At 40.6% G+C, this 61757-nt stretch overlaps 5 protein-coding genes and 1 pseudogene across 5 annotated transcripts; 4 read left to right on the top strand and 2 right to left on the bottom strand.

Moving 5' to 3' along the window:
* Positions 1-18591: 18591 nt before the first annotated feature.
* LOC113123212 (olfactory receptor 11A1-like) lies at positions 18592-19518 on the top strand. Its single transcript, XM_026295033.1, has one exon. The coding sequence runs from the start codon at positions 18592-18594 to the stop codon at positions 19516-19518; it is 927 nt and encodes a 308-aa protein (XP_026150818.1).
* Positions 19519-28347: 8829 nt separating this feature from the next.
* Positions 28348-29274, top strand: LOC113123814 (olfactory receptor 6N2-like). The gene has a single exon (XM_026296119.1). The coding sequence runs from the start codon at positions 28348-28350 to the stop codon at positions 29272-29274; it is 927 nt and encodes a 308-aa protein (XP_026151904.1).
* An 8660-nt stretch (positions 29275-37934) lies between these two features.
* Positions 37935-38861, bottom strand: LOC113123844 (olfactory receptor 11A1-like). The gene has a single exon (XM_026296167.1). The coding sequence runs from the start codon at positions 38859-38861 to the stop codon at positions 37935-37937; it is 927 nt and encodes a 308-aa protein (XP_026151952.1).
* Positions 38862-45323: 6462 nt separating this feature from the next.
* LOC113122930 (olfactory receptor 11A1-like) lies at positions 45324-46218 on the top strand (annotated as a pseudogene).
* A 4938-nt stretch (positions 46219-51156) lies between these two features.
* Positions 51157-52083, bottom strand: LOC113123211 (olfactory receptor 11A1-like). Its single transcript, XM_026295032.1, has one exon. It carries the CDS (start codon positions 52081-52083, stop codon positions 51157-51159), a length of 927 nt encoding a protein of 308 aa, XP_026150817.1.
* Positions 52084-59243: 7160 nt separating this feature from the next.
* Positions 59244-60170, top strand: LOC113123770 (olfactory receptor 11A1-like). The gene has a single exon (XM_026296038.1). The coding sequence runs from the start codon at positions 59244-59246 to the stop codon at positions 60168-60170; it is 927 nt and encodes a 308-aa protein (XP_026151823.1).
* Positions 60171-61757: the final 1587 nt, after the last annotated feature.

Genomic DNA, 61757 nt, shown 5'->3' with positions numbered 1-61757 from the left:
ATTGTGTTTTACATTTTTTCTCATCACAAATGTCAGAAATGCTTAGTTACAAACAAACCTGTCCTTTCAACATGGTCAAAGGCCACATCTGACATGAAAACCATCAGACATGCTCCAGCACCGACCACCACACACACTCAAACTTTCTTCTCCTGTTTGTCCAGGCACACAGGGTCATTCAGGTCCCAGCTGGACGTGAAAAATAATGAATTTCTCTGGTGTCAGCATGTGCAGCAGTGACAGACACAGCTGGGAACAGTAAATATGATTTTTACTGGTTATTATTTACACATTGTGCTGTTCAGTCTCAAATAAAGAGTGTCTGTAGTAAACAGTAAAGACACTTATGGAGAACAGACAAGTTAATCATTATTTCACTGTTAATGCATCAGATGATTCTGGCTGGACAGAACAACCTGTTGAGATGTTTAGAAATTTCTTTCATTTTCAGCCCATATATCAGTGGATTAAACAAAGAGTGATACACAATTGTTTGTAATGTCATTATTAAACGTGCAGTTTTTGGAAAACTGGATTCAACTCGAGCTATAACAATATCATACACACTCAAACAGGAGAAACTGATTAAAACCATCAGGTGAGGTAAACAGGTCTCTGCAGCTTTTCTCCTGACTTCTCTACCACTTCGATAGGCGATTATAAGAATCTTTGTGTATGTGAAAATTATGAAGAGAAAAGGGAGAATTATCAGATCTACTAAAGCAACTACACCATATACAGATATTATATTTGATCTTACACAGTGAAGCTCATAAATTGCATTGTTACACACGATTCCTTTGCAAGTAAAGTTACACAGTTTAGTTTCAGCACTCAGTATTGTTGGGATCGCAATATGACAGGCAGCTACAAACCAAGCAAGAACCAGTAAAATACAGATGTTTGTTTTCCTCATGATAGTTGGATACTGCAGAGGTTTACATATAGACACATACCTGTCATAGGACATGGCTGCCAACAGTAAAAACTCTGAACAACCTAAAGAGTAAAATATAAAAAACTGAAAGAGACAGGCTGAATAAGATATGATCTGTTTTTCAGATAAAACATCGATCAGTAGCTTTGGGTAGATATTAGTGCTGTTGAATACTCACGTTTTACACAGGTCCGTTGATGAGGAAGTACACAGAGGTGGCTGGGTGGTTCAGCTGATTACAGGTTTTATTCAAACTATACAGAGCGCTCTGGAGATCAACCCTCATGTGGCACACGGGGAGATCTGAGCTCTAGGCGAAATCTATAGAATGTATATACCTTGTAACTTGGCCACCGCCCTACATGGCAGTACTTTTCCACAAAAGGAATTCGGATTATTACCATATATGAAGTTGTTATTCCCTTTGCCTTCTCTCATAGTAAAGACATAGTGAAGAGCGGTGACCCTGTCACGTGTCTAAACATATAGGATTACACTATACTGCAATACTAGTCACAGAGTGTGTCTGCATTCCCACAGTGCTGAAAACAACAGAGTTCAGTAACAAAGCTGCAATGAAAATGTACATAGGCTCATGGAGGTTTTTGTGAATCACTATCAGACACACAATAGTAGAATTACAGCAGATTATTTGAATATAAACTGTAAACATTAGCAAAAAATAAACATATTTTTATTTGTGAACTTCCACATAACCATCAAGATTTATATGTGTAATATTTAATTCATTCTCCATTAATGTTGCCTGTAACTAATGTTCAATAATCACAGCAGATAAAGAAAAAATCTTATTCCAATAATCATTCATGATAACAATGTTATCAACATCCAACCTGTACTGGAGCATCTTATCCATTCACTGACCAATGACTTTCACTGCACTTGTGTGTTGATCTGCTCCCTTCAGAGAGTGAAGTGTTTAAAGCTGTGGAAAGTTTTTATTAGTTTGCTTTACCCTCCATGGATCTCATTAAAGTCTCCACCATAAAAGATATCCAAAGTACTTAATCAAACCCTGGAGGCCTGAGATTAATGCTCCATTTGATCTTTTACTTCAGCACGCACCCTGTAATAAAGTATCAGCTACTACCATGGTTTCCAGACTATTAGTCGTTTTTAACAAAAACAGCCTTTTTGAAGGAAAAAAAAAAAAGTGTATAAGTCACTTCAGTGTATAAGTCACGTTTCCATATCCCATTTATTTCAAAAATCTTTGAAGAAGCTGTTGCTAAGCAGCTATCAAACCACTTACACAGAAATAAACAATTTGAAGATCTTCAATCAGGATTTAGAGCAACAACCATCTTTTATCCTAAGATAATGGACTCAACTCTGTACTTGTGCTGCTTTCGACACCACCGACCACAGCATCTTATTACAGAGACTGGAGCATGTGATTGGAATCAAAGAAACAGCATTAAATTGATTCCAATCTTATTTATCAGGCAGATTCCAATTTGTTCATGATGAGCCTTCCATGCACTCAAAAGTTGGTCATGGAGTTCCACAAGGTTCTGTGCTAGGACCGATTCTGTTCACCAGAAACAATTTCCAGCTCTTCCTTTGGGATCCATCATCATAAGCAGACCCTTCTGGGTCTGCCTGCTGCCATTTGGAAGTGCCCAGTGCCCTGTGCAATCCCTTTGAATGGAAAGAGTCATCAGACTGATGACTGCCAATACAATATAAGCCAGATGACTGCCTGATGACATTAAGTCATCAGTCATCAAAACAGGAAAAGGGTCCACCTGTGTACACTGCATAGGGGCACTGTGCTGGAAAGTGGAAAGTGCAACACTCCAATCCACTCCAGTAAAAGTCATCCAGGAGGTATCCTAAACAGATGCCTGAATCGAGTCAGCTGGCTTCTTTAGGCGCAAACAAGGCGTTGGGAATGTGTTTCATTTTTTCCCAATAATGCAGATATAACTCTCATTCCGGTTATACAAGGTTGAAAGACTCATAGCAAGACTGCCAGTACCCTTTGGCCCTGCAGTGACCTCTACAAGACACCCAAGGGAACCCAGTCATAAGCCTTCTCTAAGTCCATTAAATCATGTAGTCTGAATGGAAAAACTCCTAACACCCCTCCGAAAGCCTTACAAAGGTAAAGACTTGGTCCATTGCTTCACGGCCATTTAGTGATGTGCAAATGAAATAAAATGTCACCTGCACCTGCTGTTTCAAATAAATTATCCACCCACCACCTGCCTGCACCTATAATTTTCTCTGATATAGTGTTATGAATGTAGAGAGGCGAGGACCCAAATGCAGGACACAAATTTTATTAAACCTGGATCGACCAGGCTCAGGCAAGCAAACTAAATATCTCTGCCACTCGCCGATCAGGCAATCAGGCAGGCAACAATCAAATGCGCCACTCGGCATTCCAGACAAAAAACTAAAAACAGGTGAAACACACTCCTCGACAAGGGTAATACACACATTAATGCTCCAACACTGAACAAAGGAAAACAGGAAATATAAAAAGACTCGGGACAGAACTAATTAACACAGGTGAAGCTAATCTTTACTGATGAACATAAAGCTACCCAAGATAAACACAGGAGAAACAGGAAACTAACCAACATAAAAGTCCAAGACCGGAACTCAAAAATCCATCCCCATAACATATACATCTCTGCACCCGACCCACAGCCGATCATCACTTTAATTACTCTAATACTTTGTTTTAAACATGATGTTATAATGATTGATCTCATCCACCCATAACCCACCCGCAATTAACCAGAATGTCTGTGAAGATTCTGAGTTGTCCAGGGGAAGTTATCTAAAGGTTGAGTCATGTTAACTGGACTTTCAGTTTTTTAAGTCGAAATATCCAAGTGGCTTCATCAAGCTGAGAAAAAGCTGGTCTGGAAACTCTAATTTATCTCCCAGGTTGGTTTCAGTACACCCCTAGTGCCATAGGCTTATTAGGTTAGCTATGTAAAGATTGTTAGACTCATACTCCTGAGTTGGTTTCACTTCACACCGGCCTGAATAGGCTCATTACGTGAATAAAAGGAGTGAGCTCAGGTTGGGGTTGTTACGATCTAATGGAAGACTCATGTGACCTCTCTGATTCACCAAGAATGTGTTCTCCCTGGAAAACATTTGATTTGTTCCTCAATTTCCTGGGAATAGATGAAAGGGCAACCTGGTAGATCTGTAACGGTCTGATTTCTGATCAGCCACGAATGATTTGACAAGCCCCACCAGTGACTCCTGAATCACAACAGCCACGTTAGCAGAATTCAGAGTTACCCCTTTACATTTTACCTGTGTCTTCCCTCTCTGTGTATGGTAAGCATAGCATTTGGGTCCACCTGACAAACTCTCTGATGAAATCATCCTCACCGTCCTCACCACACAACTCATCTGTCAATTCCCCCAGGTATGGGCCTAGGGGAGGGGTCCATCCACGGGTCTAGATGTGAAGATAAGAGAATCAGTATAACAGTACGGAACTCTCTGTTGCAACTTGTCCAGTAGGTCGTACAACATGAGCCTGGCGTGAGCTGTTGTCACTGCGTCAATGAACACATTCACATCATCTACCGCACCACTGAACCATTGCTATTTCATCGGAGATGAAACAGAACTGTCTAACATCAAAATGGTCACTAAACATTAGCTCTGAATTAGCGTGAATCTCTCAGGCTCTGTAATCAACTCACACAAACCAAATTGGTTCTCATGCTAAACCTACCCCACAGGGAGTTTAGAAGTAGCTTGTTGCAGCTCCTGATTGTCTTATTGACAGCTATCTTGTCAGGGTTTAGTCTGATGCCTTCATGAGCAAAATAGTCTGCGACATATTTTTGCTGTTCCTCCTCTGTTTTGGTGTGTTTGGGGTAGCCCGATGCCTCTTGTTTCCATTTCAGAAATGTCTTGACATAGTCTTTGAACAAAGTGTCAGTCTTTTTTGGAAAATGCCACACTTCATCAATGCATAGGATCCTATACCCCTTTTCAACTGCTTTTCAAACCCACGTCCCGGTCAGCTGCCTCTCACGGTCACTGTGCTTACACTCACTGACCTGATTCAACTCCTCACTGCATGTCCGGCAGAGAGGGAACATGAGCTTGTGATGGCAGATGTGGGGCAGAACAGGATGGTACAGCCCTCTAGGTGGTAAAACATTGGTGCCAGCTGCATTTGACTAGCCCAAAAAAATTTTCAGTACTGGCAAAATTGCCTACTATTATCTCTGGGTGGCAATTGGATAAAGACTTGTGAAGTCATAATAGTGTACTTTTTCCCCTACTGCACAGTCTGTCACATGTAGGAGTTTCATAGATTTCGTCCTGCTGCCGAAAAGCGCATCCCTAGGGTTCAGGCGCTCAGGTTTCTTGTAATCTGCAAGAAATGTCTTGACAGCTGAATCTGTCTGTTTTAACTGATTCCACTCACACTCCGACATCACAATCACAGTGAGCCCAGGAGCCAGTGAGCCTCGACCTTGTTGTTAAACTGTGCATAAAGCCCCACATTATTAGCAGAGGATTCTGGGTAACACTTGATGCAGAGATGAAAGTAACAGCCAGAAAATTCAAAACGTGTTTGAGGCAACGTCGAACCCATCCACCCAGTACAAACCCACCTTGTGTTTCACCCCCTCTGTGCGTGTCCAATCACTCGCTTTTCAGAATAAGCCACATATTCCAGCTACTGCACAGACACATCTGAAAATACTTTATTACACTTAATGTACATCCCCCCGTATGTAAGAGCAAGAGTATCATGATTGCTCGTGAGTCGTGGTGTTGGGTCAGAGCTTTCCTCCACATAGAACACCCAGAGTCAAAACAAAACAGTTTTATTTATGCCAATAAAGATTATGTCTCTGGTTGATCGAAGTGTAGAAGACAGGGTGAAGTCCACAAGGTCGTGCTGAAGTTGGTCTCTATGAGGGTCGGGTTCGGTATCTCTATGGCGACCTTCATGGGAAACAGGACAGTCCTGTTAACGCCCGCAGAGCAACGCCAGACGGAAAACCTCCTCCGATGTCCCCGATAACGGCGCTCTCCGTACTGGGAGTAGGAATAGAAGAAACAAAAAGGAAGTAATTAGTCAATCTTTAGCAGGCTGCGGGTGATGCACCTGATCCTCCTTAGCTAGCGGCGGAGTGGCGTCCTCGCGGTTCTTCCTGGTGCAGAGATTCGATTCGGTAGTTCTCCTAGTCTCTCCTTTGCTCTTTTTCTCCCTTCTGGCGAAATCCTCTTCTTCTGCTGAGGTGAAAAGATAGTGCGGGGTGATGGCCGTGGTCTCCTGTTGAAAGCGACAGACAACCTGGCAGCTTGTTGCTGCCCAGGGTCCGCTATTTGACCTGTGAAAACTCTGAGGTGTAAAGCATTACCGTAATGAGTCAATTTTCATGAATGCAGTTCATCAACATCCTGTTTATCCCTCCAGAATAAAATTCCTCTACCGGAAGTTCTATTCTGGAACTTCACACACCTGTGCACACTGCATAAATGCTGCGCGATAGATCATGCAGGACTTCCACAGTACTTCCACATCATTGTGGCAGTAATGGGTCAGCTCACCCTGCATTTTAAATGGTGTGTCTTTAACCTCATTATACCACTCAACGTCTAAGGCGGCCGGTGTTTTAGCCAGGCTCATAGGCAGAAAGCTGTACGAGTCGATCCATCAACGACTATAATCGTCATCGTACATCAGAATTACTCTGCTGCCCTTCATAATCACGAGGGGGGTGATGCGCTGTCTCACAAAGTATTCAAGTATTATATAGCTATCAATACCTGAAGCATTATGAACAATGAATGTGTACCCCTTATACCTATTACATCCAAACGCAGCCACGCAATTAACACTAGTGTAACAAAATGGGTAGGGGTCACTCATCTCATTCATTTCCATGGCACAGACATAGTTGGCCTCATGCTTCCCATCACTGTACCTGGTTTCAAAGTCATACAGAATATAATTGTCACGGGGTTCTTCTTCTGCCTCTTTAAGGGGTGGGGGCTGTATTTAACACTGATGCATGATGCCTGATCTGAGTGCCCCCACAGTAATAACCCTTAGGGTTTATTATCAGATAATAGTGGGCATCATGTAGCTAGAGCCAGATGGTTCGTGGATGGGGGGAGTCGTGTGTTTGGAAACGCACCCCCTCCTGGCAGTTCACTCGCTTTGGTATTAGAAAACAGGGCTTGATTGTTCCTGTCTACACCGCAAGACATAGAAAGATTATTAGCGATGCTGGCACTAAAACACTGATTTTCTTTAAATTAATATTAACACCGTTACCTGTTGAAACAACCATTTTCAATAGACTGTGGGAATTATTACTTCTATTACATTACAGCTTTAGGTATAAGGCAGTATTAGATTACTTTTATCATATTATGGATTAAACCTTTAAGGCATTATTACAGTATAATCATGAAGCATTCTAGTATGTGTGAAACAATAGTAGTTTAGACATGAACTTGTTTTTCAGTAATTGCAAGGTTTCCCACAGGATGAGAAATAAATTAGACATAACATCAGATAGGATGTGCCTGGTGCTTTTGTTGTTGAACTCTGTCTTACAGGGCAGGTTGACCTCTGCCAGGAGGCATAGCAACAGGGCATATCTAGGGACATCCCAGCGTTCTCAACCTATGGGAGAAGAACACGCCAGCTTCCTAAAGATTGCACATTTCACTCTGTAATATTATCACTGGGTTAAGGGAAAAATAGGGAGTCAGACTTCATGAACTGACAGAGAACACTGTTGGTGTTAGGGACAGTCTGACCCAGAGCTCTGCAACTGCTTTATTCAGTGTGTTAATAAACGGCTAATTTGAGACCATATTTATCTCCTCCGTTTTATCAATCAAACGAACACGCGGAACTGAGGGAGGACATTCCAGTTCCAACAATTTGGTGACCCCGACGTGATTGCTGACGGAGGACTGGTCGGTAAAACAGACGGACGATTGCTTTTGACACCGGACCCGGGTCGTTCTTAAAGGTAAGCAGACGCCTGTTTTCTTTCAAAAGTCTGCTATTGAACAATCTAAATTGAACGGTGTCGAAGGCAAATCACACGTCTGTCTAAATTTTAAAACACTGAATAAATTAGTAAAAACCTGCGTGAATAAATAAGTAAAGAGATGAATAAAAGAGATTAAAAGTAAAAGTAGAAGTATACAAGAGAAAAGGTGAATTGTAAGAAAAAGAGTGATGTTGTGAAAAATAATTTAATAATAATTTTAATAATTCGAGTATAGTGTAGTATCCTCGGCGTGGTGGCCGCCTAATCCGACGGGAGAAGGAAACCACTGGGTTAAAGTCCCTGGCGGGGATGGGATCCGCCTAAATTTTATTACCCTCCGGCGTGGCTGCCATCGAATCCGACGGGAGGAGAAAACCGCTGGGTGAGAGTCCCTGGTGGGATAGGGTCCACCTGAATTTTTAACTAGGACCGTAAGGTTGGAGTCCATTCCTGTAGACGTACAGGATAAAGTTCCGAGGAAGGGTGCCTCTGGGGAGTGTTGGTTCGCCCCTAAAGACCCTCATTGAACACGCTAAAAGCATAGTACCCACGGCTCCATAAGAGTTGGTAAGTGGTGAGGTAAAGTAAAGATATAAGAGAATATAAAAGTAAAAGCAGGTTTAGTTACCGGTAAGTGTAAACAGTTTTTATTGTTTCAATTTTTTGGTCTATATATATATTTTTGGACAGTTGGTTAAAGTGTGCGGTGTCAGTGTCCTGCAATCGGTGTGGAACCTGACGGTGATAACACAAGCCCTCTGTCTTTTGAAGCAGCATGGAGAAGTGGGTGAAGCAAATTAAAGAATGTGTGTGTGTGTTCTGACAGAATGAAGGGACAGAAGGAAAAGTGAGGAGAGCAGCAGAGAAGAAAGGGGGGGGAGTAGATGTTGGCTTTGGCCCAACGTCAACTGAGAGAAAGCAGATAAGAAAGTGTAACATGAGGGGACAGAGCTAAAGGAGTAGGGACAGAGTGTGACTGAGTGATTGATTGTGCTCACAAGAGGAGGTGCCTCTGACAGGAGGGAGAGAGGCAACGCCACCCACTGTAAGTGCTTTGTTTTAGACTGTAAACAGCAGAACACTGAAGAAGCATGGCACTAAACTGAACTGGGTAGAAGCCTTGCCTGCCGCCCTCATGGCTATGTCCACCTTACCAGGGTCAAAGACCCACCTGAGTCCACATGAGTTGCTGACTGGTTGTCCAATGCTTGCTCCTCCCAGGGAACGTCCGGGGCTTCCTGGGTTGGATGTGTGGCAAATTGGTAGTGATGAATATATGAAAGCACTCACTAGTGTCTTAAAAAGTCTGCCTGTGCAGGTCAAGTGAACTGAAGGGGACCAGCCGGCAACTCCTGAGTTGACTCCAGCTGTAAAGGTAGGGGACTGGGTACGAGTGAAGGTCCACAAGAGAAAGTGGGCTGAACCCAGGTGGACTGGACCTTTTGAAGTGGTGGAGGCTACTTCCCACTGGGTTCAGGTCAAAAGGTAAAGCTGGAGCTAATTGGCACCACCTGACACATTGTGTACCTGCCCCTCCGCCCTCACGGACTTTAAGTGAGGTTAGAATTGATCTGGGTAATATGGGGAAGGGCTTCAAAGAAGATAGGCCAAATTGACTCTTGTATTGAACACAGTAAATCCAGTCCGTCCCAGAACCATGGTCACTAGACCTAGAGCATGACTTTCAGGCACCCAGGACTTTGCGGGGCCAAAAAGGGGGGTCGATAAGGAGCCTGTTAAAATAATAAGTGTAGGCCTATAATAATAATAATAATAATAATAGTAATAATAAATCAAATAAATAGTAGTGAGTAAAAACAAATAGTAATTTAATATAAGGAAATAAAATGCATACTAAATTAAAAGAACTAATCACCAGTAATGCAAAATTGATGCATCAAAAGGATGAAAAAATAAATAAATAAATAAAAATAGGAAAATTAGAAAAATGGAAAAATAAATATGGCTTTTCGGGGAAGTTAAACTGTGAAGGTTGTAGGAAGTGAGTGAAGGACATAGAAAGTAAGACTAAGGGAAATCAGAAGGATCAGAGAAAAGAAGGGCTGTTTGCAGCAGAAGATATGGTTAAAGTTTAACGTGGTTAAAGAAAGTTAGAGTGGACAGAGAGGGAGAGAGAGAAAGGAAGGAGAAAAGAGACAGAAGCAAATAGAAAAACAGGTAAAGCCTCTTCACCAACATTGTATTTAAGGCAAACTGCTGAATTTGCAGATGAACAAACAATGTCATGCTGTAGACCACCTCCTCATCCTAATAATCCACCACCGGCTCAGCTTCCTCCGTACGCCCAGGGAGAAGAGGGTGCTGTTGGTGGAGCAATATTACCTCCCACAGCTCCTTCTGATCCTGTGAGCCTCAATCTCCTTATGCAGAAGATAGTGAGGGAGTGCTGGCTCATTTTAACAGACTGAAAGATGTTTAACACTCATAGTGGAATATCAGTACCTGAAGGTGCTGCACAGAATGGGGATGGGTCGTATGCACAGCAGCTAAAAAACGCCTTCTTAAATGGCCTCAAACCTGAAATTTCAGGATTTATTCAAAAGCACCAGATTGGATGGCCATCTTGTGTCCTGACAGATATAAAAAATTATGCTGTGCATGTGAGCACTGTTCTCCAACAAAGAGCAAAAGAACAAAAGAAAGTTAGAAAAACAGCTGAAGTGTTTTTCACTTACTGTGATAATGAAATGTTTTCTGAGTGTTATTTTCAGGGGGACAAGCTATGGCTTGATGGCCGGGGCAGGGGGCGGGGACGAGGTGGTGGCCGGAGACCTGGCAGACAGCAGATAGTTGATCGTGACTACTGCTATGTCTGTGGAAAAGCAGGACACTGGGCCAAGAGCTGCCCACAGAGAAAGACACGCCCTGAGCACCAGGAGGGAGGAGCAGGATACTCTGCATGACTAGACAGCAAAAAAGGTCAGATGCAAAATACACACACTGAACAGAATAAAGAGATATGAGACACACATCTGACTGAAGCTAACATTTTGAGCCTAGAAGGAGTAACTGAACTCATGCTGTATGAAGAAAAACCTAAAGTGACATTGTTGGTGCAATGAGTTAAAATAAAATTCCTGTGTGACACAGGAGCTTGTAGGTCAGTTCTTAATAATCCACCAGACAAACTCAGACTGACCACAAAAGAACACATTTTAGTAAAACATGTAGCAGCAGCATGCAGACTACAACCTGAGGAAGAGAAACTGTTCAAATTGTGGGTGAGCCCACACATTTCACTTGCTAAACCTTCAACTTCTGAGTGGAAAGATTTAGGAGCATTTGTAACCAGGGCTGAGGAGGTGGGGACCACCTGGGAGCCAGTCCCAGGTGACCCTCATGTTTTCTACAACCGCACTGTAGACACATATAGCAAAAAGTTGAACTGGTGTACAATCACAATAAAAGCTAAACATCTAAGTGTAAAGAATGAGTAGAAGTGTTCACTCTAACAACAGAGGAAGAAGATCAATTAAGGAAATTCCCTCATATTTATGGTCTACAGGAGCAGCAGATGTAGGGAAAAATCAAAGGAGTAGAACCAGTTAAAATAACACCAAAAGGAACCTTCAGGCCCTTTTAAAGACAATATCCACTAAAACCTGAGGCTGCTGAAGGAATTAAACCAGTATTTGACTCATTACTAAAAGCAGGCATTATCAGAGATACCTAGAGCCCCACTGGTACCAGACCCACAGACCCTGCTGAATGACGCCAAGCCCAGCTCAAAGTGGTTCACTGTCATTGATGTGGCAAATGCATTTTTCTCTACTGAAGTTGACAAACAATGATAATTCTGGTTTGCATTTGAGTTTTTGGGCAAAAGATGGACTTGGACGTGGATTCCACAGGGTTATTGTGAGTCTCCTACCATCTTTTCCCAAGTAATGTCTGCTAACTTAGCTAAGTTTTCACCCCCTGCAAGAAGTCAAATACGTATTTGTATGTAAATGAAATTTTGATATGCTCTGAAACACAAGAACAATGCAAAACAAACACCATAGCTCTGCTTAAGTTTCTAGCAGAACAGTGACACAGAGTGAGTAAGAGCAAACTAGTTGTAAAAAAAAAAAAAAAAAAAGATCAAAGTCACCTAGGTCACGACCTTTCACAGCAAGGGAGAGCTCTAGACTCAGACAGAAAAGAAGCTATACTTAAAGTACCAAAACTACAAACTAAAAGACAGATGATGTTTTTCTTAAGTATGACAAACTTCTGTAGAGCATGGATACCAAACTATTGAGTTGTCTAGTCCATTGTTGAAATTGATTTATGACATACCTATGGCAACTTATGATAAAATAAAATGACTGAAATTGCAGAAAAAGCCTTTGATGGTCTTAAAAAGACCCTGAGCAGCACCTCTGTTTTAGGACTGTCTAACCCTGAAAAATGTTTTATGCAAACTGTTGATTGTAAAAATGGTCACATGACTTCAGTGCTGACAAAACAGGCCTATTGCTTATTTTTCTGCCCAATTGGATCCAATAGCAAGACCAATGCCTGTGTGTATTCAAGCTGTTATTGCAGCCTCCATGACAGTCCAAGCTTCAGCAAACATTAAGTTGTTCCATCCTCTGACACTAGAGGTTCCACATGCAGTCTCTGTCCTGTTGTTGCAAAACAAGATAGCATACATGTCACCAGCTAAACATCTGTCCTGCATGACTACATTGCTTTCACAGCCACATCTCACTATTGAACGATGTACAACCTTTAATCCTGCTACATTAATGCCTATAGCTGAGGATGGTGGGCCACGATTGTATTGCTGAAACTGAGAATAGAGTGTTGCCCAGGGTTGACCAAGCTGACACACCTTATAAAGATGCTGAAATGACAATGTTTGTAAATGGATCTTGTAAGAAGAAAAAAAAAAAAAAAATTTAGACTGATCTAATTCGACAGGATATACTGTTGTAACCCTTAAATATGTTTTAAAGCTGAATCACTTCCATCTCATTTATCATTGCAGGCAGTAAGACGTATTACCATGACAGAAGCTTGTAAAGTATGAGAAGTAAAAGTAGCTAATATCTACACTGACAGCAATTATGGATTTTCAACTGTGCATGTGTTTGCTCAGCAGTGGAAGAACAGAGGAATGACCACATCCTCTGGCAAGCCCATCACACACAAAGACTTTATTTTACAACTTCTTGATGCTGTACAGCTGCCTAAGACGGTAGCAATTTTTAAGTGTGCTGCCCACATACCAGGGGCAGACTCTATTTCCATTGCAAACCACAGAGCTGATAACAGGCAGCCCATAAATCACTGCCTCTGCAAGACACTGTTACAGTTGAACATCTTGATGAGCAGATACTTAAAGACATGCAGAATAGTGCACCAACAAATGAAATAGACTTATGGATAAGAAAATAGTGTAAATTAAATGACAATAATGTTTGAAGATGTAAAGATGCAAAGTAGTATTACCAAAAACTTTATTTAGATATGCAGCTGTACTGACGCATGCTAATGTGCATACGTCAGCAGGAGGGAGAGATAGATTAGTAAACAAAGTGTTTACAACATGCGGTTTTACAAACTACTGTAAAATTTTTTGTTAACAGTGCAGCATTGTGAAATATGTGCAAAAATAATCCACAGGGACAGATTGGGACAAGAAATAGTGGAAAGTTTCCACTACCTGAATATCCTTTCAACACATTTGCATGGATGGAATTAAATAACTGTGAGGGAAAGTAATACTGTTTATTGATCATTGATGCATTAACCAAATGGACTGAAGTGTTTCTATTAAAGCATCCTGATGCACTAACAATAGCTAAAACACTGTCAACTACTATTATTCCCAGATTTGGAATTCCAGAGAAAATCTATTGTGATAATGGTACACATTTTGTAAACCAGGTAATTAAACATCTTACTGCAGTGTTATCATCTTCCTCAGTTAAAACCATTCATTTAGGAGGATGCTCACATGACTGAGACCATTGCTGATTCCATGGCAAAAATGTTGACTAATAAAAATGTTGTATCTGTGAGTAATGCACAACAGGAGGATCCTGAGCCTGAACCAGACTCCAGAGTGAATCCAGGAGACTGGGTCTTTGAAAAATCATCATGAGGAAGTATTGGTTTTCTCTGTGCTGGGAAGGACCTTACCAAGTACTGCTGTCCACACCCGTGGTTGTGAGAATTGCTGAAAGACCTTCCTGGATTCATTTAACACACTGTAAAAAGGTAAAAGTACTGTCTGAGTAATTCTGTCAAACCAGCAGGGACTCACTCTAAACTCCAACTAACCTGTGGTGAAGTCTGGCTACAAAGGGGGGTGGGACCAATAGGGACCACTCGTCTCAAACCAGTGAAGAAACCAACCACACCTAGGGGAATTAGGTGAGTGAGGAGTAGAGTGACCTGGGGAGAAGACTGCTCAGAGGTACATTTTGCCATGGAGGGTCCAATATATCGACCCGGACACCCCTTCAGATTATTTTGTGGGGTGAAACAGACAATAAGCATATTGACTGTCATATCACTGACCACAGTTATGTTGATTTTGTTCTTCTTTAAGAAAGGTTTGCAACAGCCAGAGAACGCTACTCACTCCACTGAGATAAGACCTGGTATGTTCTCCTCCCTTGAGAAAGAATTGCTACAGCCAGGCTTGAACTGCACACTGCAGCTGTCTACTTCCACCTGCCCTTCAGCCAGTAAACGATGTCTTTGCATTATTTGATGACACCCTATGTGGTCGGAACCGCGCTGGACGGGACCGTTCAGGGTGCTGGAGAGGACATCTCACGCAGTGAGACTGTAAGGGAAAGGTGATGTAGGGTGTCACTGGAGTATGTGCGCACCAGCAGAGAAAAACTGTTTGCTAAGCCTTCTAGTATGCCACCAGTATTTTATACTGTACTTTTATATTTTTATACTTTTATATTTTCTGCTACGCTTGTATTGCTTCCTTCCTCTATTATTGTATTAGTGCCTTTGCTAGTCTCAGAGTAGGGCAGTATGGGTCTGCCACACAGGAAATTTACCATAGTTGTAGTAGTAGGGCTTAGTCTAATGATATTGGTGGGAATGCTGCTTTGGGAGGAATATGAGCATGACCAGACCACTGAGACAAGAGGTAAGAGAGCAGTAAAAACCAGCGACTATTGTCTGTTCTATTATGGAGGTATTGAGTGAACGTAGGTCAAGGGGTCCGCAACTTCTTTTCAATTTGATCTGTGTTCTGTCATCTTCTGTGGCAGGTATCCCGTGGCAGAGGAGGGTTACACTTACACCTACATTTGCCCTCATCCTGGCAGGGCACCTGTGCTATGGTTCGCTTAGGTGTTCTAATAGCACCGATTGGGCCTCCTAATAAGGTTCCCATGTTTCCCCTTGGTCCAACACAATCAATTCCAGCGAAACTTACCCAGAAACGGCACCGCCACGTTCCCGGCCTGATCTTACACAGGGCAGCCCCACATACATTGATGCAATTGGAGTTCGAAGAGGGCCCCTGATGAATACAAATCGGCAGACCAGGTGGAAACAGGGTACATATAATTTCGGCATTCTTCCTAGTCACCCCCAACAAAAATGTGGATCGCATTAATTACGTACATTTCAACCTGCTGAGATTGACCCAACTCACTAGTGACGCCATTGAGGGCCTCTCAGAGCAATGGGGTCCCACTTCCCTAATGACGACACGGAACAGAATGGTGCTAGACATGTTATTGGCTGGAAAAGGGGGTGTGGGTTCTATGTTTGGGAATCTGTGTTGTACTTTCATCCCTAACAACACAGCTCCAGATGGGTCCGTCACCAAAGCTTTGGAGGGCCTATGGACCCTCTCCAGGTAGATGCATGAACATTCAGGTATTAATGACCCTTTGGATAATTGGTTCACTCACAGATTTGGCAAATGAAAGATGGCAATTATTGCTGCTCTCATTTCTCTCGCTGGTATGGTCACTGCTCTAGTATTGTGTGGTTGTTGTTGTATTCCCTGTATTAGATCTCTTTGTCACAGACTTATGTGTCTGTATGTGACCACCATTGAGGGCCAGCAGGTGGCTCTCCGAATGCCTCTGATTACTCCAAAGGGGGAGGCGATGGTGTTTGAGGAGGAAGACGTCACGATGGCTGTGCAATAAAATTTCCATATTTGTGGGTTGGTCTCTCGGAGGAGAGACCAAAAGGGGGAATTGTGGGAATTATTACTTCTATTACATTACAGCTTTAGGTATAAGGCAGTATTAGATTACTTTTATCATATTATGGATTAAACCTTTAAGGCATTATTACAGTATAATCATGAAGCATTCTAGTATGTGTGAAACAATAGTAGTTTAGACATGAACTTGTTTTTCAGTAATTGCAAGGTTTCCCACAGGATGAGAAATAAATTAGACATAACATCAGATAGGATGTGCCTGGTGCTTTTGTTGTTGAACTCTGTCTTACAGGGCAGGTTGACCTCTGCCAGGAGGCATAGCAACAGGGCATATCTAGGGACATCCCAGCGTTCTCAACCTATGGGAGAAGAACACGCCAGCTTCCTAAAGATTGCACATTTCACTCTGTAATATTATCACTGGGTTAAGGGAAAAATAGGGAGTCAGACTTCATGAACTGACAGAGAACACTGTTGGTGTTAGGGACAGTCTGACCCAGAGCTCTGCAACTGCTTTATTCAGTGTGTTAATAAACGGCTAATTTGAGACCATATTTATCTCCTCCGTTTTATCAATCAAACGAACACGCGGAACTGAGGGAGGACATTCCAGTTCCAACAAGACCCATAGTATCAGACTGTGAAAAACCTATACAACTTTATAAAAACATTGTAGAATAAAAAGCTAAAGCATACATACCTCCAACAACCATCTGGTCTGTCGATTCACGGTCCACCAATGCTTTCGAAGCAGCACCTGATGGATTTAAGCTTTTTTCAAATATAATAATATAATTTCAATACACTCAACCCCCGCGCTCACTCACAATAAAGCAGTCAAACAAAGGGCCCACATACCTGAAGGGAAGATCAGTATATTTCCTCTAATTTTACTATCGGCCACGTCCGAAAAAAGTTCTGCTCTGCTCCTCCCGCAGGTATTAAATACCACGGACCTGATGCTACGTAACACGCTCATACGTACTGCCTACATGTCGTCACGCTACCAATAGCAGTTAGTGTCACCTGGTAGGCGGAGAGAGTATCATCATTTTATTATTTTATTAATTTATGATACCATATGCTCAATTTTTAACCCCCCTTCGTGTGCCCACCACTAGATAAACCATTATATAACTACTCTGGTCATCTGTCTTCAGGCTGCCGCCAGACGTGCTTTGTACCAAGACCCCATGGAATTACAGACTGTGACTCGAGTCCTGGGACTTGAAGGGAGTGTTCAGTCACTCATCGATGGTATGACTACACCATTGATCTTCTGCGAGGAACTATGCCCCCTCAGAAGGAAGCTTTATTTCCTGTCCCAACCAGAGACTGTGACGCATTTGAGAAGGCCTAGAGGCTGGTATAATTCATCCCTCCTCCTCCCCTGGCAGTAGTAAGGCTTTCCCTCATGCAGAGGGACAGTGGCTTGAGACCCTGCACTGACTACTGGGGACTAAACCCCATTGCAGTATATAAACACTACCCACTTCCACTGCTTTTGTCACTGGAGCCTCTCAAGGGGGCCTGGATAGTCATCAGGTTAAACCTAGAAAACACTAACCATCCAGTCTGCATCATGTCATGGCAGGGCCCCAAGAGTGATTCAGAAACACTTCAGGGAAGTAGACTATTTAGAGTTGTGTCACCTCGTTCAGATTAGGGAAAGTCTGGCCCATTTCTAGAGCTGGATTTGGGAAGGAAGATCAGCAGTGACCATCTAGTTGCCAGGTCTTTACCTTTAGAGCCCATTCAGAAAAATAACTCACATGTGGGGCCACCACCTACTGCGATAGGAGTTAGGGTTGGGAACGGTGGGAAACTCAGCATTGCTTGTCAGTTCTTTTGCTGATGATGTGGTTCAGTTGGCTTCATGAGACCATAACATTCATGCACCAGGATGAGAGTCAGCACCTTCCAGTCCTCCAATAAAAATGCATCATGTGACCACCTCAGTGGCATGATGTAGAAATTTGGGGGAACACGACCTTGCATTAAACAGCTTTCAGTAATGACAAGCTCTTATAGTGCTCAGCAGAAACATGATTTCAATCAGATGAGTTTTTATTCTTCTCTCTGAAAAAGAGAAAGCAAATGCAAGATACAGTCCTCTGTATCCGTGGTCAGCTGGCAGTTTGTCACCAAATTAAGCAAGACGTAAACACACAAGATCTAATGAGTCCAGGCCTCCAGAGCTTGAAGAAGTTGTTGACATGAAAATATTTTTGTAGAGATTTTAATGAGACCCACAGAGGGTGAGGACGACTCATAGAGTCTTTCTGCAGACTCCTAAAGTTCACTTTCTCCGATCTGGACATAAACTACAGGTCAGGTATCTGAAAGAGACAATCACATTCAATGTGTATAAAATTCTCATTGTGAGACTAGTTTCTAAATGCCTGTCATACAGTTTGTTCATATTATTCATTGTTTAATTTCTGACTATATTAATGGATGCTGAATTAAATGTATCTTATATAACACTTGATGGGTATGTGGAAGTTCACAAATATAGATTTGTTTATTTTGTGACCATGTTTGCAGCATATCTCCTAATAATCTGCTTTAATTCTTCTATTGTGTGTCTTATCTTCAATCATCAAAACCTCCATGAGCCTATGTACATTTTCATTGCAGCTTTGTTACTCAACTCTGTTCTTTACAGCACTAATATCTACCCAAAGCTACTGATCGACTTTTTATCTGAAAAACAGATCATATCATATTCAGCCTGTATCTTTCAGTATTTTATATTATACTCTTTAGGCAGTGCAGAGTTTTTACTGTTGACAGCCATGTCCTATGACAGGTATGTGTCTATATGTAAACCTCTGCAGTATCCAACTATCATGACAAAAAGAAACATCTGTATTTTACTGGTTCTTGCTTGGGTTTTAGCTGCCTGTCATGTTGTTGTCCCAACAATACTGAGTGCTGAAACTAAACTGTGTAACTTTACTTTCAAAGGAATCGTGTGTAACAATGCAATTTATGGACTTCTTTGTGTACAAACAAGTGCTCTATCTGTATATGGTGTAGTTGCTGTAGTAGATCTGATAATTCTCCCTTTTCTCTTCATAATTTTCACATACACAAAGATATTTATTATCGCCTATCGAAGTGGTAGAGAAGTCAGGAGAAAAGCTGCAGAGACCTGTTTACCTCACCTGATGGTTTTAATCAGTTTCTCCTCTTTGAGTGTGTATGATATTGTTATAGCTCGAGTTGAATCCAGTTTTCCAAAAACTGCACGTTTAATAATGACATTACAAGCAATTGTGTATCACTCTTTGTTTAATCCACTGATATATGGGCTGAAAATGAAAGAAATTTCTAAACATCTCAACAGGTTGTTCTGTCCAGCCAGAATCATCTGATGCATTAACAGTGAAATAATGATTAACTTGTCTGTTCTCCATAAGTGTCTTTACTGTTTACTACAGACACTCTTTATTTGAGACTGAACAGCACAATGTGTAAATAATAACCAGTAAAAATCATATTTACTGTTCCCAGCTGTGTCTGTCACTGCTGCACATGCTGACACCAGAGAAATTCATTATTTTTCACGTCCAGCTGGGACCTGAATGACCCTGTGTGCCTGGACAAACAGGAGAAGAAAGTTTGAGTGTGTGTGGTGGTCGGTGCTGGAGCATGTCTGATGGTTTTCATGTCAGATGTGGCCTTTGACCATGTTGAAAGGACAGGTTTGTTTGTAACTAAGCATTTCTGACATTTGTGATGAGAAAAAATGTAAAACACAATAAACCTAAAATAAACTGTGTTGTTGCTGTCAGGTAGTTATTTCCTCATCATGGGCTCGTCTGCATCTGCAGAACACACAGTGGGACACACACACACACACCAAACCAACACTGAGGGAACCAGAGTCCAACAGCCTGAGTCTGGTTAATGTTGGATGGACCTTTGTCAGTCATGTTCACTGTAACTGTCCAGAGAGGGGGGTCTGTCTTTGAAATGTGTTTCCTGAGGTTTTTCCCTTTTGTCTGATGTTTTTAAAATGAGCTCAACATATTTAGATTTAGTTCAATGCTGCATTTGTCTGATGTAATAATTTAATATTGGGCCAGTTACCGTCAGACGATGGAACACCTGTAAAGTTAAGATTTGGTGGTTTCTGCTGGTAGACAATCATTGTCTGACCTGTTGATGTACCTGTGATTAACAAGTGTTTGTTAATGGACAAATTAACCAAAGAAGGATCAGGAATTTGTAGAAACTGACCATGAAACTATCACTGATTTAGCAGGAAAGTGCCATTACATAAATAATAAGATAAGGTAAAGTTTATTCATCCCTCAAGGAAATTCAGGTGGTCGTGTAGTTAAGTATGTCAGTAGTGAGAGTCGTCAGCTGTCATCTGCCTTTGGCTAAGGTGAATGAATGAATAAACAGAAATGAAATAAATTAAATGAAATTATATAAATAAATAACTAAATAGGTAGCGGTTGCTTTAAGGGCTCCTCTAATTATCCCTCAGGCCGTCGTCATTTGTGTAGTGTACCTTAGTATCATTATTGCCAGGAATTTAGCTATTTATACATGTATGTATTTTTATTGAATAAGTCCAATAAACATCTGTTCTTATAATTGTTTATTTTAATATTCAGATGTACTAAATATCATAATCTTGAGGAAATTCATGTTTTTCAAGAATTGGTGTGAGTTTAACTGGTTTTATGGTGAACTTTCAACTAGTTCAAAGCCGAGGTTTGGGCCTTGTCCACTGCCCGGCCACATAACACGGGTCTGCCATTAGATCCTAACGACCCTCAGCTTTGCTCACATCTATTGTTCATCTAATGAGCCTATTCGGGTGTTGGGGTTATAAGGACAAAAGTTTAAAGGTTGCCATTGTGGAATTAGATCTGAAGACAGGATGTTTATGTGAGAGGTCTGTTTCTCCAGCTGACCTCCATAACCTTATGACCCATGATGAACTGAAGTTTTATTGCACCCATGTATCCTGTGTCTGGTTTTGTTCCCTCCTATACAAATAAAGGACTGCTAACTGAAGAGGAGAGGAGAAGGGTGTAAGTCGCATGGGGAGAGAAGAAAGTCTCTTCTCTCCGTTTGCAACTGAGGCGGTTCTCACTTGCGGAGTATATACTCGGTACAAAGTTGTCGTGTGTTTCATTGCTTTCAGGGAAAGAACCATGTCAGTGTAGCGTAAACCTGACATCGGGTCAGGTGCGAAGTGAAACAAACTCAGGACTGTCGGCCTTACGACTCACCCAATTTACATAGCTCACCTAATGAGCCTGTTTGGACTGGTGGTGGAGTGAAACCAACCTGAAGGAGAAATTTGAGATCCCATACCAGCTTTTTCTTAGACTGATGAAGGTACTTGGATGAATAGTGAAAAGTATTGAGCTAAAAACTAAAAGTCCAGTTGCCTTGACGGGTCTTGGGAATTTTTCCATCTGGCCTACATTATTTTGTGGACTTGGAGAAGGCTTATGACTGGATTCCCTTGGGAGTCTTGTAGAGGGCACTGCAGGAGTATACAACTCTCACTACACAAGTTCATCCTTGTATAGTGAGAGTTGTGTTTGCATTCTTGGGAAGAAATCAAACACATTCTCAGCCCCTTGTCTGCGATACAGTTTATGATTTTCAATGTGCAGTCAATTGGTCCTGTGGGCTTCAGCAGACCATAACTTTCAGCAGGTACTGGGGCAGTTTTAAGATGAGGTCAAAGCAATTTATCCATCAATTGATGTTCTAAATCTCACCTATGGCCATAAGCTTTGAGTAGTGACTGAAAGAATCAGACTGCAGCTTAATGTGGAAGTAATGAGTTTTGTTTGTGGGGTTATGACATGCAAAGAGTGTTCAGAGTAAAAACAAGAAGCCAGCTGAGGTTGTTCAGGCATCTGATTAGGATATCTCCAATATGACTTTAACTGGAAATTGCTTGGGCACATCCAACTGGTAGCAAGCAGACCCAGAAGGCACCGGAGAGATTACATAAGTCATCTGGTCTGCTAATGACTTGGGATCCCAAGAAAGAGCTGGAAATTGTTTCTGGGGAGAGGGACATTTGTACCGCCTTACTGAGCCTGCTGCAGTCCAGGAGAAACAACAAATTGTTCGATAGATGATTTCATAGATAGATATAGCCCAGAGTCATCTGCATAGCAGTGGTGATTAATACAGTGCTTCCTAATAACACTAGCTAAGGGAAGCATGTTTAAGGTGAAAAGAATCGGTCCTACTACAGAATCTTGTGGAACTCCATGACTTATTTTTGTACGTGTGGAAGGTTCTTCATGAACATGAACAAATTGGAATCTGTCCAATAAATTGGAACCACTTTAATGCTGTTCATTTGATTCCAGTCACATGCTCCAGTCTCTGTAATAAGATCCTTGGTGACTTTTAACTGCTGTTTCTGTGCTATGATGTGCTCTAAGTCCTGATTAAAAATCTTCAAATAGTTCAGTCCTGTGTAAGTGGTCTGATAGCTGCTTAGCAACAGCTTCTTCAAGGATTTTAAACATACAGTGGAGTGAAAAAGTGTTTGTCCCCTTCCTGATTTCTTTTTTTTTTTTGCATGTTTGTCACACTTTGTTTCAGATCATCAAACAAATGTAAATAAAAGATAATACAAGTAAACACATCATGCAGTTTTTAAATGAAGCTTTTTATTGTTAAAGGAAAACAAAATCCAAAACTACATCATAGCCCTGTGTGGGGCTATGTAGCCCCCCCGTTAAAACATAACTTAATTGTGGTTTATCACACCTGACTTCAATTCCTCTAGCCCCACCCAGGCCTGATTACTGCCACACTTGTTTGCAATCAAGAAATCACTTAAATGGGACCTGCCTGACAAAGTGAAGTAGACCAAAAGATCCTAAAAAGCTAGACATCATGCCGAGATCCAAAGAAATTCAAAAACAAATGAGAGAGTAATTAATATCTATCAGTCTGGAAAAGGTTCTAAAGCCATTTTTAAAGCTTTGGGACTGCAGCGAACTACAGTGAGAGCCATTATCTACAAATGGCGAAAACATGGAACAGTGGGGAACCTTCCCAGGAGTGGCCGGCCAACCAAAATTACCCCAAGAGCGCAGCGACAACTCATCCAAGAGGTCACAAAAGGCCCCACAACATCATCCAAAGAACTGCAGGCCTCACTTGCCTCTGTTAAGGTCACTGTTTATGACTCCACCATAAGAAAAAGACTGGGCAAAAATGGTCTGCATGGCAGAGTTCCACGACATAAACCGCTGCTCAGCAAAAAGAACATAAAGGCTCGTCTCAGTTTTGCCAGAAAACATCTTGATGATCCCCAAGACTTTTGAGAAAATACTCTGTGGACTAACAAGACAAAAGTTGAACTTAAATTAAATTAAAAGGCGGTGTCAGTTTTGCTACATTGAGGTTGAATGTTGGGCTGGTTAGCGTTTCTCTCATGCCTTTGTATTTAAATAGACAAAAAATAAATATTCAACACTTAAACCTATAAATCCAATAATTATTTTAAGAAGCATCATTTAAGATGTTATTGATATTAGAAACGAAGGATTTTTTGTCCTAGACTGTACACACTCGGTTGTCAGTTTATTAACACCAAACTTTGTCACTTTGATCCAACAGTCCTGTAATAAATCCTCCTTCATGAAGGTGATAATGTTCAGTTTGTGTTTCAAAGAGGTGCAGACTGAACTGTATGATTATTTTAGAAGATGTAGTCTGCTCTCCTGTTGAACTCTGCTGCATTATACAGAGAGGTGGTGTTGTTTTTTAGGCTGAACTCAATGATATGAAAGAGGGTAGAGGAAAGAAAAGAGACTCATGTCAGTACAATGCAATCCAATTCAGCAGCATGACAAACTCCAACCTCCAAAATGATCAACCAGTTGAATCAACACGTCTCTGAAACAGTTTGACCACAAACTGAACATTATCACCTTCATGAAGGAGGATTTATTACAGGACTGTTGGATTAGACTGACAAAGTTATAGTTAGGTGGACCTAATAAACTGACAATGGAGTGTTTATACTTTACCAATACACCCAGATATGATGCCAATATGAAAATATTCAGTCAATTAACAGTTAAGCCACAACAAACTGGAAACACAAGAATCAAACTGACAATTAGAATCAAACTGTATTTCTGGGTTCTGCAGCAAATTGCTTAGTTAGTAGTGATTACATAGTGTAGATGAAGCTGATAATGCTCTTTACTGTGATTTAGGGTTTTAGAAACATCTTTACACTCAATACTTTTCAAGGCTCAGAGAAATCACATCTCTGTTTTATTCTGACACTAAACAATGACTGTACAACAGTTATCAGTGTTAGTACATTAGACTGTTTTACCTGGACAGAACAATTTCCTGAGGTGTTTATAAATTTCTTTCATTTTTAGTCCATATATGATTGGATTAAAAAGAGGATGATACAAAATTGTTTGTAAGGACATTATTAAACGCACAATTTTTGGAAAATCAGTTTCCATTTGAACTAGAAGTACATCAAATGAACCCAAACAAGAAAAGTTGACTAGAACAATCAGGTGAGGTAAACAGGTCTGTGCAGCTTTTCTCCTGACTTCTCTACCACTTCGATAGGTGATTATAAATATCCTTATGTAGGTAAAAAGGATGAAAAGCACAGGGAGAATTAAAAAATTAACAAAACAAACCAAACCATATATATTTAGTTCTCTTGAAACACACTGAAGTTTAGAAACTGTGCTGTTACAAATGATTCCTTTAAAATGAATTGACACTGCTAACTGACCAGCAGGCAGAATCCAGGCTACAACCAGTAAAATACAGATGTTTCTTTTTGTCATGATAGTTGGATACTGCAGAGGTTTACATATAGACACATACCTGTCATAGGACATGGCTGCCAACAGTAAAAACTCTGAACCACCTAAAGAATAACCAACTTGAAACTGAAAGAGACATGCAGGATATGATATGATTTTTGTTTTTCAGATAAAACATCAAACAGAATCTTTGGGTAAAGAGCAGTGGTAAAAAGAACAGAGTTGAGTAACAAAGCTGCAATGAAAATGTACATAGGCTCATGGAGGTTTTTGTGAATCACTATCAGACACACAATAGTAGAATTACTGCAGATTATTAGAATATATGCTGTAAAGATGATCACAAAATAAACAAATCTGTATTTGTCCAGTTCCACATATGTATCAATAGTTATATATGTTATATTTAGGTTATTATCCATTAAGGTTTAAAAACAATGACAAGTGTTAATGACAAAGACTTGAAGTATCAAAGCAAAGATCACATGAACATATTATACAGTATACAGTGGGTACGGAAAGTATTCAGACCCCTTTAAATTTTTCACTCTTTGTGTCATTGCAGCCATTTGCCAAAATCAAAAAAGTTCATTTTATTTCTCATTAATGTACACTCAGCACCCCATGTTGACAGAAAAAAACAGAAATGTAGAAATTTTTGCAAATTTATTAAAAAAGAAAAACTGAAATATCACATGGTCATAAGTATTCAGACCCTTTGCAGTGACACTCATATTTAACTCACATGCTGTCCATTTCTTCTGATCCACCTTGAGATGGTTCTGCTCCTTCATTGGAGTCCAGCTGTGTTTAATTAAACTGATTGGACTTGATTAGGAAAGGCACATACCTGTCTATATAAGACCTTACAGCTCACAGTGCATGTCAGAGCAAATGAGAATCATGAGGTCGAAGGAACTGCCCAAGGAGCTCAGAGACAGAATTGTGGCAAGGCACAGATCTGGCCAAGGTTACAAAAGAATTTCTGCAGCACTCAAGGTTCCTAAGAGCACAGTGGCCTCCATAATCCTCAAATGGAAAAAGTTTGAGACGACCAGAACTCTTCCTAGACCTGGCCGTCCAGCCAAACTGAGCAATCGTGGGAGAAGAGCCTTGGTGAGAGAGGTAAAGAAGAACCCAAAGATCACTGTGGCTGAGCCCCAGAGATGCAGTAAGGAGATGGGAGAAAGTTCCACAAAGTCAACTATCACTGCAGCCCTCCACCAGTCGGGGCTTTATGGCAGAGTGGCCCGACAGAAGCCTCTCCTCAGTGCAAGACACATGAAAGCCTGCATAGAGTTTGCCAAAAAACACATGAAGGACTCCCAGACCATGAGAAATAAGATTCTCTGGTCTGATGAGACCAAGATTGAACTTTTTGGCGTTAATTCTAAGTGGTATGTGTGGAGAAAACCAGGCAGTGCTCATCACCTGCCCAATACAATCCCTACAGTGAAACATGGTGCTGGGAGCATCATGTTGTGGGGGTGTTTTTCAGCTGCAGGGACAGGACGACTGGTTGCAACTGAAGGAAAGATGAATGTGGCCAAGTACAGAGATATCCTGGAAGAAAACCTCTTCCAGAGTGCTCAGGACCTCAGACTGGGCCGAAGGTTCACCTTTCAACAGGACAATGACCGTAAGCACACAGCTAAAATAACAAAGGAGTGGCTTCGGAACAACTCTGTGACCGTACTTGACTGGCCCAGCCAGAGCCCTGACCTAAACCCAATTGAGCATCTCTGGAGAGACCTGAAAATGGCTGTCCACCAACGTTCACCATCCAACCTGACAGAACTGGAGAGGATCTGCAAGGAAGAATGGCAGAGGATCCCCAAATCCAGGTGTGAAAAACTTGTTGCATCATCCCCAAGAAGACTCATGGCTGTACTAGCTCAAAAGGGTGCTTCTACTCAATACTGAGCACAGGGTCTGAATACTTATGACCATGTGATATTTCAGTTTTTCTTTTTTAATAAATTTGCAATAATTTCTACATTTCTGTTTTTTTTCTGTCAAGATGGGGTGCTGAGTGTACATTAATGAGAAATAAAATGAACTTTTTTGATTTTGGCAAATGGCTGCAATGACACAAAGAATGAAAAATTTAAAGGGGTCTGAATACTTTCCGTACCCACTGTATCTGTCATTGGATTGTCTAATGTATTCACTGATACCCGACCTTGACATGAACTTGTGTGTGTGTTGAAATATTGCAACAAATACAAACCTCCAGAATACAAAGTGAACTGTTTGACTCTGTGGGTTGATTTTTATCAGCTTGTTTCTCCCTCCATGGATCTCATTAAACTCTCCACCAAGAGCTGTCGTCATGTGAACAACATCAGACTCTACAGGCCTGAACCAGTGGAGGCCCATTGTATAGCTGACACAGGCAGTTTCCTATGGTGCTAATGTGTTGGGGGCACAGAGAAGGATAAACCTTCAGCATGGTCTGTGGACTGTGACCTCCACTACAGGCATATGGACACTGCAACAGTGCTAACCACTCAGCAATATACATCACAATATACAGTATAATATATATACATATACTTATGAGCAGCACTTGGTGACAGTGGAGAGGAAAAACTCCCTTTAACGGAAGAAAAAACTTCCAGCAGAACTGGGCTCAGTTTGGGCGGCCATCTGTCTCGACCGGTTGGGGTTAGTGGATAGAGGAGAGAGAAAAGAACAACAACAATAAACAACAGATAGACACTGCAGGTTGGTGGGACCAGTAACTGTACATCAGTAATATACAGCTCCAGGACCAGGGACACGTGCAGAAGGTACAGAGAGAACAGAGAGAGAGGGAGAGCACAAGGTTAGTGACATTCAATGGTGGAATCTACTTGTGAGGTGGCAGGAGAAGACAAGGGGGGAGGGGAAGGGGGACCTGAGACTCGAACTCATGACTTATAAGTCCGACTCCCTATCCATTAGGCCACGACTGCCCCAACTGACATGTCTAAAATGTCTCCTCTCACGCAGCAAACAGACCATGACAGGAGTTGTGGACTAATACAGATAATAAACTGAGTTCAACAGTGATTACATAATCAGGTGAATGTTTGCATACAAGAGATCAGATGATGTTGTAATATGTGGAGTCCAGCGTGTAACAAAGTTCTTTACCTTTGATAATCTATTATGGTGGAAAGTTTAATGAGACCCACTGAGACTGAAGCAAACTAATAAAAAGTTTTCACAGCATCAAACCTCTCACTTCTGAATATTACAGATGAACATACATGTGAATTTCAAGGTCTGTCTGTGAATGAATACGATGCTCCAGAACAGGTTGGTTGTTGATGGAATTTTTAAGAGGAAATAATTGTCACTGCTTAGGCTATTTGCACATTTCATTAATGAACACTTCAGATAACATTAATGGATTGTGAGTTAAATGTTACATGTCTAAATATTGAAGGGTATGTGGAAGTTGACAAATACAGATATGTTTATTTTGTGATCATGTTTATAATTTATCTCCTAATAATCTGCTTTAACTCTACTATTGTGTGTCTTATCTGGATTCACAAAAACCTCCATGAGCCTATGTACATTTTCATTGCAGCTTTGTTACTGAACTCTGTTCTTTTCAGCACTAATATCTACCCAAAGCTACTGATCGATGTTTTATCTGAAAAACAGATCATATCATATTCAGCCTGTCTCTTTCAGTATTTTATATTTTATTTTTTAGGTACTGCAGAGTTTTTACTGTTAGCAGCCATGTCCTATGACAGGTATGTGTCTATATGTAAACCTCTGCAGTATCCAACTATCATGACAAAAACAAACATCTGTATTTTCCTGGTTCTTGCTTGGTTTGTAGCTGCCTGTCATATTGCAATCCCAACAATACTGAGTGCTGAAACTAAACTGTGCAACTTTACTTTAAAAGGAATATTTTGTAACAATGCACTTTATGGACTTTATTGTGTAAGAACAAGTGTAATTACTGTATATGGCGTATTTGCTTTATTTGATCTCTTAATTCTCCCTTTTCTCTTCATAATTTTCACATACACAAAGATATTTATTATCGCCTATCAAAGTGGTAGAGAAGTCAGGAGAAAAGCTGCAGAGACCTGTTTACCTCACCTGATGGTTTTAATCAGTTTCTCCTGTTTGAGTATATATGATATTGCTATAGTTCGAGTGGAATCCAGTTTTCCAAAAACTGCACGTTTAATAATGACTTTACAAATAGTTTTGTACCATCCTTTGTTTAATCCACTGATATATGGGCTGAAAATGAAAGAAATTTCTAAACATCTCAACAGGTTGTTCTGTCCAGCCAGAATCACCTGATTCATTCATTCACAGTTCCTAATGTATAGTCATTTCTTTCTTATAAAATCATGTCTTGATTATGATATGTTTCATATCTAAATTAAGAAACAGTTTATTTCTTGAGAGTAAAAATCATATTTACTGTTCCCAGCTGTGTCTGTCACTGCTGCACATGCTGACACCAGAGAAATTCATTATTTTTCACGTCCAGCTGGGACCTGAATGACCCTGTGTGCCTGGACAAACAGGAGAAGAAAGTTTGAGTGTGTGTGGTGGTCGGTGCTGGAGCATGTCTGATGGTTTTCATGTCAGATGTGGCCTTTGACCATGTTGAAAGGACAGGTTTGTTTGTAACTAAGCATTTCTGACATTTGTGATGAGAAAAAATGTAAAACACAATAAACCTAAAATAAACTGTGTTGTTGCTGTCAGGTAGTTATTTCCTCATCATGGGCTCATCTGCAACAAAGCCACCAACGATCTTCTCTTAGCCTCAGATAATGGACACGTCTATACTTGTCCTGCTAGACCTTAGTGCTGCATTTGACACCATTGACCACAGCATCTTATTACAGAAACTGGAGCATGTGACTGGAATCAAATGAACAGCATTAAAGTGGTTCCAATTTATCGGACAGATTCCAATTTGTTCATGTTCATGAAAAACCGTGCACACACACAAAAATTAGTCATGGAGTTCCACAAGATTCTTTTCACCTTAAACAATGTTTCCCTAGCGTTATTAGGTAGTATTGTATTAATCACCACTGCTATGCAGATGACTCTGGGCTATATCTATCTATGAAATCATCTATCAAACAATTTGCTGTTTCTCCTGGACTGCAGCAGGTTCAGTAAGGTGGTACAAATGTCCCTCTCCCCAGAAACAATTTCCAGCTCTTTCTTGGGATCCCAAGTCGTTAGCCTGCCAGATGACTTATGTAATCTCTCCAGTGCCTTCTGGGTCTGCCTGCTACCAGTTGGACGTAATCAGATGCCTGAACAACCTCAGCTGGCTTCTTCTTTTTTACTCTGAACACTCTTTGCATGTCATAACCCCACAAACAAAACTCATTACTTCCACTTTAAGCTGCAGTCTGATTCTTTCAGTCACTACTCAAAGCTTATGGCCATAGGTGAGATTTAGAACATCAATTGATGGATAAATTGCTTTGACCTCACCTTAAAATGAAGTCGTGGGGCAGTCGTGGCCTAATGGCTACACTGTAAAAAAAAAAAAAACTGTTGTTTTTACAGGAAAATACTGGCAGTTGTGGTTACCAGAGAATTCCTGTAAAAAATACAGCAGAACAGTAGATAACTTTACTGGCAAAATATGTAAATTGATTTACAGTGAATGAAATCACAGCTGAATCACGTTAAAAAACTGTTATGTCTACCAAAAAAAGTGTTCATTTCACATAACAGTGTTGTATATAAATAGACCATTTACTGTATTTTTTACAAATAACAATTGCTAATAGTGCATCAATAAATGGTCAAATTAACAGGAAAATACCAAACAAAAAACTAATTTAATCTGGTGGAACAACAGTAAAACGTTGCATTTTAAATGGAGCTGTTCTGTGAAATCTATTGATAATATGCTGTGTTTTTCTGTTTTAATAATCAAGTTATAATGTAAAAATTACTTTTAAACCTGCAAAATGATTACTGCTATGCCTTTATCAACACATGCAAAAATACATCATGAGAAAAGACGAGAGGAAAATAATTTTTGGGAAATTTATTTTAAAGTGTAGTAACGTTTTTGTTCATAAGTTTCAAGTCCTACTGTGAAACATTTCCAGAGACAGCAACTAGAAAACCATTATCAACATTTCCTGAACTAACTGGTTTGGGTCATATTTCAAAGGAAATTATCACAAATGGAATTCAAAATTGTTTATTTCAGTTTCCTACATTCTAATATCAGCATCTAAGCATGTAAACAAAATTTTGATTGAACTGGGTTATGCGCCTGGACCTTAAAAGACAACACCAGTGTTATTAAACTCATAGCCCTATTGTGCAAGTTTGTTGCTATAAGGACCGAAACGTTGTGAGGATTTTACAACAGAACAAATGGTCACTAACTTAAACCAATGTGGGGGTTGAATGTTTGCTTGACCCTTTCATGGTATGTGGTTCTGTCTGTTTTATTGGTTTAGTGTTTTAGGGTAGGAAGTTGTAAATAACTGCCAACAATTTGTTTCTTTGATGGTAAGAAGACTGAAGATAGTACCTGAACAAACGTGGAGTCTGTTCAAGATTAGTCCACCCCTTTCTTGTCAAAATGTATATAAACTGGTCTTTTAACACAGACGGGAGAGGACTTTCTGCAAGGACGTCCTCTCCGGGCCCGTGATTAAACTGAGATGATTCATCACACTTGTGGTTGTTTTCTGAGAATTAGCAACTCTCAAACTTAACAAAATTTCTACCACAATTTGGCGACGAGGATGGGATGGACAGGCCACTGACCGGCGCCTGTTCTGGACCGATGGAACCACCGGTGGTAAAATTTAAAAATGAAGGGAAAGTTCCGCTCCGACAAACGGAGGGCTGGAATCCCACCTGAGGTCAGAACGGGTGGCGGACAGTGGATGCTCCATTCCTTTGATAAGTGAGTACAGTGTTATGAATCATTTCTTGTGTATGTCTGTTAAGTGTTGATTTATGTTTTTGGTCTGCGTCAAAATGAAAAACCCTAGGTGTGTGTGTTTGGTAATCACGTGATCTTTGTAATCCCTCCTGGTAATGAGACCAGTGTGTCTGAGGACAGACGCCAGATGATGAAAAAGTAATCCTAAAAAAACAAAAAACAAAAAAGAAGAAAAAAAAAAAGAAACAACGAGAAAACCCCACTGGCTGAGGATTACAAACGTAAGTCTTCCTTCGGGAAGCCATATGGTTTATTAAGGAAACGACCCGTACGTGGAAAACATGAAAAAATTAAGACAGTACTGAAGAAGTAAGCTCTGATTGTTAATGAGAAGTTCGATAATGTTGTTAATGTGAACTAAGCTGTTAAATGAGAAGTACGCTATTGTTAATGAGAAATACAACAATGTTGTTAAATGAGAAGTAAGCTATTGTTAATGAGAAGTATGCTATTGTCTATGAGGAGTAAGATGTTATTGGCTATAAGAAGTGAACTATTATTGTCTATAAGAACCACCTTAGAATTTGTCCCATATCATGAACTGGGCATATGAATGTGATGATAATGTCATAAGCTTTGTGGTGACTCCTTCAGTGTCTTGTATGCACAATGTGTGTACAATAAGGGTACGTTGCTCGGAACGAATGTGTCATACAAACTACCTGGCTGGAGTGAGTCATCCAAAGTTAGTGTTTGCATGATAAGATCTGACCATACGATGAGATGGGAAGATCAGTGTGAATGAGAAATTATTGTGTGTGTTATAAGCCCAATGAAAGTGTCAGCACCAGCCCCAGTGCTAAATGATGGTAGAAAAATGGGTTAAAAAATATGGTTATAGAATGTTGTTGAGAAGGAGAAGAGGAAGTGAAAGAAGGAAAACAAATAAGGAAGAAATAAATTGGCACTCTTTTCAGGAGTGAGAAAGGGAGGCAGAAATAGAAGTAAGAAAAAACTGCTGCAGAATTAAGGGTAAAGTTAGAGAAATGATGTTGAGGAGAATAAGAAGGTAAAATTGAAATGTAGGGTGAGAAAGTAGAAGTTATGTGTTACAGGTTCGTCAAACTCCGATGGGGACACATCAGACCCACAACACAGCACCAGTGGGATCACAACAATTCACCGCTACGATGGACACCTTGGATGAAGCTGTGCGGACTGCAATTCCTCTGAGAGTCTGCTGGTTTCAGATTCATGATACTGGACAAAAGGGGGGTGAGTGAGTCACCAGCTGATTGTTGCACCCGCATGGAAACTGGACACATATCCTATAACTGAATCAACAAAGACTGATGAAATACAATTGAAACCCATATGATATGAAACCCATCCTCAGGAAACCCATATGATGACAGTGCTATAGAAATACCCTGACTAATAATGTAATGTTTTTTTCCCTCTGATTGGTAATTATAATTGTGTTGACACTTTGTGTCAAAAGGGGGGAATGTGAGGATTTTACAACAGAGCAAATGGTCACCAACTTAAACCAATGTGGGGGTTGAATGTTTGCTTGACCCTTTCATGGTATGTGGTTCTGTCTGTTTTATTGGTTTAGTGTTTTAGGGTAAGAAGTTGTAAATAACTGCCAACAATTTGTTTCTTTGATGGTAAGAAGACTGAAGATAGTACCTGAACAAACGTGGAGTCTGTTCAAGATTAGTCCACCCCTTTCTTGTCAAAATGTATATAAACTGGTCTTTTAACACAGACGGGAGAGGACCTTCTGCAAGAACGTCCTCTCCGGGCCCGTGATTAAACTGAGATGATTCATCACACTTGTGGTTGTTTTCTGAGAATTAGCAACTCTCAAACTTAACAAAATTTCTACCACAATGTGCAGCAATGGGTAAATTTGACAAAATGTAACTCAAGTACCTTAGCCAGCTGCTGAAACCCACCTAACCAGGCACTTTTAAAACAAAACCGAAACTTAAAGTGCCCTGTTGTACTGCCAGGCACAGGTTGTTCCAAAAAATTAAATAATGCCAGCGTTATGCTTTAAACTTTGAAAGAAACAGAAAAATGTCCAGCTTTAAAGAGGCTAATCCTCTGACTGTTCGTTTCAGAAGTTTTAGCTTTGTGTATTATGACAATAATGGCAAAACATATGGTAATTAAACCCACAATTTGTATTATGGTAAATAAGGCACAATATGTAATTTTTGTTTTAAAGTCTTAATGAAAACTAACAGTACCTCTTCTCAAATGAACAGTCAGAGTGCACAGAAAGACATTTAGCCTTCACCCCACTCGTAGTCAGCAAGTTCCTGTATGACTGTGAGGACTAGAGGGTTGATGTTCAGACAGCGCTTCGAGCTTTTCTCTACTTTCGATCCTTTCTCTGGGTTGATCGAGAAAAAACACCTGTAGAATAAAAGCATATTGAGCATTTTAATTGATCAGCAAGTTTTGTAAATACATACATACAGCATCTCACAAAAGTGACTACATCCCTCTCATTTCTGCAAATATTTTATGGGATCTTTTTGTGGGATAACTCTATAGGCATAGGCAAGTTATATTAAAGTTTCATTTCTATAGAGTTGTCCCATGAAAAGATACAATAAAATATTTGCAAAAATGGGAGGAGTGTACTCACTTTTGTGAGATACTGTATATAGTACCGTGCAAAAGTTTTAGGCACACTATGTGTATTGTCTCAGCAGTGCCATACAGACCATACATATTACTAAGATATACCAAGGAAATTTCTGTACAAAAAGAACACAAAAAATGTAATTCTGGATTTAGTCTCAGGATTTTTTGCCCCAGAAGGGTTTCAAAGAAGGGCAACGAATCCTGAGGTGGCCTGAGACTTCATTAAACTTTTTACCTCCTCTGCATTAGCATCAGATGGTTGGAACATCACCCTGAGTTTTTCCATCTTTTGCTGCTGGCTCTCTTGAGTTTCTTCACGGGGCAGAAATTTTACATTCCATTTAATGCATCCATAGATGTCCTGCATTGCTACTCTCTCTTCTAATGGGATTTCGTCTGTGTCATCTGAGTCATCAGTGGGACTTCTTTTTCTTATTTGGGTGTTGAAGTGCGCCTCATATTTTCAGTTCTGTTTTGCAACTGTTTGACAGGAATGGTAGCCTGTTCCAACAATATCGCCCTCTATAACATCTTGCAGAGAATTGGGATATTTTGCCACCACTTTTTTTGCAACGTCAGTTGAATGCTTTTTACCTACATGAGGGCATTTTTCCATCATCTTAGTCACCACAATCCGGACCATTTGTCTCCTCAGTTTTGGGCTTAGCCTTTTCCCCCTCTCCAAAGAATGCATCACTTCCTCAGGAAATGTACTCCATGGAATTTCAGGACCGTAAGAGTGCGGTACCTAATTAAAATGCAGGCACTTCTGTTAATATTTATATGACAGATTTATGTGAAATAAAATGAAGTAAATAAATAAATTCAGTCTTGATTTACTCTCACGCAGGAATTTCAAAGTTGTCGTCCCACTGTGTGTGAAATCCTGGGGTGCTGAAGGAGATTGGCGTACTTTGTGGTGAAACGGAGAGTGATGACGGCGACTGGATAGGTGAGGCTTCCACAGATGATAGTGAGCTGTCCTCGGGAGTTTGGTCTTTAAATGACAAATAAATAAGGTTATGAGTCACACTGTACAATATCACACAATGTGCACGACTGCTTTTGATTTTGAATAGATTACATATTTTTATATGTTGAAAAACATTGTGTGGTGATTTTACTTACATTTCCGTTTCCAAACAGAAAGAAGCTTTCTGGCTTGTACAGGTCTTAATACGGTCATCAAATCGGCCTCCGTTTACAAATCGTAGATCATCATATGTCTCAAATCCAATGGACTGCAAATGCTCTTCCAGGATCTTTTTGTTTACTGCTGGAAGTTCTGGTAGGACATCCATGATGGCAACATCTAGGGAGGTTCGCTCGGAGTCATTCATTTTTTCACTGAAAAAGAAATGCCACCTTCAAACATAACACAAAAATGTACAATAGATATACAATATATACAAAGATGTACAATACATGTCAAATATTTACAATAAGTAGTAAGTGAGCTTTAACTACACCTTCCTTATTTTGCCACAATACTGTGTTTCAGTGGAATGACTTGGTATCCATCAAGAATGTATGATACCAAAGGACAAAAATCGGGCAGGTCATTAATGTTAATACACTGTAACCCAAGACTCTCCTTTGTCACAGAAGACAGATGGTATTCTGAGAGGAAGATGCCTTTGTGGATATCTATCAAAACATACACAGATGTTTCATTTTGAATCAAGATGAGTAGAAGTTCACCAAACTCCATATGCTCATCATTTCTGTACATAAGAAACTGTCCTTTTTTATTTGCCGTGCCCTTCTACTGCATGTCTGTGATAACTGTGGTATTGCTTTCCAAAAAGGCCAACTCCTTGACTGCATGTTTAATAGGGTCACTGTAGAGGTTGAGATAAAACGCACAGCTGTCCTTCCCTACTGCAAGGGAAGGGAAGTCACTTTCACTTTCACTTAAAACTGCCCCAGTACCTCCTGAGTTTGTTTCACTTCACACCTGACCCTTATAGACTCATTAGATGAACAATAGATGTGAGCAAAGCTGAGGGTCGTTAGGATCTAATGGCAGACCCGTGTTATGTGGCCGGGCAGTGGAAAAGGCCCAAACCTCGACTTTGAACTAGTTGAAAGTTCACCATAAAACCAGTTAAACTCACAATCTTGGGGAGATTTTTTCAAGAATTGGTGTATTACTTAGTACATCTGAATATTAAAAGAAAAAATTATAAGAACAGACTGTTTATTGGACTTATTCAATAAAAATACATACATGTATAAATAGCTAAATTCCTGGCAATAATGATACTAAGGTACACTACACAAATGACTACGGCCTGAGGGATAACTAGAGGAGCCCTTAAAGCAACCGCTACCTATTTATTTATTTATATAATTTCATTTAATTTATTTCATTTCTGTTTATTCATTCATTCACCTTAGCCAAAGGCAGATGACAGCTGACGACTCTCACTACTGACATACTTAACTACACGACCACCTGAATTTCCTTCAGGGATGAATAAACTTTACCTTATCTTATTATTTATGTAATGGCACTTTCCTGCTAAATCAGTGATAGTTTCATAGTCAGTTTCTACAAATTCCTGATCCTTCTTTGGTTAATTTGTCCATTAACAAACACTTGTTAATCACAGGTACATCAACAGGTCAGACAATGATTGTCTGCCAGCAGAAACCACCAAATCTTAACTTTACATGTGTTCCATCGTCTGACGGTAACTGGCCCAATATTAAATTATTACATCAGACAAACGCAGCATTGAACTAAATCTAAATATGTTGAGCTCATTTTAAAAACATCAGACAAAAGGGAAAAACCTCAGGAAACACATTTCAAAGACAGACCCCCCTCCCTGGACAGTTACAGTGAACAGGACTGACAAAGGTCCATCCAACATTAACCAGACTCAGGCTGTTGGACTCTGGTTCCCTCAGTGTTGCTTTGGTGTGTGTGTGTGTCCCACTGTGTGTTCTGCAGATGCAGACGAGCCCATGATGAGGAAATAACTACCTGACAGCAACACCACAGTTTATTTTAGGTTTATTGTGTTTTACATTTTTTCTCATCACAAATGTCAGAAATGCTTAGTTACAAACAAACCTGTCCTTTCAACATGGTCAAAGGCCACATCTGACATGAAAACCATCAGACATGCTCCAGCACCGACCACCACACACACTCAAACTTTCTTCTCCTGTTTGTCCAGGCACACAGGGTCATTCAGGTCCCAGCTGGACGTGAAAAATAATGAATTTCTCTGGTGTCAGCATGTGCAGCAGTGACAGACACAGCTGGGAACAGTAAATATGATTTTTACTGGTTATTATTTACACATTGTGCTGTTCAGTCTCAAGTAAAGAGTGTCTGTAGTAAACAGTAAAGACACTTATGGAGAACAGACACGTTAATCATTATTTCACTGTTAATGCATCAGATGATTCTGGCTGGACAGAACAACCTGTTGAGATGTTTAGAAATTTCTTTCATTTTCAGCCCATATATCAGTGGATTAAACAAAGAGTGATACACAATTGTTTGTAATGTCATTATTAAACGTGCAGTTTTTGGAAAACTGGATTCAACTCGAGCTATAACAATATCATACACATTCAAACAGGAGTAACAGATTAAAACCATCAGGTGAGGTAAACAGGTCTCTGCAGCTTTTCTCCTGACTTCTCTACCACTTCGATAGGTGATAATAAATATCTTTGTGTATGTGAAAACTATGAAGAGAAAAGGGAGAATTAAGAGATCTACTAAAGCAACTACACCATATACAGATATTATATTTGATCTTATGCAATGAAGTCCATAAATTGCATTGTTACAAAATATTCCTTTGACAGTAAAGTTACACAGTTTAGTTTCAGCACTCAGTATTGTTGGTACAGCAGTATGACAGGCAGCTAAAAACCAAGCAAGAACCAGGAAAATACAGATGTTTGTTTTTGTCATGATAGTTGGATACTGCAGAGGTTTACATATAGACACATACCTGTCATAGGACATGGCTGCCAACAGTAAAAACTCAGCACTGCCTAAAGAATAATTTGTAAAGAATTGAACAAGACAGGCTGAATATGATATGATCTGTTTTTCAGATAAAACATCGATCAGTAGCTTTGGGTAGATATTAGTGCTGTAAAGAACAGAGTTGAGTAACAAAGCTGCAATGAAAATGTACATAGGCTCATGGAGGTTTTTGTGAATCCAGATAAGACACACAATAGTAGAGTTAAAGCAGACTATTAAAATATAAACAGTAAACATTAGCAAAAAATAAACATATCTGTATTTGTGAACTTCCACATAACCATCAAGATTTATATGTGTAATATTTAATTCATTCTCCATTTATGTTTCATATAACTAATGTTTAATAATCACAGCAGATAAAGAAAAAATCTAATTCCAATAATCATTCATGATAACAATGTTATCAATATCCAACCTGTACTGGAGCATCTTATCCATTCACTGACCAATGACTTTCACTGCACTTGTGTGTTGACCTGCTCCCTTCAGAGAGTGAAGTGTTCAAAGCTGTGGAAAGTTTTTATTAGTTTGCTTTACCCTCCATGGATCTCATTAAAGTCTCCACCATAAAAGATATCCAAAGTACTTAATCAAACCCTGGAGGCCTGAGATTACTGCACCATTTGATCTATTTTACTTCCGCATGCATCCTGTAATAAAGTATCAGCTACTACCATGGTTTCCAGACTATGAGTTGCTTTCAACAAAAACAGCCTTTTTGAAGGAAAAAAAAAGTGTATAAGTCACTTCAGTGTATAAGTCACGTTTCCATATCCCATTTATTTCTAAAATTCTAGAAAAAGCTGTTGCTAAGCAGCTATCAAACCACTTACACAGAAAGAAACTATTTGAAGATCTTCAATCAGGATTTAGAGCACATCATAGTACAGAAACAGCACTGTTAAAAGTCACCAACAATCATCTTTTAGCCTAAGATAATGGACTCAACTCTGTAGTTGTGCTGCTTTTGACACCACCGACCACAGCATCTTATTACAGAGACTGGAGCATGTGATTGGAATCAAAGAAACAGTATTAAATTGATTCCAATTTTATTTATCAGGAAGATTCCAATTTGTTCATGATGAACCTTCCATGCACTCAAAAGTTAGTCAGGGAGTTCCACAAGGTTCTGTGTTAGGACCGATTCTGTTCACCTTATACATGTTTCTCTTAGCCAATGTTATTAGGTAGCACTGCATTAATTACCACTGCTATGCAGATGGCTCTGGGCTATATCTATCTATGAAATCATCTACCCAACATTTGCTGCTGTTTCTCCTGGATCACATCAGGTTTAGTACGATGTTGCAAATGTCCCTCTCCCCAGAAACAATTTCCAGCTCTTCCTTTGGGATCCATCATCATAAGCAGACCTTCTGGGTCTGCCTGCTACCATTTGGAAGTGCCCAGGAAACCTCAAGTAAAAGTCATCCAGGAGGTATCCTAAACAGATGCCTGAATCGTGTCAGCTGGCTTCTTTGGGTGCAAAGGAGCAGCAGTTTTACTCCGAGCACTCTTTCCATATCAGAACCCTACGAACAAAACCCATTATTCCCACTTTAAGTCACAAAGACTGCCCTAGTAGCTGCTGAAAGTCATGGCCTGCTGAAGCCTACAGGACCTCATCTACACGTTGAAGAACATAAATTGGATCGCAGACAAGGGGTTGGGAATGTGTTTCATTTTTTCCCAAGAATGCAGATACAACTCTCATTCCGGTTATACAAGGATGAAAGACTCATAGCAAGACTGCCTGTACCCTTTGCTCCTGCAGTGACCCCTTCAAGACTCCCAAGGGAACCCAGTCATAAGCAAAGGTAAAGACTTGGTCCATTGCTTCACGGCCAGTTAATCATGTGCAGATGAACTAAAATGTTGCCTGCATCTGCTGCTTCAAATAAATTATTCACCTGCACCTATAATTTTGTCCGATATGGATCTGTGCACTCGACCTGCAGCCAATCATCAGTTTAATTACTCTAATTCTTTGTTTTAAGCATGATGTTATAATGATTGATCTCAACCACCCACAACCCACCCATAATTAATCAGAATGCATTTTCTTATTACTTCACCAACCTGACCCGCGGATTATCCCACAAATGTAACCGCCATCCGCGTATCACTAACGGCAGGGTTGAATCTGCATTGTTCCTTCAGTAATTGATTGGAGCCTCCTTTCCAACACCCTTGCATAGGCTTTCCTAGGGAGGGTGAGCACTGTGATGCCTTTGTGATTGGCAAAAACCCTTGACTTCCCTTTTTTAAAGATAGGAACCCCCACCCCAGTCTGCCACTCCATATGCACTGTCCCCATGTTCTGTGTGACACTGAAGAAGTGTGTCATCCAAGAAACACCCACAATGTCCAGTGCTTTCAGCATCTTTGCCACTGATGAGTATCTCAACTACATCAGCAACTACCAAAAACCATTAGAGTACATGTACATTGGGCTCAGGAGTTCCTCAAAATGATCCTTCCGCCACCTGATGATATTGCTAGTCTGGGTCAGCAGTTCTCCCCCCTGCAGAACACAGCCTGCATCAGACCCTGCCTTCCCTTCCTGAGTCATCCCATGGTTTGCCAAAATTTCCTTGAGATCAAACAAAAGTTCTTCTCTGCAGCCTTTCTGAAATCCCCTTAAAACCAGGTTTGGCCTTCAACGACCGCTGCGACTGCAGTCCTTCTCTGACATGCTGATGCCATATGAACCATCTCGAACTTTGAGAACATCAGGGACAGGCCTTCTGCTCGTGCCCAACTCAGGACTAAACAGGGAGAAGCAGCGTTTCAGTTATATGCAGCTAAAACCTGGAATAGTCTTCCTGATGATGTTAGACAAGCCTCATCTCTGGCAATGTTTAAGTCCAATCTAAAAAGAGGAGGCGGTTCTGCTGACACCAGTCCACGAAGTCCTGCATCAGTCTTCTGTACTCTGCGTGATCGCCATCCGTGATGAGCCCGACAATCTCACAGTCGTCAGAGAACTTCTGCAGAACACAGCCGTCCGTGTTGTGTCTGAAGACTGCAGTGTAGAGGGTGAAGAGGATGGAGGCCAGGACGGTCCTCTGGGGGGCCCCCACACTGCAGGTCAGGATGTCGGACACACTGTCCCGGGCTCTCACAAACTGGGGTCGGTTTGTGAGGTAGTCCAGGATCCACTCCGGCAGGTCAAAGTCCACGCCGGCCTTCTCCAGTTTGTCCCTTAAAAACACCGGCTGTATGGTGTTGAATGGGCTGGAGAAGTCAAAGAACAGAATTCTCACAGCACTGCTGGGCTTCTCCAGGTGTGGCAGCAGCACGGTGAAGCAGGAAGATGATGGCGTCCTCAACTCCGATGCCAGGTCGGTAGGTGAACTGCAGCGGGACCATCACTGAGCTCACCACGGAGTGGAGGTGGCCCACTGAAACACTTCTGAATGGGGCCTATTGTGTATTGTGGAAATATAAGTGTTGCTCTCAGTGAGAACAGTTTGCTCTAACCTTGACTGTTTGATAAGGGCCCAGTTGTCTTTCTGTGGGAAATCACCTCCATTTTGTGTTACCATGAAGACTGATGTGTTGACCATGACCTTGTTACTCCTTGCAAGTAAAACTTCTATATAATCTTACCAAAGTTCGTCCTCTGAGTCTATTTGGTAAAAGAATTTACCTAACACATTCATTCACCTTAGCCAAAGGCAGATGACAGCTGACGACACTACTGACATACTTCACGTTTCTAATAGATTTTCCCCGCTCAGCGACACACCCGCTGAAAAACCGACTGATAATTGGCGATTCCATAGTCAGGAACGTGAAAATAGAGAGCGACCAGCGACCATAGTCAAATGTATTCCTGGGGCCAGAGCGGGCGACATCGAGTCAAATCTGAAGCTGCTGGCTAAGGCTAACCGTAAATATGGAAAAATTATTATTCACGTCGGCAGCAATGACACCCGATTACGCCAATCGGAGGTCACTAAAATTAATGTTGAGTCAGTGTGTAACTTTGCTAAATTAATGTCGGATTCCGAAATTTTCCCAATCTGACCAGCGATGACATGTTTAGCTGCATGTCGTCGTTTTGTCGCTGGCTGTCTAGGTGGTGTCCAGCAAACGATGTGGGCTTCATAGACAATTCGGTCACTTTCTGGTGAAAACCCGGTCTGGTAGCGAAGGATGGCATCCATCCCACTTTGAATGGTGCAGCTCTCTAGAAATTTGAAATTAGTTTATTAATTAACCTAAAGCCTGACAATCCAGGGTGGGGACTGGGACACAGAGACTCAGTCTAAAACGCCTGTCTGCAGTTTCCTTAGAGCCCCTCATCCCCCCTCAAACCACATAGAGACTGTGTCTGCCCCTTGAACATATAAATCAAATAAATCAGAAGTTAACAGAAGAGGAGTTATTCATAAAAACGTAATAAAAATTAAGACCACTCCTCTTATTGAACAGAAAAACAGAACAGGCACATGTGGATTATTAAATATTAGGTCTCTTTCACCTAAGTCTCTGTTAGTAAATGATTTGATAACTGATCACCAAATTGACCTACTTTATCTTACTGAAACCTGGTTACAGCAGGATGAATATGTCAGTCTGAATGAATCAACCCCCTCAGTCATAAAAACTGTCATGTTCCTCGAAGCACAGGTCGAGGTGGAGGAGTAGCTGCAATCTTCCACTCAAACTTATTAAACTTTCATCCTCAGAACAGTTATAACTCATTTGAGAGCCTCACTCTTAGTCTCTCTCATCCAAACACAAAAACCAGTTCTACTTGTCACTGTGTACCGTCCACCTGTCCCTTACTCAAGACTTTTTAACTGAATTCCCAGACTTCCTGTCTGATTTACTGCTTAGATCAGATAAAGTCATTATAGTGGGAGATTTTAACATTCATGTAGATGTTGAAAATAACAGCCTCAGCATTGCATTTAATTCTATATTAAATTCAATTGGTTTCACTCAAAATGTTAATAAACCCACCCACTGTTTCAATCACACCCTTGATCTTGTTCTGACCTATGGCATCGAAATTGAACATCTAATAGTTTTTCCCCCAAATCCTGTTTTGTCAGATCATTCTTTAATAACTTTTGAATTTAAAATGATGGATCATGCAGCGTTTGGAAGAAAATTCCACTACAGCAAATGTTTATCTGACAACGCTGTTAATAAATTTAAGAAAATGATTCCATCTTTATTTACATCTATGCCAAGTATAAACATAGTGGAGGGCAGTTGCTTCAGTCCCATTCCCTACCAAATTGATCATGTTGTTGACAGCGCTGTAGCCTCACTGTGTGAAATGCTTGATTCTGTAGCCCCTCTGAAAAAGAAGTTAGTGATTCAGAGAAGACTAGCCCCATGGTATAATTTACATATTCGTACCTTAAAGCAGGCATCACGAAGGCTGGAAAGGAAGTGGCGTTCCACAAACTTAGAGGAATATTTTCTAGCCTGGAAAAACAGTCTACTAACATATAAAAAAGCTCTCCGTAAAGCCAGAACTGCATACTATTCATCACTAATAGAGGAAAATAAGAACAATCCCAGTTTCTTTTCAGCACTGTAGCCAGGCTGACAAAAAGTCACAGCTCTGTTGAGCCCAGTGTTCCCTTAGCTCTCAGCAGTGATGAATTTATGAGTTTCTTTACAAATAAAATCACAACTATTAGAGATAAAATTCAGCAGATGCTTCCTATACCTGCAATAAATGAATCTTCTACTACAGTAGGTCTTGAATCATCTGTAGGACCTCAGTTATGTTTAGACTGCTTCTCTCCCATAGATCTCTCTGAATTTACATCAGTAGTTGCTTCATCGAAATCATCAACGTGTCTCTTAGACCCCATCCCGACTAGACCCCATCCCTGCCATTAATGAACTCATCTTTATTAGACTTGGTAAATTAATCTCTAGTATCAGGCTACGTACCACAGGCCTTTAAGACTGCAGTAATCAAACCTTTGCTCAAAAAGCCTAGTCTTGATCCAGGAGTCTTGGCTAATTATAGACCAATATCCAACCTGCCATTTATTTCTAAAATCCTAGAAAAGGCTGTTGCTAAGCAGCTATCAGACCACTTACACAGGAATGAACTATTTGAAGATTTTCAATCAGGATTTAGAGCACATCATAGTACAGAAACAGCACTGTTGAAATTTCCAGGAGAGTTATTAATAAAGCCTCGTTGTCCTGCGTTTGGGTCCTGTCTCTCCTTCCTCTCTCCAGCACTCCAAACACGTAACATAGACTGCCCGAGGACCATCAGTGCACTGAGCTCCCCTACCCTAACCCTCCCTTCCATATTATACTGTATATTGTGATGTATATTGCTGAGTGGTTAGCACTGTTGCAGTGTCCATATGCCTGTAGTGGAGGTCACAGTCCACAGACCATGCTGAAGGTTTATCCTTCTCTGTGCCCCCAAAACATTAGCACCATAGGAAACTGCCTGTGTCAGCTATACCATGGGCCTCCACTGGTTCAGGCCTGTAGAGTCTGATGTTGTTCACATGACGACAGCTCTTGGTGGAGAGTTTAATGAGATCCATGGAGGGAGAAACAAGCTGATAAAAATCAACCCACAGAGTCAAACAGGTCACTTTGTATTCTGGAGGTTTGTATTTGTTGCAATATTTCAACACACACACAAGTTCATGTCAAGGTCGGGTATCAGTGAATACATTAGACAATCCAATGACAGATATACTGTATAATATGTTCATGTGATCTTTGCTTTGATACTTCAAGTCTTTGTCATTAACACTTTGTTTTTAAACCTTAATGGATAATAACCTAAATATAACATATATAACTATTGATGCATATGTGGAACTGGACAAATACAGATTTGTTTATTTTGTGATCATGTTTACAGCATATATTCTAATAATCTGCAGTAATTCTACTATTGTGTGTCTGATAGTGATTCACAAAAACCTCCATGAGCCTATGTACATTTTCATTGCAGCTTTGTTACTGAACTCTGTTTTTTTCAGCACTGCTATCTACCCAAAGATTCTGTTTGATGTTTTATCTGAAAAACAGATCATATCATATCCAGCATGTCTCTTTCAGTTTCAAGTTGGTTATTCTTTAGGTGGTTCAGAGTTTTTATTGTTGGCAGCCATGTCCTATGACAGGTATGTGTCTATATGTAAACCTCTGCAGTATCCAACTATCATGAGGAAAAGAAACGTGTATATTTTACTGGTTACAGCTTGGATTCTGCCTGCTGGTCAGTTAGCAGTGCGAACTGGAATGAATGCTGATGTTAAACTCTGTAAGTTTAATTTCAGAGGTATTACCTGTAACAGCACAATTGACCATCTGTTTTGCAGTAGAGAGAGAGGTATATTTGGTTTGATTTGTTTTGTTAATCTTTTAATTCTCCCTGTGCTTTTCGTCCTTTTTACCTACATAAGGATATTTATAAATCACCTATCGAAGTGGTAGAGAAGTCAGGAGAAAAGCTGCACAGACCTGTTTACCTCACCTGATTGTTCTAATCAACTTTTCTTGTTTGGGTTCATTTGATGTACTTCTAGTTCAAATGGAAACAGATTTTCCGAAAATTGTGCGTTTAATAATGTCGATACAAATAATTTTGTATCATCCTCTTTTCAATCCAATCATATATGGACTAAAAATGAAAGAAATTTATAAACACCTCAGGAAATTGTTCTGTCCAGGTAAAACAGTCTAATGTACTAACACTGATAACTGTTGTACAGTCATTGTTTAGTGTCAGAATGAAACAGAGATGTGATTTCTCTGAGCCTTGAAAAGTATTGAGTGTAAAGATGTTTCTAAAACCCTAAATCACAGTAAAGAGCATTATCAGCTTCAACTACACTATGTAATCACTACTAACTAAGCAATTTGCTGCAGAACCCAGAAATACAGTTTGATTCTAATTGTCAGTTTGATTCTTGTGTTTCCAGTTTGTTGTGGCTTAACTGTTAATTGACTGAATATTTTCATATTGGCATCATATCTGGGTGTATTGTTAAAGTATAAACACTCCATTGTCAGTTTATTAGGTCCACCTAACTATAACTTTGTCAGTCTAATCCAACAGTCCTGTAATAAATCCTCCTTCATGAAGGTGATAATGTTCAGTTTGTGGTCCAACTGTTTCAGAGACGTGTTGATTCAACTTGTTGATCATTTTGGAGGTTGTAGTTTGTCATGCTGCTGAATTGGATTGCATTGTACTGACATGAATCTCTTTTCTTTTCTCTACCCTCTTTCATATCATTGAGTTCAGCCTAAAAAACAACACCACCTCTCTGTATAATGCAGCGGAGTTCAAGAGGAGAGCAGACTACATCTTCTAAAATAATCATACAGTTCAGTCTGCACCTCTTTGAAACACAAACTGAACATTATCACCTTCATGAAGGAGGATTTATTACAGGACTGTTGGATTAAAGTGACAAAGTTTGGTGTTAATAAACTGACAACCGAGTGTGTACAGTCTAGGACAAAAAATCCTTCGTTTCTAATATCACTAACATCTTAAATGATGCTTCTTAAAATAATTATTGGATTTATAGGTTTAAGTGTTGAATATTTATTTTTTGTCTATTTAAATACAAAGGCATGAGAGAAACGCTAACCAGCCCAACATTCAACCTCAATGTAGCAAAACTGACACCGCCTTTTAATTCAATTTAAGTTCAACTTTTGTCTTGTTAGTCCACAGAGTATTTTCTCAAAAGTCTTGGGGATCATCAAGATGTTTTCTGGCAAAACTGAGACGAGCCTTTATGTTCTTTTTGCTGAGCAGCGGTTTATGTCGTGGAACTCTGCCATGCAGACCATTTTTACCCAGTCTCTTTCTTATGGTGGAGTCATAAACAGTGACCTTAACAGAGGGAAGTGAGGCCTGCAGTTCTTTGGATGATATTGTGGGGCCTTTTGTGACCTCTTGGATTAGTTGTCGCTGCGCTCTTGGGGTAATTTTGGTTGGCCGGCCCCTCCTGGGAAGGTTCTCCACTGTTCCATGTTTTCGCCATTTGTAGATAATGGCTCTCACTGTGGTTCACTGCAGTCCCAAAGCTTTAAATTGGCTTTAGAACCTTTTCCAGACTGATAGATATTAATTACTCTCTCATTTGTTTTTGAATTTCTTTGGATCTCGGCATGATGTCTAGCTTTTTAGGATCTTTTGGTCTACTTCACTTTGTCAGGCAGGTCCCATTTCAGTGATTTCTTGATTGCAAACAGGTGTGGCAGTAATCAGGACTGGGTGTGGCTAGAGGAATTGAAGTCAGGTGTAATAAACCACGATTAGGTTATGTTTTAACGGGGGACATACACACACACACACACTTTTCCACACAGGGCTATGATGTGTTTACCTGTGTTATCTCTGACTAATATTTTCATTTGTTTGATGATCTGAAACATTAAAGTGTGACAAACATGCAAAAAAATAAGAAATCAGGAAGGGGACCAACACTTTTTAACACCACTGTATGTTTAAAATCCTTGAAGAAGCTGTTGCTAAGCAGCTATCAGGCCACTTACACAGGACTGAACTATTTGAAGATTTTGAATCAGGACTTAGAGCACATCATAGCACAGAAACAGCAGTTAAAAGTCACCAACGATCTTATTACAGAGACTGGAGCATGTGACTGGAATCAAATGAACAGCATTAAAGTGGTTCCAATTTATTGGACAGATTCCAATTTGTTCATGTTCATGAAGAACCTTCCGCACGTACAAAAATAAGTCATGGAGTTCCACAAGATTCTGTAGTAGGACTGATTCTTTTCACCTTAAACATGCTTCCCTTAGCTAGTGTTATTAGGAAGCACTGTATTAATCACCACTGCTATGCAGATGACTCTGGGCTATATCTATCTATGAAATCATCTATCGAACAATTTGTTATTTCTGCTGGACTGCAGCAGGTTCAGAAAGGCGGTACAAATGTCCCTCTCCCCAAAAACAATTTCCAGCTTTTTCTTGGGATCCCAAGTCATTAGCAGACCAGATGACTTATGTAATCTCTCCGGTGCCTTCTGGGTCTGCCTGCTACCAGTTGGACGTGCCCAAGCAACTTCCAGTTAAAGTAGTTAAAGTCATATAGGAGATATCCTAATCAGATGCCTGAACAACCTCAGCTGGCTTCTTCTTTTTACTCTGAACACTCTTTGCATGTCATAACCCCACAAACAAAACTCATTACTTCCACATTAAGCTGCAGTCTGATTCTTTCAGTCACTACTCAAAGATTATGGCCATAGGTGAGATTTAGAACATCAATTGATGGATAAATTGCTTTGACCTCATCTTAAAACTGCCCCAGTACCTGCTGAAAGTTATGGTCTGCTGAAGCCCACAGGACCAATTGACTGCACATTGAAAATCAAAAACTGTATCGCAGACAAGGGGCTGAGAATGTGTTTGATTTCTTCCCAAGAATGCAAACACAACTCTCACTATACAAGGATGAACTTGTGTAGTGAGAGTTGTATACTCCTGCAGTGCCCTCTACAAGACTCCCAAGAGAACCCAATCGTAAGCCTTCCACAAAATAATGTAGGTCAGATGGAAAAATTCCCAAGACCCGTCAAGGCAACTGGACTTTTAGTTTTTAGCTCAATACTTTTCACTATTCATCCAAGTACCTTCATCAGTCTAAGAAAAAGCTGGTATGGGATCTCAAATTTCTCCTTCAGGTTGGTTTCACTCCAGTGCAAGTCCAAACAGGCTCATTAGGTGAGCTATGTAAATTGGGTGAGTCGTAAGGCCGACAGTCCTGAGTTTGTTTCACTTCGCACCTGACCCGATGTCAGGTTTACGCTACACTGACATGGTTCTTTCCCTGAAAGCAATGAAACACACGACAACTTTGTACCGAGTATATACTCTGCAAGTGAGAACCGCCTCAGTTGCAAACGGAGAGAAGAGACTTTCTTCTCTCCCCATGCGACTTACACCCTTCTCCTCTCCTCTTCACTTAGCAGTCCTTTATTTGTATAGTAGGGAACAAAACCAGACACAGGATACATGGGTGCAATAAAACTTCAGTTCATCATGGGTCATAAGGTTATGGAGGTCAGGTGGAGAAACAGACCTCTCACATAAACATCCTGTCTTCAGATCTAATTCCACAATGGCAACTTTTGTCCTTATAACCCCAACACCCGAATAGGCTCATTAAATGAACAAAAGATGTGAGCAAAGCTGAGGGTCGTTAGGATCTAATGGCAGACCCGTGTTATGTGGCCGGGCAGTGGACAAGGCCCAAACCTCGACTTTGAACTAGTTGACAGTTCACCATAAAACCAGTTAAACTCACACCAATTCTTTAAAGAATCTCCCCATGATTGTATTACTTAGTACATCTGAATATTAAAAGAAAAAATTATAAGAACAGACTGTTTATTGGACTTATTCAATAAAAATACATACATGTATAAATACCTAAATTCCTGGCAATAATGATACTAAGGTACACTACACAAATGACTACGGCCTGAGGGATAACTAGAGGAGCCCTTAAAGCAACTGCTACCAATTTATTTATTTATTTATATAATTTCATTTAATTTATTTCATTTCTGTTTATTCATTCATTCACCTTAGCCAAAGGCAGATGACAGCTGACGACTCTCACTACTGACATACTTAACTACACGACTACCTGAATTTCCTTTAGGGATGAATAAACTTTACCTTATCTTATTATTTATGTAATGGCACTTTCCTGCTAAATCAGTGATAGTTTCATAGTCAGTTTCTACAAATTCCTGATCCTTCTTTGGTTAATTTGTCCATTAACAAACACTTGTTAATCACAGGTACATCAACAGGTCAGACAATGATTGTCTGCCAGCAGAAACCACCAAATCTTAACTTTACATGTGTTCCATCGTCTGACGGTAACTGGCCCAATATTAAATTATTACATCAGACAAACGCAGCATTGAACTAAATCTAAATATGTTGAGCTCATTTTAAAAACATCAGACAAAAGGGAAAAACCTCAGGAAACACATTTCAAAGACAGACCCCCCTCCCTGGACAGTTACAGTGAACATGACTGACAAAGGTCCATCCAACATTAACCAGACTCAGGCTGTTGGACTCTGGTTCCCTCACTGTTGGTTTGGTGTGTGTGTGTGTCCCACGGTGTGTTCTGCAGATGCAGATGAGCCCATGATGAGGAAATAACTACCTGACAGCAACAACACAGTTTATTTTAGGTTTATTGTGTTTTACATTTTTTCTCATCACAAATGTCAGAAATGCTTAGTTACAAACAAACCTGTCCTTTCAACATGGTCAAACGCCACATCTGACATGAAAACCATCAGACATGCTCCAGCACCGACCACCACACACACTCAAACTTTCTTCTCCTGTTTGTCCAGGCACACAGGGTCATTCAGGTCCCAGCTGGACGTGAAAAATAATGAATTTCTCTGGTGTCAGCATGTGCAGCAGTGACAGACACAGCTGGGAACAGTAAATATGATTTTTACTGGTTATTATTTACACATTGTGCTGTTCAGTCTCAAGTAAAGAGTGTCTGTAGTAAACAGTAAAGACACTTATGGAAAACAGACACGTTAATCATTATTTCACTGTTAATACATCAGATGTTTCTGGCTGGACAGAACAACCTGTTGAGATGTTTAGAAATTTCTTTCATTTTCAGCCCATATATCAGTGGATTAAACAAAGAGTGATACACAATTGTTTGTAATGTCATTATTAAACGTGCAGTTTTTGGAAAACTGGATTCAACTCGAGCTATAACAATATCATACACACTCAAAGAGGAGAAACTGATTAAAACCATCAGGTGAGGTAAACAGGTCTCTGCAGCTTTTCTCCTGACTTCTCTACCACTTCGATAGGCGATAATAAGTATCTTTGTGTATGTGAAAACTATGAAGAGAAAAGGGAGAATTATCAGATCTACTACAGCAACTACACCATATACAGATAGAGCACTTTTTTGTACACAAAGAAGTCCATAAATTGCATTGTTACACACGATTCCTTTGAAAGTAAAGTTACACAGTTTAGTTTCAGCACTCAGTATTGTTGGGACAACAACATGACAGGCAGCTAAAACCCAAGCAAGAACCAGTAAAATACAGATGTTTGTTTTTGTCATGATAGTTGGATACTGCAGAGGTTTACATATAGACACATACCTGTCATAGGACATGGCTGCCAACAGTAAAAACTCTGCACTGCTTAAAGAGTATAATATAAAATACTGAAAGATACAGGCTGAATATGATATGATCTGTTTTTCAGATAAAAAGTCGATCAGTAGCTTTGGGTAGATATTAGTGCTGTAAAGAACAGAGTTGAGTAACAAAGCTGCAATGAAAATGTACATAGGCTCATGGAGGTTTTGATGATTGAAGATAAGACACACAATAGTAGAATTAAAGCAGATTATTAGAATATATGCTGTAAACATGGTCACAAAATAAACAAATCTATATTTGTGAACTTCCACATACCCATCAAGTGTTATATAAGATACATTTAATTCAGCATCCATTAATATAGTCAGAAATTAAACAATGAATAATATGAACAAACTGTATGACAGGCATTTAGAAACTAGTCTCACAATGAGAATTTTATACACATTGAATGTGATTTTCTCTTTCAGATACCTGACCTGTAGTTTATGTCCAGATCGGAGAAAGTGAACTTTAGGAGTCTGCGGAAAGACTCTATGAGTCGTCCTCACCCTCTGTGGGTCTCATTAAAATCTCTACAAAAATATTTTCATGTCAACAACGTCTTCAAGCTCTGGAGGCCTGGACTCATTAGATCTTGTGTGTTTACGTCTTCCTTAATTTGGTGACAAACTGCCAGCTGACCACGGATACAGAGGACTGTATCTTGCATTTGCTTTCTCTTTTTCAGAGAGAAGAATAAAAACTCATCTGATTGAAATCATGTTTCTGCTGAGCACTATAAGAGCTTGTCATTACTGAAAGCTGTTTAATGCAAGGTCGTGTTCCCCCAAATTTCTACATCATGCCACTGAGGTGGTCACATGATGCATTTTTATTGGAGGACTGGAAGGTGCTGACTCTCATCCTGGTGCATGTTGAATGTTATGGTCTCATGAAGCCAACTGAACCACATCATCAGCAAAAAAACTGACAAGCAATGCTGAGTTTCCCACCGTTCCCAACCCTAACTCCTATCGCAGTAGGTGGTGGCCCCACATGTGAGTTATTTTTCTGAATGGGCTCTAAAGGTAAAGACCTGGCAACTAGATGGTCACTGCTGATCTTCCTTCCCAAATCCAGCTCTAGAAATGGGCCAGACTTTCCCTAATCTGAACGAGGTGACACAACTCTGAATAGTCTACTTCCCTGAAGTGTTTCTGAATCACTCTTGGTCTGGGCCCTGCCATGACATGATGCAGACTGGATGGTTAGTGTTTTCTAGGTTTAACCTGATGACTATCCAGGCCCCCTTGAGAGGCTCCAGTGACAAAAGCAGTGGAAGTGGGTAGTGTTTATATACTGCAATGGGGTTTAGTCCCCAGTAGTCAGTGCAGGGTCTCAAGCCACTGTCCTTCTGCATGAGGGAAAGCCTTACTACTGCCAGGGGAGGAGGAGGGAGGAATTATACCAGCCTCTAGGCCTTCTCAAATGCGTCACAGTCTCTGGTTGGGACAGGAAATAAAGCTTCCTTCTGAGGGGGCATAGTTCCTCGCAGAAGATCAATGGTGTAGTCATACCATCGATGAGTGACTGAACACTCCCTTCAAGTCCCAGTACTCGAGTCACAGTCTGTAATTCCATGGGGTCTTGGTACAAAGCACGTCTGGCGGCAGCCTGAAGACAGATGACCAGAGTAGTTATATAATGGTTTATCTAGTGGTGGGCACACGAAGGGGGGTTAAAAATGGAGCATATGGTATCATAAATTAATAAAATAATAAAATGATGATACTCTCTCCGCCTACCGGGTGACACTAACTGCTATTGGTAGCGTGACGACATGTAGGCAGTACGTATGCGCGTGTTACGTAGCATCCGGTCCGTGGTATTTAATACCTGCGGGAGGAGCGGAGCAGAACTTTTTTCGGACGTGGCCGATAGTAAAATCAGAGGAAACATACTGATCTTCCCTTCAGGTATGTGGGCCCTTTGTTTGACTGCTTTATTGTGAGTGAGCGCGGGGGTTGAGTGTATTGAAATTATATTATTATATTTGAAAAAAGCTTAAATCCATCAGGTGCTGCTTCGAAAGCATTGGTGGACCGCGAATCGACAGACCAGATGATTGTTGGAGGTATGTATGCTTTAGCTTTTTATTCTACAATGTTTTTATAAAGTTGTATAGGTTTTTCACAGTCTGATACTATGGGTCTATTGAAAATGGTTGTTTCACCAGGTAACGGTGTTAATATTAATTTAAAGAAAATCAGTGTTTTAGTGCCAGCATCGCTAATAATCTTTCTATGTCTTGCGGTGCAGACAGGAACAATCAAGCCCTGTATTCTAATACCAAAGCGAGTGAACTGCCAGGAGGGGGTGCGTTTCCAAACACACGACTCCCCTCATCCACGAACCATCTGGCTCTAGCTACATGATGCCCACTATTATCTGATAATAAACCCTAAGGGTTATTACTGTGGGGGCACTCAGATCAGGCATCATGCATCAGTGTTAAATACAGCCCCCACCCCTTAAAGAGGCAGAAGAAGAACCCCGTGACAATTATATTCTGTGTGACTTTGAAACCAGATACAGTGATGTGAAGCATGAGGCCAATTATGTCTGTGCCATGGAAATGAATGAGATGAGTGACCCCTACCCATTTTGTTACACTAGTGTTAATTGCGTGGCTGCGTTTGGATGTAATATGTATAAGGGGTACACATTCATTGTTCATAATGCTTCAGGTATTGATAGCTATATAATACTTGAATACTTTGTGAGACAGCGCATCACCCCCCTCGTGATTATGAAGGGCAGCAGAGTAATTCTGATGTACGATGACGATTATAGTCGTCGATGGATCGACTCGTACAGCTTTCTGCCTATGAGCCTGGCTAAAACACCGGCCGCCTTAGACTTTGAGTGGTATAATGAGGTTAAAGACACACCATTTAAAATGCAGGGTGAGCTGAGCCATTACTGCCACAATGATGTGGAAGTACTGTGGAAGGCCTGCATGATCTACCGCGCAGCATTTATGCATCAAGCTGTATGGGAGAATTTAAGAAGCTCTTCCTGCCTCATGATACTCTTGCTCTCACATACGGGGGGATGTACATTAAGTGTAATAAAGTATTTTCAGATGTGTCTGTGCAGTAGCTGGAATATGTGGCTTATTCTGAAAAGCGAGTGATTAGACGCGCTGAACACAAGGTGGGTTTGTACTGGGTGGATGGGTTCGATGTTGCCTCAAACACATGTTTTGAATTTTCTGGCTGTTACTTTTATCGCTGCATCAAGTGTTACCCAGAATCCTCTGCTAATAATGTGGGGCTTTATGCACAGTTTAACAACAAGGTCGAGGCTCTATGGATTCTTCCTGAGCTCACTGTGATTGTGATGTCGGAGTGTGAGTGGAATCAGTTAAAACAGATTCAGCTGTCAAGACATTTCTTGCAGATTACAAGAAACCTGAGCGCCTGAACCCTAGGGATGCGCTTTTCGGCAGCAGGACGAAATCTATGAAACTCCTACATGTGACAGACTGTGCAGTAGGGGAAAAAGTACACTATTATGACTTCACAAGTCTTTATCCAATTGCCACCCACAGATAATAGTAGGCAATTTTGCCAGTACTGAAAATTTTTTTGGGCTAGTCAAATGCAACTGGCACCAATGTCTTACCATCTAGAGGGCTGTACCATCCTGTTCTGCCCCACAGCTGCCATCACAAGCTCATGTTCCCTCTCTGCCGGACATGCAGTGAGGAGTTGAATCAGGTCAGTGAGTGAAAGCACAGTGACCATGAGAGGCAGCTGACCGGGACGTGGGTTTGAAAAGCAGTTGAAAAGGGGTATAGGATCCTATGCATTGATGAAGTGTGGCATTTTCCAAAAAAGACTGACACTTTGTTCAAAGACTATGTCAAGACATTTCTGAAATGGAAACAAGAGGCATCGGGCTACCCCAAACACACCAAAACAGAGGAGGAACAGCAAAAATATGTCGCAGACTATTTTGCTCATGAAGGCATCAGACTAAACCCTGACAAGATAGCTGTCAATAAGACAGTCAGGAGCTGCAACAAGCTACTTCTAAACTCCCTGTGGGGTAGGTTTAGCATGAGAACCAATTTGGTTCATGTGAGTTGATTACAGAGCCTGAGAGATTCACGCTAATTCAGAGCTAATGTTTAATGACCATTTTGATGTTAGACAGTTCTGTTTCATCTCCGATGAAATAGCAATGGTTCAGTGGTGCGGTAGATGATGTGAATGTGTTCATTGACGCAGTGACAACAGCTCACGCCAGGCTCATGTTGTACGACCTACTGGACAAGTTGTAACAGAGAGTTCCGTACTGTTATACTGATTCTCTTATCTTCACATCTAGACCCGGGGATGGACCCCTCCCCTAGGCCCATACCTGGGGGAATTGACAGATGAGTTGTGTGGTGAGGACGGTGAGGATGATTTCATCAGAGAGTTTGTGTCAGGTGGACCCAAATGCTATGCTTACCATACGCGAGAGGGAAGACACAGGTAAAATGTAAAGGGGTAACTGAATTCTGCTAACGCGGCTGTTGTGATTCAGGAGTCACTGGTGGGGCTTGTCAAATCATTCGTGGCTGATCAGAAATCAGACCGTCACATCACCAGATCTACCAGGTTGCCCTTTCATCTATTCCCAGGAAATTAAGGAACAAATCAAATGTTTTCCAGGGAGAACACATTCTTGGTGAATCAGAGGGGTCACATGAGTCTTCCATTAGATCGTAACAACCCCAACCTGAGCTCACTCCTTTTATTCCCCTAATGAGCCTATTCAGGCCAGGTGTGAAGTGAAACCAACTCAGGAGTATGGGTCTAACAATCTTTACATAGCTAACCTAATGAGCCTATGGCACTAGGGGTGTACTGAAACCAACCTGGGAGATAAATTAGAGTTTCCAGACCAGCTTTTTCTCAGATTGATGAAGCCACTTGGATGGTTGGTGAAATATTTCAATTTAAAAAACTGAAAGTCCAGTTGACATGACTCAACCTTTAGATAACTTCCCCTGGACAAGTTAGTTTTTTGTGTCTGGAACGCTGAGTGGCATATTTGATTGTTGCCTGCCTGCCCGCCGAGTGGCAGAGATATTTAGTTTGCTTACCTGAGCCTGGTCGATCCAGGTTTAATAAAATTTGTGTCCTGCATTTGGGTCCTCGCCTCTCTACATTCATAACACTATATCAGAGAAAATTATAGGTGCGGGCAGGTGGTGGGTGAATAATTTATTTGAAACAGCAGGTGCAGGTGACATTTTATTTCATTTGCACATCACTAAATGGCCGTGAAGCAATGGACCAAGTCCTTTTCCATTCAGCCTACATGATTTAATGGACTTAATAAATTGCTTATAACTGGGTTTCCTTGGGAGTCTTGTAGGGGTCAAAGGGTACTGGCAGTCTTGCTATGAGTCTTTCAACCTTGTATAACCGGAATAGTCCAGTTGACATGACTCAACCTTTAGATAACTTCCCCTGGACAAGTTAGTTTTTTGTGTCTGGAACGCTGAGTGGCATATTTGATTGTTGCCTGCCTGCCCGCCGAGTGGCAGAGATATTTAGTTTGCTTACCTGAGCCTGGTCGATCCAGGTTTAATAAAATTTGTGTCCTGCATTTGGGTCCTCGCCTCTCTACATTCATAACACTATATCAGAGAAAATTATAGGTGCGGGCAGGTGGTGGGTGAATAATTTATTTGAAACAGCAGGTGCAGGTGACATTTTATTTCATTTGCACATCACTAAATGGCCGTGAAGCAATGGACCAAGTCCTTTTCCATTCAGCCTACATGATTTAATGGACTTAATAAATTGCTTATAACTGGGTTTCCTTGGGAGTCTTGTAGGGGTCAAAGGGTACTGGCAGTCTTGCTATGAGTCTTTCAACCTTGTATAACCGGAATGAGAGTTATATCTGCATTCTTGGGAGAAAATGAAACACATTCCCAACCCCTTGTCTGCGATCCAATTTATGTTCTTCAAGGTGCAGAGGTCCTGTGGGCTCTAGCAGGCCATGACTTTCAGCAGGTACTAGGGCAGTGTTTGTGACTTAAAGTGGGAATAATGGGTTTTGTTTGTAGGGTTCTGATATGGAAAGAGGGCTCGGAGTAAAACTGCTGCTCCTTTGCACCCAAAGAAGCCAGCTGACACTATTCAGGCATCTGTTTAGGATACCTCCTGGATGACTTTTACTGGAGGTTTCCTGGGCACTTTCAAATGGTAGCAGGCAGACCCAGAAGGTCTGCTTATGATGATGGAAGAGGCGGAAATTGTTTCTGGTGAACAGAATCAGTCCTTGCACAGAACCTTGTGGAACTCCCTGACTAACTTTTGAGTGCATGGAAGGTTCATCATGAACAAATTGGAATCTGCCTGATAAATAAGATTGGAATTAATTTAATGCTGTTTCTTTGATTCCAATCACATGCTCCAGTCTCTGTAATAAGATGCTGTGGTCGGTGGTGTCGAAAGCAGCACAAGTACAGAGTTGAGTCCATTATCTTAGGATAAAAGATGGTTGTTGGTGACTTTTAACAGTGCTGTTTCTGTACTATAATGTGCTCTAAATCCTGATTGAAGATCTTCAAATAGTTTATTTCTGTGTAAGTGGTTTGATAGCTGCTTAGCAACAGTTTCTTCAAGGATTTTAGAAATAAATGGGATATGGAAAAGTGACTTATACACTGGCTGAGTGGTTAGCACTGTTGCCTCACAGCAAGAAGGTTGTGGGTTCGCAACCTAGCCTTTCTGTGTGGAGATGCATGTTTTCCCTGTGTTTGCGTGGGTTTACTCTGGGTACTCTGGTTTCCTCCCACAGTCCAAAAACATGTATGTTAGGTTGATTGGTGACTCTAAATTGCCCATAGGAGTGTGTGTGAGGTTGTCTGTCCTTTGTGTGTCTCTATGTGGCCCTGTGATGGACTGGTGACCTGTCCAGGGTGTACCCCTGCCTTTCACCCGAGAGAGAGCTGGGATAGGCTCCAGCAGATCCCCGTGACCCTGGCTTTCAGGAAAAAGTGGGTATAGAAGATGGATGGACTTATACACTGAAGTGATTCATATACGTTTTTTTTTCCATTTGAAAAAGGCTGTTTTTGTTAAAAACGACTCATAGTCTGGAAACCATGGTAGTAGCTGATACTTTATTACAGGGTGCGTGCTGAAGTAAAAGATCAAATGGAGCATTAATCTCAGGCCTCCAGGGTTTGATTAAGTACTTTGGATATTTTTTATGGTGGAGCCTTTAATGAGATCCATGGAGGGTAAAGCAAACTAATAAAAACTTTCCACAGCTTTAAACACTTCACTCTCTGAAGGGAGCAGATCAACACACAAGTGCAGTGAAAGTCATTGGTCAGTGAATGGATAAGATGCTCCAGTACAGGTTGGATGTTGATAACATTGTTATCATGAATGATTATTGGAATTAGATTTTTTCTTTATCTGCTGTGATTATTGAACATTAGCTACAGGCAACATTAATGGAGAATGAATTAAATATTACACATATAAATCTTGATGGTTATGTGGAAGTTCACAAATACAGATATGTTTATTTTTTGCTAATGTTTACTGTTTATATTCAAATAGTCTGCTTTAACTCTACTATTGTGTGTCTTATCTGGATTCACAAAAACCTCCATGAGCCTATGTACATTTTCATTGCAGCTTTGTTACTGAACTCTGTTGTTTTCAGCACTAATATCTACCCAAAGCTACTGATCGATGTTTTATCTGAAAAACAGATCATATCATATTCAGCCTGTCTCTTTCAGTTTTTTATATTTTACTCTTTAGGTTGTTCAGAGTTTTTACTTTTGGCAGCCATGTCCTATGACAGGTATGTGTCTATATGTAAACCTCTGCAGTATCCAACTATCATGACAAAAACAAACATCTGTATTTTACTGGTTCTTGCTTGGGTTTTAGCTGCCTGTCATATTGCAATCCCAACAATACTGAGTGCTGAAACTAAACTGTGTAACTTTACTTTCAAAGGAATCGTGTGTAACAATGCAATTTATGAGCTTCACTGCGTAAGATCAAATATAATATCTGTATATGGTGTAGTTGCTTTAGTAGATCTCTTAATTCTCCCTTTTATCTTCATAGTTTTCACATACACAAAGATTCTTATAATCGCCTATCGAAGTGGTAGAGAAGTCAGGAGAAAAGCTGCAGAGACCTGTTTACCTCACCTGATGGTTTTAATCAGTTACTCCTGTTTGAGTGTGTATGATATTGTTATAGCTCGAGTTGAATCCAGTTTTCCAAAAACTGCACGTTTAATAATGACTTTACAAACAATTGTGTATCACTCTTTGTTTAATCCACTGATATATGGGCTGAAAATGAAAGAAATTTCTAAACATCTCAACAGGTTGTTCTGTCCAGCCAGAAAGATCTGATGCATTAACAGTGAAATAATGATTAACGTGTCTGTTCTCCATAAGTGTCTTTACTGTTTACTACAGACACTCTTTACTTGAGACTGAACAGCACAATGTGTAAATAATAACCAGTAAAAATCATATTTACTGTTCCCAGCTGTGTCTGTCACTGCTGCACATGCTGACACCAGAGAAATTAGTTATTTTTCACGTCCAGCTGGGACCTGAATGACCCTGTGTGCCTGGACAAACAGGAGAAGAAAGTTTGAGTGTGTGTGGTGGTCGGTGCTGGAGCATGTCTGATGGTTTTCATGTCAGATGTGGCCTTTGACCATGTTGAAATGACAGGTTTGTTTGTAACTAAGCATTTCTGACATTTGTGATGAGAAAAAATGTAAAACACAATAAACCTAAAATAAACTGTGTTGTTGCTGTCAGGTAGTTATTTCCTCATCATGGGCTCATCTGCATCTGCAGAACACACAGTGGGACACACACACACACCAAAGCAACACTGAGGGAACCAGAGTCCAACAGCCTGAGTCTGGTTAATGTTGGATGGACCTTTGTCAGTCCTGTTCACTGTAACTGTCCAGGGAGGAGGGTCTGTCTTTGAAATGTGTTTCCTGAGGTTTCACTTCACTTCAATAGACGATAATAAGTATCTCTGTGTACGTGAACATTATGAAGAGAAAAGGGAGAATTAAGAGATCAAATAAAGCAAATACGCTTACAATAATACAGTAATTACACTTGTTCTTACACAATGAAGTCCATAAATTGCATTGTTATAAAATATTCCTTTTAAAGTAAAATTACATACTTCTGTTTCTGTCATGTGTCCCTGTTGGGACTTTCTTCCAGGACCTATACTTTGTAAGGATTTCCTGTTTTTTTTCTGGACTGGTCCCTGGAAGCTTCACCTTCTCATTAACCGTAACCACTTTCACTTGTGTTTAATTAGTTTCATCCCTATATATGTACCTGGCTTCCCTGTGTGTTTTGTGGAAGCATTGCAAATGTTTGTGAACCTCGGTTGTGTGTTTGCCATTGTTGTGTGTCTCATTCGGCTTTTCCCTTCTCATACGGATACTCCTAGTTTCCCATTTCATTAGGCTCTTGTGTATTTTTCCCTTGCCCTGGTTAAACCAGGTTAAACCTTTTGTGTTCTGCATTTGGGTCCTACCTCTCCTTCTTCTCTCCAGCACACCACCTGCACTTAACAGAATGCCTCCACCAAAGATGGACCCAGCAGACACCCACAAGGGAATGCTAGAGGAGTTAAAATGAGGAAAGGTCAGAGAAGTTTTCTGCTCTTTTTTGTTCCCTACACGCCATGCTGACGACACTTCAGGGAACCTGGGTTTCCCCTTCTATGGGGTAGAGCGTTGGGCTTCGCCCAGCTTCAGCCCTCGTTCCAGTCATTGGCTCTCCAGAATTCCCCCCCAGATTTTCCAGCCGTTGGTTGCCTGAACCACCACCGGCTCCCCTGGTTTCTCTGTTGGCTTCCCAGGCCCTCTCACCAGAGCCAGGGTCTCGCAGTAACGCCGCCAAACCGGAGTCTCCCAGCGGCACCACCGAGCCCCTCAGCGCTGCCCCGCCAGA

Source organism: Mastacembelus armatus, chromosome 21 (assembly GCF_900324485.2).
Source record: "Mastacembelus armatus chromosome 21, fMasArm1.2, whole genome shotgun sequence".
Classification (NCBI taxonomy): domain Eukaryota; kingdom Metazoa; phylum Chordata; class Actinopteri; order Synbranchiformes; family Mastacembelidae; genus Mastacembelus; species Mastacembelus armatus.
The sequence above is the reverse complement of the archived record's forward strand: the minus strand, read 5'-3'. Positions and strand labels throughout refer to the sequence as shown.

Coding starts and splice junctions, on each gene's coding strand:
- LOC113123814 (XM_026296119.1), top strand. CDS start 28,348: ATGGATTGTGAGTTAAATGTTACATGTCTAAATATTGAAGGGTATGTG.
- LOC113123211 (XM_026295032.1), bottom strand. CDS start 52,083: ATGGATGCTGAATTAAATGTATCTTATATAACACTTGATGGGTATGTG.
- LOC113123844 (XM_026296167.1), bottom strand. CDS start 38,861: ATGGAGAATGAATTAAATATTACACATATAAATCTTGATGGTTATGTG.
- LOC113123770 (XM_026296038.1), top strand. CDS start 59,244: ATGGAGAATGAATTAAATATTACACATATAAATCTTGATGGTTATGTG.
- LOC113123212 (XM_026295033.1), top strand. CDS start 18,592: ATGGATGCTGAATTAAATGTATCTTATATAACACTTGATGGGTATGTG.